Here is a 72089-nt window from a genome sequence, read left to right as displayed (position 1 = left end):
TGCATCCTATACCATCACCATCGCTACCATACTCCGGGGACGATGTATCGTACCTTCTACATTGGCCTTGTTGTTCCTAGCAACCAATCAGATACTTCCTACCATTTATCTAGTACAGTGATGGCTAACCTTGACACTCCAGCTGTTGTTGAACTACACATCCCAGCATGGCCTACATCATTTTTAGCATGGCCAAACAGCAAAACTGTAGCAGGGCATGCTGGGATGTGTAGTTCAACAACAGCTGGAGTGTCAAGGTTAGCCATCACTGATCTAGTACATGGTATACAATGATGTCCAGAAGCTGATTGGTTGCTATGGGCAACACCACCATAGGAGCCTTGATACATCTCCCCCTCGGTAAAGTATGTTAAAAAACAAAACCCATGCCGGACCCTGAGAAGAGTCACAGGATATCTGTAGATCGCTGCCTGGACCTGATGTGACAGTCAGGAACCCATTAGCAGGAACCACCCCCCCCCCTTTAATCCAGGATTACCGCTCTCACACAGCGACCCAAGGGTCTTGCAATCACCTCGAGAGCGCCTTTTAATTGGACCCTTCCTTGGCCGTATCTGCTCGCGCACTTTGCTGGATGCGTTCCAGGCCTGGAGCAGGAGAGGCCTCAGGCGGGGGGAAGGTTAGGCTAACAGGGCCCTATTACAGGGATAAGTAACATATTGCTCATTAAACATTAAATAAACAACACTAGCTGGCCGGTTCTGCCAGCATTCCGAGCCTGTGAGTGTACCGCTCGGCCCCTGCCGGGAGCAGGCCCATGCTTTATTCATGAGTTCAGATGCTGCATGGCGGACACACACTGGGCCAGAACAGACAGGCCGCAATGTGCGCACAACGCCTCTCTCACGCTCACTCTTTGTTTTCTGCAGCTAATGAGCGCGGCAAGAAACCCAACAGATTTATCCATGATTCCCCCCCCCACACACACACACACACACACACAGAGGGTTACTGTTACTGCCCGGGAACAGGGGTACCACTGGTCACTCTGTAGGGGGAGAGGACAGTTTAAGAGACTGGAGATGAGGGGTTAGAAGCCGGCAGGTGACGCTCTATAGATCAAAGGCCGGTTGCTCATATTGGGCCACAAGCTGTAATGGTTACTGGGAATAATGTAAGCTATATGGGGTTTATACCAGTGATTCCCGCTGTGGCGTAACTAGAATTTTTGAGCCCCACCCCATACATTATTTATAATTGCTTTTGCCAGTTGCCAAGGCTTTCTTGCTCGTTGCCAGGGGTTACATGCTCATTGCCAGGTTTTTTTTTGCCAGGGTCAGGGGGTTACATGCACGTTGCCAGGGGTTTTAATGCTTGTTGCCATGGAGTTTTATTTTCTTTGCCAGGGGCGTTACATGCTCATTGCCAGGGGCTACTTTGCTTGTTTCCAGGATTACATGCTTGTTGCCAGGGGATTATATGCTCGTTGCCAGCATTTTTTTATGCTTTCTGCCGGGGGGGTTACATGCCCGTTGCCAGGGGTTACATGCTCATTGCCAGGTTTTTTTTATGCATGCTGCCAGGAGGGTTACATGCATGTTGCCAGGGTTTTTTATGCTTGCTGCCAGGGGGTTACATGCATGTTGCCAAGGGTGTTTATGCTTGTGGCCAGGAGGTCATATGCCAGGGTATTTTTGAGATCATTGACAGGGGTTACATGCTTGTTGCCATGGAGTTTTATTCTCTTTGCCAGGGGGGTTACATGCTCATTGCCAGGGTTTTCTATGCTCATTGCCAGGGGCGTCTTTGCTTATTGCCAGGATTACATGCTTGTTGCCAGGGGATTATATGCTCGTTGCCAGGTTTTTTTTATGCTTTCTGCCAGGGGGGTTACATGCTCATTGCCAGGGTTTTCTATGCTCATTGCCAGGGGCGTCTTTGCTTATTGCCAGGATTACATGCTTGTTGCCAGGGGATTATATGCTCGTTGCCAGGGGGGGGTTACATGCATGTTGACATGATTATTGCTAGAGGTGTTCTATGCTTGTTGCCAGGGAATTACATGCTTGTTGCCATGGAGTTTCTATTCTCTTTGCCAGCGGTTTACATTCTTGTTGCCAGGTGACAGTACTGTTTTTCATGTTGCTATCCTGTGTCCTTGAGACAGTCCCTTTTTCCAGGTGACAGTCCTGTTTTACATGAGACTTAACTGCATTTCATGGAGACCCTGTTTCCATAAGACACCAGTTTTACACGTGACAGTCATGGTTTCACAAGACAGTCCTAGTTTCACGAGACAGTCCTGTTTTCCATGTGCCAGAGCTATTTTCCATAAGACAGTTCTGTTCTCCATGAGATAGTTCTGTTTTCCATAAAATAATCAAGAAGACAGTCTGGTTTTCAATGTGACAGTGCTTTTTATACATGAGACAGTCCTGGTTTCCATGAGACAGTCCCGTTTTCCATGATACAATCCTGTTCTCTATGTAATGAATGAATCAATCCTGTGTTTGCTGTGACGGCCCTTTCTCCGAGGGGGTTACAGCTATTGCTACAAGGGCTGATAGCAGAAGGTTCTTTAAACCCGGGCAACTACAATAATGACAATAGATTTGAGGTACAGTAAAGCCGATAAATATCTCTTCCCCCAACCTCGGACAGCTCAGTCTCACACGGCAGAATGCTCTGCGAGGGGGATAAGTGCAGCTTTAACCTTCGCCAGATGTGCGCTCTGCTGCCTATAGATATATCGCTCCATAAAATCACGGTGCAGACAATTCATTTGCACGGTGTGACCCACTCCGCCGAACCTGGGGCCTTATTCTGATCGGTGCGGATATTCCCGCATGCGGACGGACCGCCGATGTTGATCGTCTGCGCATGTACAGAGGTCACTCTGCGCATGTGCAGGCGATTTCGCCGCACAGATTCTTTATACGCCACACAGGGGGCGTGAGGGGCTACTTAGCCTCATTACCCTATGCATACGCCCCGCGTTTCATGGGCGTTCCCATGCAAACGCGGGGCGTATGCATGGTAATGAGGCCGTGACGCGTGGGTACGGGGCGGGCATCTGACATCGCCGGATGTCAGCTGCCCGCCCCCATACATGATTTCACACGGACAAGTGTCCGTGTGGTCTTGTGTTGCGGGACCTGGTGGAGCGTGCGGCCCTGCATTCGATGTTCGGCGACCATCGAATGCAGGGGCTGCTCCCAAGACGGAGGAGGCGTATCCCCGTCCAATTTCATGCGGATCGCCACATATCCGCGTACGGACGGCAGGTGGCGATCCGTATGGAAGGCGGGGATTCGCCTGCACGGTTGCGGCCGCATATTCTGATCGGGCCGCACCGATCAGAATAAGGCCCCTGGACCGGGCGCCTCTGCCGTGATCCCTCTGCCCGGATTGGCCCGGAATCAGATCAGCAGATGTGTTTTCTGGCCGCTGGGCCTCATGTATTGTAGTGTCAGTCGGGCCGCCCTTGTACATTAATGCTGGGCCAATGCTGCCTCCATAAACGGAACGCGTAAGACCTCCGCTTGTTCCTCGTGAACCCGAGGCCGCGTGGTGCCTAGAAATGTGCAGGAGCGGCGAATCCTCTTGGAAACTGTTGCTAAGCTCGGGCCTCGGATAGCGGAGTCTGGGGTCAGTGGTTAGCGGGCAGGAAACTTGGGCAGATTAGATGTTCTGCAGTGCAGCCTTCTCTCCCCGCTGAGATATTCTCTCTCTCCCGCCGCCGCAGCAATGTTACAGGACTTCTATAGAGTGGTTTTATTACAGTAACCCTTTCCTGTGACCGAAATTCCACCCTGTTTACCCATAGTCAGGGAGCCGGCACAAAGGCTGTGTGATGCTGTGTGCTGAATAATGTGCATTCAATATCATGGGGGGAATTTAATAGGATGAGAGATTCAGAAAGTGAGAGATTGGGTCAGAAATCTCCAGTTTTTTTAAAGCGGCAATCATTTACACTGCAACATCAGTTTGATTTTGCGGCATGTTTTCCTCTATGCCTCTTTCCCTGGCCTGCAGCAGGTTGCCTGTGAGTGACAGTGCCTGTGAGTGAGTTACTGTTTGTGCTGGGAGACTGATACCCAGAGGTGGGGCCGGTGATGTCACAGCAGCTTAAATGACTGCAGATTCAGCTTTTTGACTGCTATCAGATCCTATTAAAACTCTAATTGTATATTTCATGTAACCGTTGTAGTAGACGTCTTTACTGCCGCATGGTATGGCGATACCAAAATTTTGCACAGGTTCTGAATCTTCACAGTATAAATGTTGACTTGAGAATTAGGTAGGCAGGTAAAATGTTAACATTCATGAATGTTGATGTGGTTGATAGGTCGACGACAGAATTTCGACATACTATAGTACTTTGTTTACTTATTTTAGCTTAACCCTAACAGTAAAACTAGCACAAATATATTTCGATTCCCTAAAATCGCAAACGCCAGTACGCATGCGATGCTAGGAGGAACGGACCGGACCTTTTTTATGGGGGGTACGGCGGCTGTGTGATGTCACACGCAGAAAGCATGGCAGCCTTGCGCTGTTCTGCCCCCGCCAACAACCCACCCTTGCCCCAGTTTTCTTAATGTACATGGAGCAACTATAATTTACTGGGCTGTAAATCATCTCCAACGGTAACCAATCAAAAATGTGTGTATATTATTAGTCTGCCTTGCATTTGACTAATGAAAGCTGATTGGTTGCTCAGAAAAAGCTCTTGGAACTGGAATTGTAAAAACAGACATTTTTCTAGTCGTTCTTTATTCTCCCCAGGCAGAATCATTCGCAATTCTGTGTGGCAAGCGGGGAAATAAACATGATGTACCGTAGTCTATATTGCATAAAAGTGCCATTTTGCAGCAGTAATTAAACTGCGCCCACGTTTATGTTCATAAGAGACTGAAAGAAGAAATTACATTCCAGAATACATACAACATGGGGCCTAATTCAGACATGATTGCAAATATGTTGTCCAGACAGGCAAAACCGTGCTGTACTCCAGGTGGGGCAGATGTAACTTGTGCAGAGAGAATTAGATTTGGGTGAGTTATTTTGTTTCTGTGCAGGGTAAATACTGGCTGCTTTATTTTTACACTGCAATATAGATTTCACTTTGAAGTAAAACCCCACCCAAATCTAATTCTCTCTGCACAAGTTACATCTGCCCCACCTGCAGTGCACATGGTTTTGTTCATTGGAGAAGGAATTTACCTTTGCGAGTGAACCAGAATAGGGGCCAATATATGTGTGTTTGATACATTGCTGGAGTGAGGGGGCAGCAGGACAATGTGGGCAGTTACAGGGGGCCCTGAGATACAGAGGGCCCTGAGACAAGGATACAGCTACCGTATCTGGGTGCTGTGTTATAGATAGGTTGTTACATCCAGCACGGTACTCAGTAGTGATGATTGCTCCACAGAACTGTCTCAGGGAGCGGAGATGCATGGAAATCAGCAAAGGTTGCTCTGCTAAAGGAAAATGCCTGAGGCCTTTTATGCTTTTAGGAAGAGATACAAGTTTTCTGCTGTTCCTCTAATTCTGCGCTGCTCAGGGATTCTCCTGGGGAGTGTCATCTCATCTGTGCCTGCGCTCTGTGCGCCGTCCTTATGTACTATGTTACCCTCACTCCGCCTGTGACATCTATTCTTCACAAGCCAACACGTTATCTGATGCTTGTACCTGCAGTATCGCCTGCCATCCTCTGAAACCCTCCTGTCAAGTGCCTGAGTTTCATTTGTAAGCAGAATGGAAAAGTTAGTTTGTCATTCAGATGTTGCTTGTTACATGTTGCCATATTTCTGGGGAAATCTGTCCCTTTCTCAAACCACCAATGTGCATCACATTAGAAAGATGAATGTACACTTTCTCTATACAAAATATGCTCCCTCCTCTCCTGGGTATTACAGCCCCTACACCCTGGTAATTAGCATGTACACCACCCTACTCTTCTCCATCCCCCCATACCCCTGGTACTGCTCCCTCCTCTCCTGGGTATTACAGCCCCTACACCCTGGTAATTAGCGTGCACACACCCCTACTCTTCTCCATCCCCCCCATACCCTTGGTACTGCTCCCTCCTCTCCTGGGTATTACAGCCCCTACACCCTGGTAATTAGCGTGCACACCCCCCTACTCTTCTCCATCCCCCCATACCCCTGGTACTGCTCCCTCCTCTCCTGCATATTACAGCCCCTACACCCTGGTAATTAGCATGTACACCCCCCTACTCTTCTCTATCCCCCCATACCCCTGGTACTGCTCCCTCCTCTCCTGCATCCTACAGCCCCTACACCCTGGTGATTAGCGTGCACACCCCCTACTCTTCTCCATCCCCCCATACCCCTGGTACTGCTCCCTCCTCTCCTGCATCTTACAGCCCCTAGACCCTGGTGATTAGCGTGTACACCCCCCCCCCCCCCACACACACCCACACACACACTCTTCTCTATCCCCCCATACCCCTGGTACTGCTCCCTCCTCTCCTGCACCTTACAGCCCCTACACCCTGGTGATTAGCGTGTACAATTCCCTACTCTTCTCTATCCCCCCCCCCCCTATACCCCTGGTACTGCTCCCTCCTCTCCTGCATCCTACAGCCCCTACACCCTGGTGATTAGCGTGTACAACCCCCTTCTCTTCTCTATCCCCCCCATACCCCTGGTACTGCTCCCTCCTCTCCTGTATCCTACAGCCCCTACACCCTGGTGATTAGCGTGTACACCCCTTTACTCTCCTCTATCCCCCCCATACCCCTGGTACTGCTCCCTTCTCTCCGGCATCTTACAGCCCCTACACCCTGGTGATTAGCGTGTACACCCCCCTACTCTTCTCTATCCCCCCATACCCCTGGTACTGCTCCCTCCTCTCCTGCATCTTACAGCCCCTACACCCTGGTGATTAGCGTGTACACCCCCCTACTCTTCTCTATTCCCCCCCCCCCTATACCCCTGGTACTGCTCCCTCCTCTCCTGCATCTTACAGCCCCTACACCCTGGTGATTAGCATGTGCACCCCCTACTCTTCTCTATCCCCCCATTCCCCTGGTACTGCTCCCTCCTCTCCTGCATCTTACAGCCCCTACACTCTGGTGATTAGCATGTACACCCCCCTACTCTTCTCTATCCCCCCCCCCCCCCCATGCCCCTGGTACTGCTCCCTCCTCTCCTGCATCTTACAGCCCCTACACCCTGGGGATTAGCGTGTACACCCCCCTACTCTTCTCTATCCCCCCCCCATGCCCCTGGTACTGCTCCCTCCTCTCCTGCATCTTACAGCCCCTACACCCTGGTGATTAGCATGTACAACCCTCTACACTTCTCTAGCCCCCCATACCCCCAGTGCATACTTGCCTACTTTTGAAAACTAGTTTCAGGGAGATTATAGTTGGTGGTAGAATTTGGCACAGCTCCCCACTGCGGGGGGGTGTCATGCTCCACCTAAAAGGCATGTCTAGTTCCATATATGGAGAGATTGTGAAAAGAGATTGTGAACGCGGCACCTAGAAGCGTGGGTGTGTACTGCTACATCTGAGAGGAATCTTTTAAAATGACTTATATACAAATATAGATGAGCCCCAAAGCAGTTAGTAAGAGCTACTATACTGTACTTGCTAAAGTGCTGGGAAATGGTGCTGATGGTTCAATGTAAATGTATCTATCACTCATTTCTTTTTCCCCCAAATATTTAACAGTGTAATGTGGGCTAGGTGAAATGAGGGAGATTGCTAGACTAATGAGGGAGAGAGGGAGATTGCTGCTGTTTCAGGGAGTCTCCTGCAGAATGCAGGAGGGTAGGCAACTATGCCCCAGTGTCCCCTACACTCTAGCACGTACACCCCTCTAGTCTCTATAACATTGTGACCCGCTCATTGCTCACCAGTCCCTCTGCCGTTTATAGAACATCATTTCTGTTGTGGCAGAATGTACAGAATGTACTAATCTCCCTTCTGTACAGAACAACAAGAAAGGAAATAACACCATATTTATTTTCTCCCCATAAACGCACACGAGCACTATAAACGGATCCACACATCCATCACAAATTACGCTTTAAAAAGTCTAAGAAGCCATTGACGCAGGCACGGGAAGTGCGGCATCCTGATAAGTAGGCGCCTAGAAGCTGCTCCTTTGCTGCGTACACAATTAAGCACAGAATAAATAGAGAGAATGCACCTTTTGTGCTTCTCCCCTTTCCAGCGCCTTGGATCCATTGTTGTGGGAGCACGGATGAAAGAGCCGCTCCTGCACAATGCTCCTGCAGATTGTCAGGGCTAGTCACAATCCGGAAAATTCCCCCACTTATATTGTGCATTAGGCCAACACGACCGGACTGCGGATTTCCAACGCTTTATGAAAATAGCAGAAGTGTAATGTTTTAGTATTGAATAGCGCTTTGTTTTCACCCAACTGATTCACCGAGGTGTAGATTAAGGAGATGTAAGTGCAGTTGGCATGAGGATCTTACAGTAAAAATAAGCACTTTTATTTTTTGGTATTTACCCGTTCTCATCCAACTATTGTGTGCGCAATTACAGCACTTTGCTTCTTCTTACTTCGTTCTGCGATTTTCTGATATTACCTGTTTTTTATTATCAGACTGATCCACAGTCCTTGACAACCTTTGATCGCAGGCCGTACGCTGGCTGATTGACAGCAGGCGCTTGTGGGCCGCACCCCAGAATTTTCAGGGAGTGCCACACAAAAACACAGGCCATCAGAAGGGGGGCTGCTAACATCATCTTCAGCCCCGGTCATCACAGCCCTGCGTAAGTCTTGCACACGGCGGTTGGGTGGGTGATTATGAAAGGAATTCCCCCTCTTTGCACGGCTGCAATGCCATGGGGACCCCACTCAGGTGGGATGGGGCCTACCTGATCACAGAGCTATGTGTCTCACTAATGTACATTCCAAGAGAAAAGCTGTTTGTATGGTTTAGTGCAAATGTCAACACTAGGGGGCGTCATTTATCAACGAGTGATAAAACTTGTTGCATATGATAAAGGTTGCCAATCAGCTCCCAGCTGTCATGTGTTCAGCTACCACATGTTTGGAAATGGCAGTTGGGAGCTGGACACATGACAGCTGGGAGTTGATTGCTGATTGGCTGATGCACCACTAATCGTACACAGCAGGTGTTATCATACACAATAACTGCTATCACTCGTTGCCCAGGGTACCGGAAATCCTTGCACCAGTCCTGTGGCTTACACCTACAACGAAGTCCCAGTATTGCAGACTGGCCAGCAGGAATGGTTGGTGATCCCTGGCGAGTAGCGGTTTTATGAAAGCCGTCACTTTACACCAGACCGGAGCACGTTTCCTACAGTTCCTTACATTGGGGCAGATGTATTAAGTCTTAACAAGAGATAAATGCAGGTGTGATAAGGAGAGATAAACGTCCAGCCAATCAGCTCCTTACTGACTTTTTTCAAACACAGCCTGTAACACGGCAGTTAGCAGCTGATTGGCTGGACGTTTATCTCTCCTTATCACACCTGCATTTATCTCTTGTTAAGGCTTATTACATCTGCCCCATAGTGGGTTAAATCCGCAGGGGAGGCCTGGCCAGGCCACTCGCCTGATATATGGAGATATCAGCTCTGACGAGCGCTGCAATGTGGGATTCTCACAAAGCCGATGAGTGTAGGGTTATATGCGATGCTCTGAGACAGCACAGAAGTTGTGTATTACAGTATATATATATATATATATATATATATATATATATATACAAAGCGGCTCTCACTAGATGTATGCACCGGACTCCTGGGTTCTATACAGCAACATTGTTCACCGTATAATACAGTCATCACATAGTAATTGTAAGACTTGCAATCATCCAGCCTTCAGTGTATTATATTGGTAGCCCTGTAGCCGTGACAGGCTGCCCATTACTACAAGTGGTTTCTATGTTATCTGGTTTGCAGAAGTTGGAATCTCCGGTACCGCAGGAGAGTTTGTGCCATAACCCAGTAATCTAATTCCTGAAAAGTGGATCAGAAAGAAAACACAGGCAACGTATGTACAACTACTGAGCACATGTATGTAACACACGGACCCAGCTCCCTGTGACTTCAGCATGTCATCTGTCTATCTCATAACAGCCTAAGGATGCATTCCTGCCACCATGGCACTCACCAGCCACCATGGCACTCACCAGCCAGCATGGTAGTCATGAACCAGCAAGCATGGCACTCACCAGCCACCATGGCACTCACCAGCCACCATTGTACTTACCAGCCACCATGGCACTCACCAGCCAGCATGTCACTCACCAGCCACCATGGTACTCATGCACCAGCCACCATGGTACTCATGCACCAGCCAGCATGGCACTCACCAGCCAGCATGGCACTCACTAGCCACCACGGTACTCACTAGCCACCACAGTACTCATCAGCCACCATGGTACTCCCCAGCTACAATGGTACTCACCAGCCTCCATGGTACTCACCAGCCTCCATGGTACTCACAAGCCAGCATGGCACAGCAGCCTCCATGGGACTCACCAGCCGGCATGGTATTTACCAGCCAGCATAGTACTCATCAGCCAGCATGGCACTCACCAGCCACCAGGAATGATTACTAGGATGAAGTGAAGTGCAAATGATAACCTTTATCAACCTGGCATCTCTGGGGTGCTGCTCCCCTCTGAGAGAACTGGCAATGTGTATGCTTCTTAAATACTCACTCACCTTAGGGTCCAATTCACTAAGGAGCCGATTCAGACATTTTTCCCTGTCCCCAATGGTGGGGAATTGTGCATGTGTGAATCCCTGCAGCGAATGCCTTCTGTGAAATTTTCAGTCGTCGGGGCAATCGCTGACTGACTGACAGGGGGGCGTCACATGAAGTCAGCTCCTGATCTTAATTCGTGGATCAACGTGCGGGCAAATACTAGCTCCTTGGCTAATTTTCGGCTGCAAACAGAGGAAAAGTAATTCAATGGAGATCAACCATAGAATGATGTTTCCCCTGTTGCGGCGCATGTGAGCAGCACAGCGACATGTAAGTGGACACATTCGCTCGCAGCACAGCAGGGGGATTCACATAGCGGAGTTGTGTGCATTCAGTGTTAACCTGCTTGATATGCTGCGATTATATTTATTTATTTACAGTTTATTGTATAGCGCACACATATTCCGCAGTGGAGCTTACAATCTATATTCCCTACCACATGTACACGCACACACAGACATTCTAGGGTTAATTTTTGTTGGGAGCCAATTAACCTACCAGTATATTTTTGGATTGTGGGAAGAAACCGGAGTACCCGGAGGAAACCCACGCAAGAACGGGAAGAATATACAAACTCCGCACAGTTAGAGCCATGTTGGGAATTGAACCCATGACCTCGTAGTAATGCTAACCATTACACCATCCGTATTGCCCCGTATATATACTAGCAATTAGGTCTGAATCCGGCCTTTAATGCACTGCTGCCGTCCAGGGTGCTGTCTGCAAGGAAGAGTCTCACTGCATTGCTGCTGTCCAGGGTGCTGACTGCAAGGAAGAGTCTCACTGCACTGCCGCTGTCCAGGGTGCTGTCTGCAAGGAAGAGTCTCATTGCATTGCTGGTGTCCATGGTGCTGTCTGCAAGGAAGAGTCTCACTGCATTGCTGCTGTCCAGGATGCTGTCTGCAAGGAAGAGTCTCATTGCATTGCTGGTGTCCAGGGTGCTGTCTGCAAGGAAGAGTCTCATTGCATTGCTGGTGTCCAGGGTGCTGTCTGTAAGGAAGAGTCTCACTGGACTGCCGCTGTCCAGGGTGCTGTCTGTAAGGAAGAGTCTCACTGGACTGCCGCTGTCCAGGGTGCTGTCTGCAAGGACATTGGTGCTGTCCATGTTGCTGACTCCAAGGAAGAGCCTCACAGCATTGCTGTTGTCCAGGGTGCTAAATGTGTAGAAGAGTCTCAATGCACTGCCGCTGTCCAGGGTGCTGACTGCAAGGAAGAGTCTCACTGCATTGCTGCTGTCCAGGGTGCTGACTCCAAGGAAGAGCCTCACTGCACTGCCGCTGTCCAGGGTGCTGTCTGCAAGGAAGAGTATCAATGCATTGCTGCTGTCCATGGTGCTGACTCCAAGGAAGAGCCTCACAGCATTGCTGCTGTCCAGGGTGCTTAATGTGTAGAAGAGTCTCAATGCATTCCTGCTGTCCAGAGTGCTGTCTGTAAGCAAGAGTCTCAATGCATTGCTGCTGTCCAGAGTGCTGTCTGTAAGCAAGAGGGTGAGATTTAATAGGATGAGAGATTCAAAAAGTGAGAGATTTGGTAAGAAATCTCCAGTTTTTTTTAAAGCGGCAATCATTTACACTGCAAAACCAGTTTGATTTTGCAGTGTAAATGATTGCCACTTTAAAATAACTGGAGATTTCTTACCAAATTTCTCACTTTCTGAATCTCTCACCCTATTAAATCTCACCCAGAGTCTCAATGCATTGCTGCTGGGTGCTGAATGTGTAGAAGAGTCTTCATCTGAAAATACCTTTAGTGACATAACTTGTGATCGGAAGAATGACATTTGACATAAATATCAGCAATAGCACTGCCCTTCTTCTTCTTACATCCCACAGAACATAACACATTGTTACATGACGTCTCCTACATTTTGATGAGGAATTCCCTGTATCACATATGACCTTGACCTTCTCAAGTATGTGTTCCCGCTGTGGAGACAGTGATGTCTGCAGTATTGATATATGTTTATCCTTCCATAATGACCTCAACAGAATGGTTCAGGTCCCATAATGCCTCAGTAATTAGTGGGGGAGGGGGGTACCTGACAAGTGTAATAAAACTCATCCCAAAGTCATTGTCAGACAACTGTACGTAGATCCATGTCCCATCACTCAGTGTCATTCACTTCCCACAGACAGGCCATCTCACAACAAGCTGCACTACATATTCTGCATATTAATTGCTTTGCTGAAAACCATTAATAATGGTCTGGGAGTAAGATAAGATCCAAGGTGAAATCCTTGTGTGCTGGAGAATCTTCATCGGCACTAGGGAACAGATGGAGATGTTACATGGTCTCTTCCATCTCAGTAGCCTGGCCTGCGTTGCTAATGGCAATGCATCAGCTCATTGTTTTGCTCTAGGCCTATACAGGTGTCAACCTCAGTCATGACATTCTAAAATAGCATCTAATCTGCTCACAAGGGCCTATTTATCAACGTGTGGGATAAAACACCATTAATTACCATTCCATATTTTGTAGAGAACATTTACAGCAGTGCTACTGATCATGTGCAACCCTGGGTCATGTCTGCGAACTGTGGGGGAGATTTCATATCCCACATTTAAATGACTTCTGGGCCTATCTTAGCAGATGGCCTTTATCATTGGTTATTAGGCTACCCTAAGTGTACTGTGGGTGATTCTACTAACATACAGACTTTGCCAGATAAGTGGTCGACATCTAGTGGATGTTATCCTGTAATACAGCCACATGTCCAGATTCCCATTCAACCTCGCTTTTGGCAAACTCCACTACTTACCATGCTGGGTGTAATTCTCAGCATCTGTCCTTATCCTGTATGTAAGAACAATAACACAGTACAGATTCCCTTGTTCTATGACTTGTTATCTAATGTAGCTCAGGGTTGGCCGAGAGGGTCCCGGAAATCCTGTCCCCCACCCGGAACCCGGAATTCCACCAGGCCCACCCACTCACCCTTGTCCTGTTGTTTATATACCTTTATTGCGGCTTTTCTGGAGGGGCAGGGCTAAAATGGCATCATTTAGCCACGCCCCCTCATCGAAGACCTGCGAATCTCAGTATTTGCCCGACTGGGGGCGGGGCTGCTGACAGTCTCCCAGAGTCGGCAACCCTGAAGTAGCTGTGATTCTCAGCATATCACATCTACTTTAGGGCAGCATGGATAGTTTAGTGGTTATTATTACATCACTGAGGTCATGGGTTCGATTCCCACCATGACCCTAACTGTGTGGAGTTTGTATATTCTCCCGGTGCTAGCGTGGGTTTCCTTTGGGTTTCCTCCTTACAGTCCAATTTTCCTCCTTACAGTTTCCTCCTGCAATTCAAAAACATACTGGTAGGGCAATTGGCTCCCAACAAAAAAAATTAACCCTTGAATGTCTGTGTGTGTGTGTGGGGTAAGGAATATAGATTGTAAGATCCACTGGGGCAGGGAATGATGTGAATGGCAAAATATTCTCTGCACAGTGCTGCAGAATATGTGTGCGCTATATAAATAACTGGTAATAATAGTCTCTGTACAGCACTGCAGAATATGTGTGCGCTATATAAATAACTGGTGATAATATTCTCTGTACAGCGCTGTGGAATATGTGTGCACTATATAATTACTAGTGATAATATTCTCTGTACAGCGCTGTGGAATATGCGTGCGCTATATAATTGGTAATAATAATCTCTGTACAGCGCTGCGGAATATGGCCCTTATTCAGATCTGATTGCAGTAGGAATTTGTTCTCAAAATAGGCAAAACCATGTGCACTGCAGGTGGGGCAGATGTAACATGTGCAGAGAGAGTTAGATTTGGGTATATTATTTTGTTTCTGTGCAGGGTAAATACTGACTGCTTTATTTTTACACTGCAATTTGGATTTCAGTTTCAACACACCCCACCCAAATCTAACTCTCTTTGTACATGTTACATCTGCCCCACCTGAAGTGCACATGGTTTTGCCCATTTTGACAACAAACGTGTACTGCGTTCAAATCTGAATAAGGGCCTATGTGTGCGCTATATAATAACTGGTAATAATATTCTCTGTACAGCGCTGCGTAATATGTGTGCGCTATATAAATAACTGGTAATAATATTCTCTATACAGCATTGTGGAATATGTGTGCGCTATATAATAACTGGTAATAATAGTCTCTGTACAGAGCTGCAGAATATGTGTGCGCTATATAATAACTGGTAATAATATTCTCTGTGCAGCGCTGTGGAATATGTGTGCGCTATATAATAACTGGTAATAATACCCTCTGTACAGCGCTGCAGAATATGTGTGCACTATATAATAACTGGTAATAATAATCTCTGTATAGCGCTGCGGAATATGTGTGCGCTATATAAATAACTGGTAATAATAATCTCTGTACAGCGCTGCGGAATATGTGTGCGTTATATAATAACTGGTAATAATATTCTCTGTACAGCGCTGCGGAATATGTGTGCGCTATATAAATAACTGGTAATAATAATCTCTGTACAGCGCTGCGGAATATGTGTGCGCTATATAATAACTGGTAATAATATTCTCTGTACAGCGCTGTGGAATATGTGTGCTCTATATAAATAACTGATAATAATATTCTCTGTACAGCACTGTGGAATATGTGTGCGCTATATAAATAACTGGTGATAATATTCTCTGTACAGCGCTGCGGAATATGTGTGCGCTATATAAATAACTGGTAATAATATACTCTGTACAGCGCTGCGGAATATGTGTGCGCTATATAAATAACTGGTCATAATATTCTCTGTACAGCGCTGTGGAATATGTGTGCGCTATATAATAACTGGTAATAATATTCTCTGTACAGCGCTGCGGAATATGTTTGTGCTATATAATAACTGGTAATAATATTGGTACTCTTTACCTAGAACGGCGCCCGCGATTTGCATCGCGGGCGTCGGGGGTAAAAAATCGCGGGCACATAAAAAACGGGTGTGACGCGATGCCCGCGATTTTCCCATAGGGATCAATGTTAAAACTGTGATTGGACGTGATTTTACTGTTAAATGCCTCAATGCCCGCGATTTGGCCATAGGAAACAATGTTAAATGGGCCACAGAGCCCTAATAGTGCCCTTGAACTGTGAAATGGCCCCCACAATTGTTAACGCCACCCCACGATCAACGTCAACCCGAAGCGTGGCGAGCGCAGCGAGCCCGCTAGGGGCGGCGGTACGCATCCTCCGACCTTTTCATACCCCCACTATCCACGTCGGCGTGGAGTTGAGAATAGAATAGTGTGGCGAGCACACTTCACAGGTAAACGCGTCCCTTCGCGGGCTTCACAGGTGTCCGCGTCGCCATGGACACCTGGGAAGCCCGCGAGGGGACGCGTATAACTGTGAAGGTAAACGCGTATAACTGTGAAGGTAAACTTCACAGGTAAACGCGTCCCTTCGCGGGCTTCACAGGTGTCCGCGTCGCCATGGACACCTGGGAAGCCTGCGAGGGGACGCGTATAACTGTGAAGGTATCCGCGTCCCCTTGCGGGGCTCGCTGCGCTCGCCACGCTTCGGGCACTATTCTATTCTCAACTCCACGCCGACGTGGATAGTGGGGGTATGAAATGGTCGGAGGACGCGTACCGCCGCACCTCGCGGGCTCGCTGCGCTCGCCACGCTTCGGGTTGACGTTGATCGTGGGGTGGCGTTAACAATTGTGGGGGCCATTTCAGACTTCACGGTGACTATTTGGGCTCTGTGGCCCATTTAACATTGTTTCCTATGTAAAAATCGCGGGCATTGAGGCATTGAACACTAAAATCGCGTCCAATCTCATTTTTAACATTGATCCCTATGGGAAATCGCGGCCATCGCGGGCATCGCATCGCACTCGTTTTTTAGTGCATTCGATGGTCGCGATGGGCGCCGTTCTAGGTAAAGAGTACCATAATATTCTCTGTACAGAGCTGCGGAATATGTGTGCGCTATATAAATAACTGGTAATAATAGTCTCTGTACAGCGCTGTGGAATATGTGTGCGCTATATAATTACTGGTGATGGTATTCTCTGTACAGCGCTGCGGAATATGTGTGCGCTATATAAATAACTAATAATAAATAATATGACATAATTATCTATGTAATAACTTGCGGTTACAATGTGACATAATTGCTCAGTATTTGTAGGGCTCATTATCCGCGCAGTACAACTTCCCTGGCATCATATGACTGAATTCAGCGTTCAGCGTTTGGCGCTGTAGATCCCTTGCATGAGATATGTATCTCGTTCTTGGCAAACCGCTAATCTCCTGAATATAGGTTCTTCCACACGACGCCTGCTCACACTGTGTGTCGGCCCTGGGCCCTGTCATTACCCCGGGGAGGAAAGTTCAGACGAAATTCAAAATTAAATATCATTAACTCGGGTAACAGATAAACAAGTTGCTGCGCGGCGGGAAGAGAACAATCGGTTGTGTAAAACATAGAAGAGAGAGTTCTATCGGGTTACAAATTAAACAAGGAAACCGATATTGTTCTTATGTTTCCATCGGTCGCTGCGTCCTGGTTATTCTGCAGTACTTACACCAAATGGAACATTTAGCAAGGCCGCACTTAGCCTGACAGCTTGTCTGCACAGATGAGGACTAAATAGTAGAGGAGGGAAATCACTGCTGTTTTCCTATTGTCCTTTGTCCCCCGGAGCATAAGCCCAGTATATGTACATAGCTGACAGCCACAGCGCTCGCCAGAGAACAGAACCACCACCACCGGGGACCACCGGAGGGGAAGTCATGAGGGCAGATTTGGTATAATCGTTAAATCGGCCACTTACCTGCAAAAATCAGTCACTGTATAGTACAGGACAGGCCAACCTGTGGCTCTCCAGATGTGAAACTACAAATCCCAGCATGCCTTGCCACAGTTTTAACACTCCCTTATAGCAAAACTGTGGCAAGGCATGATGGGATTTGTAGTTTGACAACATCTGGAGAGCCACAGGTTGGCCAGGCCTTGTATAGTACTTACAGAACACCGCATGACATTCATGCAATTATATATATATATATATATATATATATATATATATATATATGTGGAGCCTTCCTACAGATACAGCAGCTCACATTGGAGAAACTCCTGGCGATTCTATCTACATCACGCCGTAGTGGATGGCAGGATATGAAATACCGCATGTCAACTCCAAAAAAAAGTGAAAAATATATGTTGACCAAATGCTCGTTTTGACCTTTCAACCCTGTCGACACAATGCATGTCGAACTAAATAGGGTCGGCCCCATGAAAGCTCAGAATTCAGAATAACAGCAGTCAAAAGTGCCGACAGTTACTGAATGCAAACCTCAGCATGATGGCAACTGGGAAAGTATCACTATTCATAAATGTCGACATTTAACATGTTGACACCTAGATGTCAAAACCCTAACAATAATGTTCTGTCGACATTTTGCCCATGTCAACATTAGTGGATGTTGACATTTTACACAGCAAACTAACAAACTTGTCGACATTCTGAACATGTGAACATTCTGGTGTTGACATTCTGCTAGGAACTACTTTTTGCAATAGCCAGCTAATGTGCCAGTGTAGTGTTGGCCTGCGGGAGACAGATACATCAGGACTCCAAACAGAGGTGGCCCTGACTACTCACATCGCTGTAATCATTGTGCCCCCTTAGATGCCACCACAACAGGGGTCAATGGAAATTGTCTGCAATTTGAAGGCTGGCACTTATGATTTTTGGCTTGTTGATTTCAGATATGGCTACTGAATCTCTCTATTATGCAAGGTTGTTTCAGAAAGAGAATGCGAACATATGAGACTATAGCATAGCAGCACATATTCTGCTGATAAGATATTTATTTCTTTAAAAAATAGATAAAAAATAGTTTAATGCACAAATTTGTTGATAGAAACCCATTCTGATATTGTAAAACAAAAAATATATATCCAATGAAAATATAAATAACTTACCGTCAGTCTACATACCAACAACCATTGACAGATAGTCAAAATACTGACACGTTCAAAATGCCAACATTCATTATGCTGACAGTCAAAATGCAGACATTTAAAATGCTGACATATCAAAAAAGTCGACATGGATTTTTTACGATTTTTTTTCTTTGAAACTGACAAGCTCTTACTTCATGTTCCAAGCGGGCAAGGAGTTCGATTATAATAGTACCCAAAGCGTGCGAGGGGACGAGGTTCACTTATACGGTGAACTTATGTCATCATAGACACCCCAAAAAAGTAGATGCTGACACTTTAAATGTCGACATCTTGACCGTGTCAGCATTTTTACCATGTTGGTATAATGAATTTCAGCATTTTGAACATGTCTGTATTTTGACTGTTGGGAAATGCTTGACGAGGACTGGAAATTCCCCTGAATTGACGAAAATGAGGGTTGTAGCACTTGGCCCGCCTCTCCGTACAATGCCCTGCCCCTTTTTGGGTGCAGATACACTTGCTTCCCATGCAACAAAATTTGGGAGGTATTCTTTATCTCGCCACTTTACCGCGGTCCAAGGCTTAGTAAATCTCCCCACAAATGAGAATTCAGGAAGTGCGCCATCATCCCTCGGAGATGATAAGGTTACTCTTAAATACGAGCATTGTTTGACTGTTACAAGTGGTGCTTCATGCTGTAGGTTGTAGGGATTGTGGTCTTGGCAGAATCCCAGCCAGCAATGATCAGAAATAAGAAGAGAAAACAGAGGCGTATTGATTATCTGTGATGGTCTCTCCTGGGCGAGAGATATTCTGCAGCTCATCTTGTGTACACACAACCCTCAGTGTTAGTTATTCTCCCAGAATTGGCCGCCGCACCCCTCTCCCCTTTCATTATCGCCTCTTAATGGGGACTGTCTCTGGGAAAAATAAAACCTCCGTGCTTTTGGGAATAGCGCCTTCTCGTCTCCGCGGCGTGACAAGTGTGTTGTGCATTAGCATACAAATGGGAATTATAGATTTTAGTTTTCTCCGCAAATTCTGAAAAGACCACAAAATCGTTATTGTAAGTTTCCAGGTGAATCAGGCAAAGCCGGTGCCCCGCGGCGAGGTGCGCCACATTGTCATTTTATACGCATCGTGGTGCATCTAACTCTTTGCGCACCAGTGGTGGATGATACATTGTACATGGCGGAGTATTAGATTCCACATGTGGTTATTACTATGTATTACTGAGGAAAACACTTGAAGCCTTGAAGCCTGTCGCCCACCCAATTCAAATGTTGATAATGGAAATATATTGATGAGTGCGTCCAGGTATCCTGCGCAGAACTTGTTAGATATCACAAATTATTTGAATGCTTTTCCTACTATTAATCTATTGAATGGATGTTGGATGTTCCAAGTGCCAAAAGCTGTCAGTCATACAGTACTTACCTTCTCTGGGAGACTCCTGAATTTCTGGGAGGTCTCCCTTGTTCTGGGAGTTGAGGCCACTCTGATATTTAGTGGGGGATGGGATGATAATGGCACGGATTACTGGGGGGGTATGCCCAGTGGTTCATGGACTTGGCCATAAAAATATTGGGTGCACCTATGAAAGGTCACATGACCTTGTTGCCCAACCCGAATTCTAGACTGACTTTTATTACAGAAGTGGAGAAACATTTGAGTGAACGGATGTGGTTGCCGGGGGTGGCAGACAGCGTTTATCTGTTTGTTAGGCTGCGAGTATACGTAACCTATCGAACAGCGCAGAATCAGGCCCATCATTTTTACAAGGCATGTTGAAAACCTGACCAGCGTCCCACCTTATCCGGAAAACAATAATTGTGTTTACAAATAATATAATACAGGCTTTGGGCCGTATTCAATGCGGCTGGTGAGGGGGTTAAACGGTGGGGATCACCGAAACAAGCAATCCTTGCCCTTTAACCCCCGCGCCGGGCCCCTCTGATTACCGCCCAACAACACACCGGGGAAATTCTTGCTGTCAGAGGATAGAGAGGATTCCCCCAAACAGCAAGGCTCGCGGCTAAACCAGGTAGCCCGCTGCATTTAGCTGCGAGTCTCGCTGTTTTAGCGGTCGCATACGCAGTTGAATACTGACCGGCGAGGCAGCACTGATCACTGTCACAGCTCGCAAAAAGCATTGACTACACCCCTTTATATGAGTCCCACTCCCTGGTCATGTATGATGAGTGCGCACCATGAGTGTGACAATGACATCCCGCCATCACTAATGTCAGCATGTGTTTCACTTGCAGCCAGAGATTTTGAAGGTGAAGAGGAATTTCTGGACATTCAAGGTATCACCAGAGAACAGTCCGGGAAGTACGAGTGCAAAGCGGCCAATGAGGTGGCTTCAGCGGATGTGAAACAAGTCCGGGTCACTGTGAACTGTGAGTATCGTGTCACCGCTATGTACTAACACTCTCAGCACACAGCTACTGCTTCTTATTAATGCAGAGCAGTGGTGATCCATACCTCCCAACTGTCACGATTACAGCGGGACAGTCCCGATTTTCGGGTCCTGTCCCGCTGTCCCCCCCGCGGCAGGCATTGTCCCGCTGCGGGGGTGGCAGTTGGGAGACCCCCCAATGTAATAGAATAGACGCTGTGCGCATGCTCACAGCGTCCATTCTCGTATGAAAAAGAGGTTGCGGCTAATTAGCATAAGCCGCACCCTCATTTGCATACGCCCCACCCCCTTCATTTCATCAAAAGTTGGGAGGTATGGTGATCACTGCAAACATGTCATGTGACTGCGCATGAGGCCCCGCCCCCTCTACCAAAGGCCCAGCCCACTCCCCCTTAGCCCCGCCAGATTTGAAAAAAGTTGGGAGGAATGATAATGTAACACTTTGTAACATTTACTCCTACTAGTGTGATGCCTTGGGGCTGATTTCTTGTGCTGTCCTGGGGGGTCCTGTGCCATGAATTTGAACCTTACCGTTAGGGACTCCCCCCCCCCCCCCCCCAGATGAGGTCACTTGGGCGCGGTTGGTGGGCCCATATCTTTGGCCAAAATGATTCTAAGCACCTTCTTCCAGATGCACTACGCGTCAAAAAGGGATAAAATGCAGAGTGATAAACAACCAACCAATCAGCTCCTGTCTGACATTTTGTGACATGACAGGTAGGAGCTGATTGGTTGTTTATCACTGTCCATGTTATCACTTTTGAAGCATCTGGCCGTGTATCTGTTCTTGCCTGCAGCTGGTACCTGGATATAAATAAACAGGTTGGGTCTTATACATTACTACGTAACACTAAGGAGGACTGAGAATGGTATTTGTCTATGAGGCAGGTGTCATTCAGTGGGATACAGTCATTAGGTCTACACCAACTAGCTCGACAAGCATTGGGTCGACACCACTAAGTCGACAGGCAGCATGGGTTTAGGTCAACATGAGTCAAGGTTGACCTGGGTTCAATTTCGACATGGGTCTAGGTCGACAGATCATTAGGTCGACACAAGCATTAGGTTGACATGGGCTAGGTCAACATGGGGTTTTTCACTGTTTTGTGAGCCGACATGTGCCGACAGGCGGTATTTCATGCCCTACCATCCACTAGGGCATGGTGGGAGAATAAAATAGTGTGCCGAGTGTAGTGTTACCCATTATGTAAAAAAAAACAGTGAAAAACCCCATGTCGACCTTTTGACTGTCGACCTTGCCCAGGCCGACCTAATGCTTGTGTTGACCTAATGTCCTGTCGACCTAGCCCCATTTCGACCTTGAACCATGTCGACCTAGACCCATGTCGACCTTGACACATGTCGACCTAGTGGTGTCGACCCAATGATTGTCGACCTAGTTGCTGTAGACCTTACAACCCACATCCCATTCAGTTGGGACTACTGCTTCTGTGCCGGGAACTAAAGCGATGTGATGGTTTCATAGATATAAGCCCTGGGCTGAATTGCTCAGAGAGATGTTACCTATGAGACCCTCAGGGTGTAGAAGTCACAACCCAGTTCTCACGGCTAGTGTAGAAGTCACACCTCAGACCCTGTGGCTGGTGTAGAAGTCACACCCCAGTCCAGGTAGCTAGTGTAGAAGTCACACCTCAGTCCAGGTAGCTAGTGTAGAAGTCACACCTCAGACCCTGTGGCTGGTGTAGAAGTCACACCCTAGTCCAGGTAGCTAGTGTAAAAGTCAGATCTCAGTCCCTGTGATTAGTGTAGGAGTCACACCCCAGTCCCTGTGGCTAGTGTAGGAATCACACCCCAGTACTGGTGGCTAGTGTAGAAGTCACACCCCACCCCAGTCAATGGTGGCTAGTATAGGAGTCACACCCCAGTCCTGGTGGCTCATGTAGAAGTCACACCCTAGTCACCATGGCTAGTGTATGAGTCACACCCCAGTCAATGGTGGCTAGTGTAGGAGTCACACCCTAGTCACCGTGGCTAGTGTAGGAGTCACACCCCAGTCCTGGTGGCTCATGTAGGTCACACCTCAGTCCTGGTAGCTAGTGTACAAGTCACACCTCAGTCCTGGTAGCTAGTGTACAAGTCACACCTCAGTCCTGGTAGCTAGTGTACAAGTCACACCTCAGTCCTGGTAGCTAGTGTACAAGTCACACCTCAGTCCTGGTAGCTAGTGTACAAGTCACACCTCAGTCCTGGTGGCTAGTGTAGAAAGCATTAATAATCAGTGCAGTGATCACTACACTACATATTGTACTATGTATGACTTTGTATGTGACAAATAAATAAATTAGATTTTTGATTTGATTTTGATCAGTGAACTCCCATAACACCAATAAGTCTGATGCATGAAATGTAAAACTCTTCTGCACTGCAGTAATGTGATGCATTGGGTCTGGGGTTATTACTCGGTACATCAGTCATGGTGCCTTGTATACAATAAGATCAGTTTAGCCTGCGACGGAGCGGCATCCTGCGCACAGCCAGCCCTGGCATGTGTGTAATGTGGTTATGGCGTGTGTGCTGACGGATACACTTGTCCATTTAGTGATACGTTGGCAAATCCTTGTGATTCTTGCTCCTGTCCTCTTGTTTGTCCTACGGCTTCTTTCATTATTTAGATACGGTTCTGGTTTTTAAAATTACTTCCCAAAGGCCATGTTCCGGATGACACATTAGATTGCTCAAAGTATGTATATTATTGATAACGCGCAATGACAAGTGCGCTCAGTCCGCAGAAACGCCGCTTGTGGGAAGTCAACAGAGGTAACAGCAGCGGAAGAATCCAGCAGAACAAACCTGATTCATCTGGGTTATTATCCCCAGTATACAGAGAGGGGGCCGCTCCTAAATGGTACCACCAGGGCAGGTCATTCACTGGCACAGACTCCTCTCTGGCTGTGACTGTGATGGTGCGTTGTTTAGTACATAAGCACTGAGCATTATATGTTAATATCTCTATTCTCCCACAGACCCTCCTATCATTACCGAGTCCAAGAGCATCGAGGCCATTACCGGTAAGCAGGCGAACCTCCGCTGCGGAGCCGCTGCAGAGCCCAAACCCGATTTCGAGTGGTATAAGGATGACACAAGGTGACTATATGCAACTTTATATTAATGACTGTGTGATTCAATAAAGCAAAAAAGCCAGTAGCATCGTGCCTGGAACACGGCAATGCAAGGGGTCAATTACATGTGTATTGTTTCTGTGCAGGGTAAATACCGGCTGCTTTTGCATGCAGCCCACAGATGTTAGACAGCTTTCTTTTTACACTGCAATTTTGATTTCAGTTTGAACAGTTTGACTGTTTTTATGGGGACGCCTATAATACGCTGGTTCCGATCCAGGGACACACGGATGTAATAGCCGGGAGATCCCGGTACTGTGGCCGTACACAGATAATACGGGAATAAGAGGACGATGTCATATGATCTGTTCATCTGTAATTCCTGGCACATAATAACCTTTGTTCCTTTGTTCCCAGGATAAACAGCGCCCAGGGCCTGGAGATAAAGAGTATGGGCAACCGATCCATTCTAGTGGTGGCCAACGTCACTGAGGAACACTACGGGAACTACACCTGCGTGGCCGCCAACAAGCTGGGCGTCACCAACACCAGCCTATTCCTCTATAGTGAGTATATACTACTGCCTGAGTGACCGGCACATACTGTATACACCAGCCTATTCCTCTATAGTGAGTATATACTAGTGCCTGAGTGACCAGCATATACTGTATACACCAGCCTATTCCTCTATAGTGAGTATATACTAGTGCCTGAGTGACCGGCATATACTGTATACACCAGCCTATACCTCTATAGTGAGTATATACTACTGCCTGAGTGACCAGCATATACTGTGTACACCAGCCTATTCCTCTATAGTGAGTATATACTAGTGCCTGAGTGACCGGCATATACTGTATACACCAGCCTATACCTCTATAGTGAGTATATACTAGTGCCTGAGTGACCAGCACATACTGTATACACCAGCCTATTCCTCTATAGTGAGTATATACTAGTGCCTGAGTGACCGGCATATACTGTATACACCAGCCTATTCCTCTATAGTAGGTATATACTAGTGCCTGAGTGACCAGCACATACTGTATACACCAGCCTATTCCTCTATAGTAGGTATATACTAGTGCCTGAGTGACCAGCACATACTGTATACACCAGCCTATTCCTCTATAGTAGGTATATACTAGTGCCTGAGTGACCAGCATATACTGTATACACCAGCCTATTCCTCTATAGTGAGTATATACTACTGCCTGAGTGACCAGCATATACTGTATACACGAGCCTATACCTCTATAGTGAGTATATACTAGTGCCTGAGTGACCAGCACATACTGTATACACCAGCCTATTCCTCTATAGTGAGTATATACTAGTGCCTGAGTGACCAGCACATACTGTATACACCAGCCTATTCCTCTATAGTGAGTATATGCTAGTGCCTGAGTGACCAGCACATACTGTATACACCAGCCTATACCTCTATAGTGAGTATATACTACTGCCTGAGTGACCAGCACATACTGTATACACCAGCCTATTCCTCTATAGTGAGTATATACTAGTGCCTGAGTGACCAGCACATACTGTATACACCAGCCTATTCCTCTATAGTGAGTATATGCTAGTGCCTGAGTGACCAGCACATACTGTATATACCAGCCTATTCCTCTATAGTGAGTATATACTACTGCCTGAGTGACCAGCATATACTGTGTACACCAGCCTATTCCTCTATAGTGAGTATATACTAGTGCCTGAGTAACCGGCACATACTGTATACACCAGCCTATTCCTCTATAGTGCATATATACTACTGCCTGAGTGACCAGCACATACTGTATACACCAGCCTATACCTCTATAGTGAGTATATACTACTGCCTGAGTGACCAGCATATACTGTATACACCAGCCTATACCTCTATAGTGAGTATATACTAGTGTCTGAGTGACCAGCACATACTGTATACACCAGCCAATTCCTCTATAGTAAGTATATACTAGTGCCTGAGTGACCAGCACATACTGTATACACCAGCCAATTCCTCTATAGTAAGTATATACTAGTGCCTGAGTGACCAGCACATACTGTATACACCAGCCTATTCCTCTATAGTGAGTATATACTACTGCCTGAGTGACCAGCATATACTGTATACACCAGCCTATACCTCTATAGTGAGTATATACTAGTGTCTGAGTGACTGGCACATACTGTATACACCAGCCTATTCCTCTATAGTGAGTATATACTAGTGCCTGAGTGACCAGCACATACTGTATACACCAGCCTATTCCTCTATAGTGAGTATATACTAGTGCCTGAGTGACCAGCACATACTGTATACACCAGCCTATTAATCTATAGTAGGTATATACTAGTGCCTGAGTAACCGGCACATACTGTATACACCAGCCTATTCCTCTATAGTGCGTATATACTACTGCCTGAGTGACCAGCACATACTGTATACACCAGCCTATTCCTCTATAGTGAGTATATACTAGTGCCTGAGTAACCGGCACATACTGTATACACCAGCCTATTCCTCTATAGTGCGTATATACTACTGCCTGAGTGACCAGCATATACTGTGTACACCAGCCTATTCCTCTATAGTGAGTATATACTAGTGCCTGAGTAACCGGCACATACTGTATACACCAGCCTATTCCTCTATAGTGCATATATACTACTGCCTGAGTGACCAGCACATACTGTATACACCAGCCTATACCTCTATAGTGAGTATATACTACTGCCTGAGTGACCAGCATATACTGTATACACCAGCCTATTCCTCTATAGTGAGTATATACTACTGCCTGAGTGACCAGTATATACTGTATACACCAGCCTATTCCTCTATATTGAGTATATACTAGTGCCTGAGTGACCAGCACATACTGTATACACCAGCCTATTCCTCTATAGTGAGTATATACTAGTGCCTGAGTGACCAGTATATACTGTATACACCAGCCTATTCCTCTATAGTGAGTATATACTAGTGCCTGAGTGACCAGCACATACTGTATACACCAGCCTATTCCTCTATAGTGAGTATATACTAGTGCCTGAGTGACCAGCACATACTGTATACACCAGCCTATTCCTCTATAGTGAGTATATACTAGTGCCTGAGTGACCAGCACATACTGTATACACCCGCCTATTCCTCTATAGTGAGTATATACTAGTGCCTGAGTGACCAGCATATACTGTATACACCAGCCTATTCCTCTATAGTGAGTATATACTAGTGCCTGAGTGACCAGCACATACTGTATACACCAGCCTATTCCTCTATAGTGAGTATATACTAGTGCCTGAGTGACCAGCACATACTGTATACACCAGCCTATTCCTCTATAGTGAGTATATACTAGTGCCTGAGTGACCAGCACATACTGTATACACCAGCCTATTCCTCTATAGTGAGTATATACTAGTGCCTGAGTGACCAGCGCATACTGTATACACCAGCCTATTCCTCTATAGTGAGTATATACTGTACTAGTGCCTGAGTGACCAGCACATACTGTATACACCAGCCTATTCCTCTATAGTGAGTATATCCTAGTGCCTGAGTGACCAGCACATACTGTATACACCAGCCTATTCCTCTATAGTGAGTATATACTAGTGCCTGAGTGACCAGCACATACTGTATACACCAGCCTATTCCTCTATAGTGAGTATATACTACTGCCTGAGTGACTAGCATATACTGTATACACCAGCCTATTCCTCTATAGTGAGTATATACTACTGCCTGAGTGACCAGTATTTACTGTATACACCAGCCTATTCCTCTATAGTGAGTATATACTAGTGCCTGAGTGACCAGCACATACTGTATACACCAGCCTATTCCTCTATAGTGAGTATATACTACTGCCTGAGTGACCGGCACATACTGTATACACCAGCCTATTCCTCTATAGTGAGTATATACTAGTGCCTGAGTGACCGGCACATACTGTATACACCAGCCTATTCCTCTATTGTGAGTATATACTACTGCCTGAGTGACCAGCATATACTGTATACACCAGCCTATTCCTCTATAGTGAGTATATACTAGTGCCTGAGTGACCAGCACATACTGTATACACCAGCCTATTCCTCTATAGTGAGTATATACTACTGCCTGAGTGACCAGCACATACTGTATACACCAGCCTATTCCTCTATAGTGAGTATATACTACTGCCTGAGTGACCGGCACATACTGTATACACCAGCCTATTCCTCTATAGTGAGTATATACTAGTGCCTGAGTGACCGGCACATACTGTATACACCAGCCTATTCCTCTATAGTGAATATATACTAGTGCCTGAGTGACCGGCACATACTGTATACACCAGCCTATTCCTCTATAGTGAGTATATACTAGTGCCTGAGTGACCAGCACATACTGTATACACCAGCCTATTCCTCTGTAGTGAGTATATACTAGTGCCTGAGTGACCAGCACATACTGTATACACCAGCCTATTCCTCTATAGTAGGTATATACTAGTGCCTGAGTGACCAGCACATACTGTATACACCAGCCTATTCCTCTATAGTGAGTATATGCTACTGCCTGAGTGACCAGCATATACTGTATACACCAGCCTATTCCTCTATAATGAGTATATGCTAGTGCCTGAGTGACCAGCATATACTGTATACTCCAGCCTATTCCTCTATAGTGAGTATATACTAGTGCCTGAGTGACCAGCACATACTGTATACACCAGCCTATACCTCTATAGTGAGTATATACTGCTGCCTGAGTGATCAGCGTATACTGTATACACCAGCCTATTCCTCTATAGTGAGTATATACTACTGCCTGAGAGACCAGCATATACTGTATACACCAGCCTATTCCTCTATAGTGAGTATATACTACTGCCTGAGAGACCAGCATATACTGTATACACCAGCCTATTCCTCTATAGTGAGTATATACTAGTGCCTGAGTGACCGGCACATACTGTATACACCAGCCTATTCCTCTATAGTGAGTATATACTAGTGCCTGAGTGCCTGGCACATACTGTATACACCAGCCTATTCCTCTATAGTGAGTATATACTACTGCCTGAGTGACCAGCACATACTGTATACACCAGCCTATTCCTCTATAGTGAGTATATACTAGTGCCTGAGTGACCGGCACATACTGTATACACCAGCCTATTCCTCTATAGTGAGTATATACTAGTGCCTGAGTGACCAGCACATACTGTATACACCAGCCTATTCCTCTGTAGTGAGTATATACTAGTGCCTGAGTGACCAGCACATACTGTATACACCAGCCTATTCCTCTATAGTAGGTATATACTAGTGCCTGAGTGACCAGCACATACTGTATACACCAGCCTATTCCTCTATAGTGAGTATATGCTACTGCCTGAGTGACCAGCATATACTGTATACACCAGCCTATTCCTCTATAATGAGTATATGCTAGTGCCTGAGTGACCAGCATATACTGTATACTCCAGCCTATTCCTCTATAGTGAGTATATACTAGTGCCTGAGTGACCAGCACATACTGTATACACCAGCCTATACCTCTATAGTGAGTATATACTGCTGCCTGAGTGATCAGCGTATACTGTATACACCAGCCTATTCCTCTATAGTGAGTATATACTACTGCCTGAGAGACCAGCATATACTGTATACACCAGCCTATTCCTCTATAGTGAGTATATACTACTGCCTGAGAGACCAGCATATACTGTATACACCAGCCTATTCCTCTATAGTGAGTATATACTAGTGCCTGAGTGACCGGCACATACTGTATACACCAGCCTATTCCTCTATAGTGAGTATATACTAGTGCCTGAGTGCCTGGCACATACTGTATACACCAGCCTATTCCTCTATAGTGAGTATATACTACAGCCTGAGTGACAGGGGCGGAACTACCGCCGGTGCAGACGGTGCAGTGCACCGGGGCCCAAGCGGTTAAAGGGGCCCGGTGCCACCGTCTGCCCGGCATGTTGAAGTTTTTTTTTTTTTTTTTTAATGTTCGGCGGTATGCGGCCAGGCAGGACGGGAGGGCATGCGGCCGGGCAGGACGGGGGAGTATTCGGCCGGGCGTCAGGTGCAAGTTAGAGAAGGATGCAGAGGCAGCAGCAGCGCCCTGTACCTCTGCATCCATTCCGTCCGGTGACTGCTAGCAGCCGGACGGAACGGTAACCACAGCAACAGGCAGCCAATCGCAAGGCTGCCTGTTGCTTCTCTCTGTCTCAGAGTCAGACAGGAAGTGAATTCCTGTCTGCTCTAGGCTGAACGCACGGGAGGACTCGAGGAGGAGCACGAGCTAGAGGAAAAGCAGCAGTGTTAGAGGTACTGTAAGTACTTTAATGGGAGGGAGGGCGCTACTGAAAACATCTAAAATTATAAGGGTCTGGAGGCACAGAAACAATAAAAAATATAAGGGGGGGGGGGGCATAAATTACCCAAAAAAGGGTACAGGGGGACAAACAAATTAATGCAAAATATGGCAGGGTGCACAAAAAAAACCTAGACATTAACGTGCACAAACCCTCCCCCCCTTTAGCCTAACTAACCATACACCCCCCCACCCCTGAAGCCTAACCTGGATTATACACACCCCAGTAGCCAAACCATCTCTATACACTGCCCCACAGCCCAACCATTCACCACACACCTGCAGCCTAACCCCACAGCCTAAACCTAACCATACACTCCCCTCCACTGCCTAACCATACACACCCTGCAGCCTATTACCCTAACCACACACACCCGCAGCGTATCACCCTATCCACAGAGGCACACACACCCTGCAGCCTATTACCCTAACCACAAAGGCACACACACCCTGCAGCACACACACCCTGCAGCGTATCACCCTAACCACACACACCCTGCAGCGTATCACCCTAACCACACAGGCACACACACCCTGCAGCCTATCACCCTAACCACACAGGCACACACACCCTGCAGCGTATCACCCTAACCACACAGGCACACACACCCTGCAGCCTATCACCCTAACCACACAGGCACACACACCCTGCAGCCTATCACCCTAACCACACAGGCACACACACCCTGCAGCCTATCACCCTAACCACACAGGCACACACACCCCGCAGCGTATCACCCTAACCACACAGGCACACCCACCCCACAGCCTATCACCCTAACCACACAGGCACACACACCCCGCAGCCTATCACCCTAACCACACAGGCACACACACCCCGCAGCCTATCACCCTAACCACACAGGCACACACACCCCGCAGCCTATCACCCTAACCACACAGGCACACACACCCCGCAGCGTATCACCCTAACCACACAGGCACACACACCCCGCAGCGTATCACCCTAACCACACAGGCACACACACCCCGCAGCATATCACCCTAACCACACAGGCACACACACCCTGCAGCCTATCACCCTAACCACACAGGCACACACACCCTGCAGCCTATCACCCTAACCACACAGGCACACACACCCTGCAGCGTATCACCCTAACCACACAGGCACACACACCCTGCAGCCTATCACCCTAACCGTAGCCTATAACCCTAACTACACACCCTACAGCCTATAACCCTAACCATATACACACACTGAAGTCCATATTTGGTGCACACTGTTCACATTTTGAGTGGGGGGCCCAAAGCATATTTTTGCACCTGGGCCCACAAAGCGCTAGTTCCGCCTCTGCTGAGTGACCAGCACATACTGTATACACCAGTCTATTCCTCTATAGTGAGTATATACTAGTGCCTGAGTGACCAGCACATACTGTATACACCAGCCTATACCTCTATAGTGAGTATATACTAGTGCCTGAGTGACCAGCATATACTGTATACACCAGTCTATTCCTCTATAGTGAGTATATAGTAGTGTCTGAGTGACCAGCACAGCCTATACCTCTATAGTGAGTATATACTACTGCCTGAGTGACCAGTATATATACGCCAGCCTATATCTACTGTATATAGTGAGTATATACTTCTGCCTGAGTGACCAGCACATATACACCAGCCTATACCTTTGTAGTGAGTATATACTACTGCCTGAGTGTCCAGCACATATACATCAGCCTATATATATCTATAGATAATATAGATTCTTCTGTACCCAGTACTTTGTAAGTCATCAGCACACATACGCCAGCCTGTACTTTTATAGTGAGCACATACTGTAGACTACTGTACACACTACTTCCTGAGCGACCAGCATATACAGGAGCTCAAAGACATGGGGTTGGGGTCTTCAGACATGGGGGTGTGGCTCTCTGACATGAGGATATGGCTCTCTGACATGAGGGTGTGGCTCTCAGGCATCGAGGTGTGGCTCTCTGACATGGGGGTGTGGCTCTTTGACATGAGGGTGTGGCTCACAGGCAGTGGGGTGTGGCTTTCAGGAAGCAGGGTGTGGCTTTCTGACATGGGGGTGTGGCTCTCTGACATGGGGGTGTATCTCTCAGGCACACATACAGTACAGCAGGGGTTCCCAAACTTTTTTAAATCACGGCACCCTAGAGTATCAGAAGTTTTTCATGGCACCCCTAGGCCAAAAAAAGAAATGACACTATGAAGTAGATTGTGTTTATATGTGATCCTTAGGTTAATTTATGTAGTAAAGGGGACTATTTTCTTCTGTGTGTACACATATTTGATTGGCAGCCACCAGCACTGGTTTTGTCCATAAATAATTGACCATAAATATTTGAATTGGTCCAGGACCACCAACCCATGGCACCCCTGCAAGTGTCCCATGGCACCCCAGGGAGCCACGGCACACAGTTTGGGAACCACTGCAGAACAGTATTCCCTTCTCTCTATACATAATTATACAACATTACACTATATTGTGGCTGCCTGACATGGGGGTATGGCTGCCTGACATGGGGGTGTGGCTCTCTGACATGGGGGTGAGGCTGTCTGACATGGAGGTGTGGCTGTCTGACATTGGGTTGTGGCTCTCAGACTTGGGGGTGTGGCTGCCTGACATGGGGTTGTGGCTCAGCCTCTCAGACATGGGGGTGTGGCTGCCTGACATTGGGTTGTGGCTCTCAGACATGGGGGTGTGGCTGCCTGACATGGGGGTGTGGCTACCTGACATGGAGGTGTGGCTCAGCCTCTCAGACATGGGGGTGTATCTCTCAGGCACATGGGGGTGTATCTCTACATGGGGGTGTATCTCTTCCCTTCTCTTTATACATAATTATACAACATTACACTATATTGTGGCTGCCTGACATGGGGGTGTGGCTGCCTGACATGGGGGTGTGGCTCAGCCTCTCAGACATGGGGGTGTGGATGCCTGACATCGGGTTGTGGCCCAGCCTCTCAGACATGGGGGTGTGGCTGCCTGACATGGGGGTGTGGCTCAGCCTCACAGACATGGGGGTGTGGCTGCCTGACATGGGGGTGTGGCTGCCTGACATGGGGTTTTGGCTCAGCCTCTCAGACATGGGGTTGTGGCTACCTGACATGGGGGTGTGGCTGCCTGACATGGGGGTGTGGCTACCTGACATGGGGGTGTGGCTGCCTGACATGGGGGTGTGGCTCAGGCTGTCAGACATGGGGGTGTGGCTGCCTGACATGGGGGTGTGGCTCAGCCTCTCAGACATGGGGGTGTGGCTGCCTGACATTGGGTTGTGGCTGCCTGACATTGGGTTGTGGCTCTCAGACATGGGGGTGTGGCTCAGCCTGTCAGACATGGGGGTGTGGCTCAGCCTCTCAGACATGGGGGTGTGGCTCTCAGGCACACATACAGTACAGTATGCCCTTCTCTCTATACATAATTATACAATATTACACTATATTGTGGCACCGCCAGGAGGAGACTGATACGTTAATTAGCTTTGTGGGAATTATGTCCCGCCGTTACACTCAGTGAATGCGATTGTTTATGGCGGTTCCTATTAATTGAAACAATCTTCATCTCTACTTAAAGCGCCAGCCGCTTGTTAAAAACCCATCATCTATTATTGAGCGTGTAGGCGCATTAAATATGAATGCTGTGTCAGATCCCAGGCCGCACTCACCCCGACTCCCTGACATCGGCTTCTGAAAACCTCTAAATGTTTGAAAAGCTTTTAAATGTCACCATAACTTGTGCAATGTTTAAACGTGCGATTCCCTGTAATGTGCTAAGTGCTAGCTGGCCTGTAATAACTGTCAGCATGTCATTAGGTGAGGGGGGGAGCCTGCGCCCCGCTCCCCGGGATCATCAGCTTTCCCAGCGCAGAGCCGGAACTGCTTATGTGTCAGGTGTGATAGTAATCCGTCCTTAACAACACGCCGGGGGAATGCGGATTGCTGATTGTCAGCTTTACAAACGCTTGTTGTCTCGCTGATAGTCAGCATCTCTCCTGCCCTTCAGCTCATGTGAGCAACCCTTCAGGCCTGAAGAGTAGCGAAGCATCTACCGGCACATCTCTGGATGGTGACGGCTTGGGGCGCGATTGAAGTAGGCGCGTTTAACCCCTTCCAGATGCTTGCAGCCCACCGCTCAAGACTCTATAAAGCAAAAATGCAAATCATTTTGGGGGTTATTCAGATTTGTGGGAATCGCCCATGGAAACTGGGCATTCCAATGGAAAAGCGGACATGACGCGGGTGCGGGGATGGGCAACTGACATCAGCGGATGTTAGCTGCCTGCCCAGAATTCACAGCCTTGTGGATCAACCAGAATAAGGGCCTTTGTGTCTGTGTCAAACCATATTGCCATGCAAGAGAAATAAGTACATTTATATTGTTTCTGTGCAGGGTAAATACTGGCTGCTTTTGCATGCAGCCCACATATGTTAGTCAGCTTTATGCTATTAAGATGTCAGCTTGAACACCCCCCACCAAAATCGAACTCTGTCTGCACATGTAACATTTGCCCCACCTGCAGTGCAGCACAGAGATGGCCATCATTGCCATTACCATCAATAGCAATATCGCACCTGGCCATCGATGGTGTCATACTATGCAATAGATGGCCATTGATGGTTTTACCAAAGACATGGGGGTGTGGCTGTCTGACATGTTGGTGGTCATCCATTTTATTTGACTAATTTGGCCCGTTAGCCAATCAGAACCTGGGGGCGGGGTTTCACAAGTATCAGGAGCTATACTCCATGTCCCGGACCCTTAGGGAGAAAAAAAAAACAACTATTATGGTTATGCTTGCCATCGATGACGGGAACCCACCTACATCGGCCATAAACCATCGATGATTAGGAATCCTCAATGGTCGATGGCCATCCCTGTTGCAGCTTGGTTTTGCCCATTTACTAACGCATTATTGCCTACTCTATAGGAATTTGGGAGTCTTCCGGACATTCGGCGATTGTAGACGGGTATGATTAATAACTAAGGGGCATAATTATCAATAATAATAAAAAATTATGCGTAAAGTTGTATGTGTCAATCATATGTACTGTACTAATAGCCTTATTAATGCTGCAGAGTGCAGTCCCTATTTTATCAATGGGGACTATGGCCTTACCCCAGGGGCATTTTAAGAAAGGGGAGGGACTGCGCACAGCCTCTGTTGCGGGGCACTCCCGCTCTGGACTTAAATGCCGCGGCGGACATTTTTCAAGTGATTCCTGTCTGCAGTGCATGGATGCCACCGCGGGTCCCTGGGAGTGGTCAGTATAATTTATAGGCGCAGGGTGAGGGCGTAACAGAGTGCCGGAAATTCCGCAGGCGAGCGCTCACATACCGCAACGCTGTCTGCGGTATCAGATGGGTATTAGATGACTGCATGGAAGTCTGATATATTTTGCTGTATTATTTTGTGCTATGAAAGGACTCCAGCTTGTACATGTAGCAGTAATGCTCCCCTGGGAACAGGTGCCAATTTAAGGATTCTCAAAGCATACTTTTATTCTGGAATATCATATACATTTCTGAGAGTGAGATTGCATTAGGGTTGGTCCTGCTGTTCGCGGATTGAAGGCTGGAGATACAGAACTGCTATTAGGTAAAATGCACAATACACCGAAATCTCACAGTCTCTGACCCACATCCAAACGTGTCCAATGTAGTACCTGTCCATTCTCATTCCCTGCGATATGCTCAACGTTAGGCTGCAGATATTGCAGCACTAAAACAAAAAGTGCTGAGTTCTGATATAAAAAATGATAAGAATACAAAGATGATATTTCTAAGTTATACTTATCTTCTCTGTATTATTCTAATCATATAGTCAAACTCGAGTTTACTGGAGAATGACAGGTGAGGCTCTGCCTACCCTGAATACGCATCACTGGGTTGCAATCTCTATTCCGTGGCAGCGCAGCCTCAGTGGTGATTACAAGGTAGGCACAGTGTCAGACAGGGGCAGCTCGTGGAGTAGATGTTGCAACCGATGGTGTGTCGATGGAGAGATCGGATGCAGTGTAGTATTGCTCAGATAAGTGGACGTTGCAGGATTTGGAGAGTAGTCAACCAATCAGATTATGATTCTGGCTCACTCGCCAAGGCAAATTCCTTCTCAAATGGACAAAACCATGTGCACTGCAGGTGGGGCAGATGTAACATGTGCAGAGAGAGTTAGATTTGGGTGTTATTTTGTTTATGTGCAGGGTAAATACTGACCACTTTATTTTTACACTGCAATATAAATGTCACGTTGAATTAAAACCCCACCCAAATCTTACTCTCTCTGTAAGTCTTACATCTGCCCCACCTGCAGTGCACATGGTTTTGTCCATTTGAGAAGGAATATGCCTTTGCTAATGAACCAGAATAAGGGCCTATGTCTATCATTTTCTAGGATGCAATATAGACATTAAAGGCATAATCTCATTGGTTGCTAAGGGCAACATCCCCGTTTATTATTTGTTAGTAAGTTTACCACTAATAGTCTATATTTCAGTGCTTAGAAAATATTATTTAATATCAACCATCCGGGACAAGGTCCGGAATCTGGGGCTATCAATTTGGGTTAAACTAACGTGACTTTGTTAGGGACATGTTACATATTCACTGTTAGGAGTGTAATGTCGACACAGTAGTAGTGTTATTTGAAGCATTTTCACAGTGTCGGCATTACGGCTTTCCCATCATGTATAAAGTTATAATGTTGTAACAGTTTTAAAATGTATTACTTAACATTACTACTGCGTCATCATTATTTGGCCAATATTACACGGTCGACATTCTGATTCTGGACAGCATCACCGTCAACTAATTGATTACGTCACACATGTTGCACTGATGTTTATCACTGTGTCGGCACATCAGGAACAAATAACAAAGAAAAGGAATCGCTGGTTCTGGTTTGCGTTACCCGATGTATAATAACACTTCTTAATGTGGTGTTGGTCGATACTCGCTTACTAACTGATGTCGATGGCGCAGCCTTTGGGTTCTGGGTGTTTATTTAGATCCCTTTGTGTTTTGTTTTTGTTGCCTCCATTTTTGTTTATTATTTCTTTTCTTCTCCAGAGCGCGTCATAGCTACAAAACCTTTCCCCGCCTCAGGTCAGTATGTCCGCCCTGTGACGTAGGGGCCACGCCTGGGTCTTTCTCCAAAGCCTCCTCAGTCAATCACCGCTCTCTGTCTATCACACAGTGTAGGATAGTACATTACCGTCTGGAAGGTATAATGCAGTACTGTAATACAATCAGGGGGTGCGGCAGGCACTAGAGGGGGTGTGGCTAGCAACCTCAAAGGGACTTGGCAAACCAATTAGAGAGCCGACAAAGAATAGGGCCCAGTATAAAGTAGAGTATCAGGACCACCCCTTTGATTGACAGGAACGCTAATCCTGGTGCGATTTATATATAGAAAGGCAACGAGCCCCCAATGTCATCCTTTGTTCTGCTCACCCACTCTTCTAGTACCCTGAGCGTCTCCTGCCAGGCGGCGAAACCCCGCACGGCCAAGAAGCCGTGCCGCACTCAGAAGTTTTCAATGGTGGGGATGGCCACAGCCCAGCAGCCGTCTCATCCAGTGGTGGGATCTGGCTGCAACCGGGCGGCTGGGCCATGGCCGTCCCGTGTGAATGGACACAATCGTGTCCATTATTAACACCCTGTGTGGGTTTCGCCACCCGGCAGGAGCCGGCGCGTGTGAAATAGCCCTATCTCTCCCTTTATAGCCTGACCCTTACCTCCCCGCTAGTGCCTATCCCTACCCCCCCCTACACCGCAGCCTATCCCAAAAATTAACCCCCCCCCCCTTCTAGGTGCCTAAACCTAACTCCCCATCTAAGTGTCTAACCTTCCTGCCCCACCAACTAACCCTAACCTCCTCGTTAGTGCCGAACCATAACCCCCTACCCCACAGCCTAACCCAAAACCTAACCTAACCCCCCATCTAAGTGCCTAACCCCCCTGCCCCACTGCCTATCCCTAAACCTAAACCCCCCTTCTATGTGCCTAACCCTCCTGCCCCACAGCCTAATCCTAAACCTAACCCCCCTTCTATGTGCCTAAACCCTCCTCGCAGCCTAAACCTACCCCCCTGGCATGCAACCTAACTCCCCATCCATCTAACTGCCTAACCCCCCTGCCCCACAACCTAAATCTAACCCCCATCTAAGTGCCTAACTTCCCTGTCCCGCAACCCTAAACCTAACCGTCCTTCCCCGGCCTGACCCTCATACTTACCAATCAGTGTGTCGGCTGTAGGTATTCTGTCATCAGCATCCTGAATCCAGTGCCGTTGGGCGGGACTATGTAAAAAACGGACCCGGACAAGACCCCGGACCGCCGGACCGGACATCAAAATCTGCAGTCCGGAGCTTGTACTCTCTGTTCTAGGGGTGTCCTGTCCTGGGGGTGTCTTGTCTTGGGGGCTTCAGGTGATAGCTGTCACCAGGGACATGGGGAAGGGGAGATTATAGTCTCCCTGTGTGGTCCGGACCGCTCCGGTTTTTGCCACATGCCCGGACCATACAGAGAGGCTTTATTCTCCCCCTGCTCCTCTCCCTGTGACAGCTGTCACGTAAAGCCCCCCGGACAGGACACCCCCAGAACGGGACACCCCCTGGACCAGACGCTACAAGCTCGGGACTGCAGATTTTGATGTCCGGTCCGGGGTCTTACCGTGGTCCGGATTTTACCCATACCCCCATTGGGCTGAAGGCAGTCGGGATGCTGGTGTGGGCATTCCCATTACACAGATTATCAGTTATTACAGTGCAGGACAGGTAGCAGGATATACAGCAGGAACCAGATGCTGGAATTCCTACATCATCCTTCTATTCTACGCAGTGATCTTCATTCATTCAACAGGAACAAAGAAGGAAACATCGCATTTCTGCTCCTGACCTGCAGCTAGTGCAATAACATGAGTGGGTCGCCATGCCATTAATTATTATGTTTAATTAGCAAGCTGTTGAGAAAGCCGATATTGTTCATAGAAGGGAGGTCATCAAAGGGATAAATCACTAGGTCTCTGCCGGTGGAGGGCATCCGTCTCACCCAGTAGGCTGAGGCCTCTCATTTGTGTCATGTAGAACGATCTGTCTTTTATCATGGTGGGAAACAGAAAGCGCAGTCGTATAACATACAGTAAGGCAGAACAAACGTGAAGGTTAGGGACGGTATAGCCAAGGCGAGTTTCATTGAGTTGGTTGCCTTGCTTCAATGACCCTCTTGTATGTTAAATGAACATTCATAAGAGGAACGGAGTTGCTCATTTCATCTATATATATGTCTAGTGTCCATGTGTCACCGACACACTGCCATCTGTTGGCAGCAAGTGAAAACTGCATCTAGCTTTCGAAGCATTTGCTTTGAGCGTGCTTACTAGTCATTAATAGTGCTTCATCCCTGGAATGGTGCCCTCAAGCCTAAGAATTGCATATAGCCCTAGATATGGGCAGACGGAGAGGACTGTACTGTAATCGGCCTCCTACAGACAACTGTATACTATTATTATTAGGTGTAAATGGTATTTGGAGAATGACCCAGGCTTGTCCTTACTGCAGACCCTCCCCATTACTGTAGATGTAGTCCCAGTAGAGGGTTATATTACTAACACACTCATATAGGATGTATTTCTCAGTAACCGAGTGAAATCCAGCTGTTATCTCTAGACTAGACTAGAACCATTTTATTTAGTTCAGACGTCACTGTCCAGGGTCCTGAAATATCTGATCACTGGGAACAATGCACAAGTCTGGTCTTGGGGCTGCCGGATGTTCCCAAACATAGGGCCTTATTCTAGTTCACTCTTTCTGACAAAATCCTTCTTAGATGGACAAAACCATGTGCACTGCAGGAGGGCAGATGTAAAATGTGCAGAGAGAATTAGATTTGGGTGAGTTATGTTTCTGTGCAGGGTAAATACTGGCTGCTTTGTTTTTACACTGCAATTTAGATCTCACTTTGAAGTAAAACCCAAATCTAATTCTCTCTGCACAAGTTACATCTACCCCACCTGCAGTGCACATGGTTTTGTCCATCTAAGAAGGAATTTGTCAGAAAGAGTGAACTAGAATAAGGCCCATACAGAGGTTATTCTATTTAAATGAGTTTTATCATATGTATATTAGCTTGCTCATTTATAGCTGAGCCCATTACCTACAGGTGCTGTACCCTGGACCTTCAATTATTGGGTTGCAGGCAGCTCCCCCGGCCCTCTCAGTGTCAAACTATATCATAGTTCTATCTATTATTTTACTATAAAATACAGTAGTAGAAACACTTTGGGTGACATTTAATAGGATGCGATTTTTAGACATTTTAAAATTTGCCCATTATCTCACTTTTTAAAATCACATTTTTTTTTGCCGCAAATTCGCATATTTAATGAGGTGCATATTCCGGTAAAAAAAAAGTGCAAATAAGTGCGATAATGTGCGAATTTTAGTCATGAATTTGAGGAAATATGCGAATTTGTGTTAAAAAAAACCCCCTAAAAACACATTTTTTAAGACAGAACCGTGCACAGATCTCAATGATCTGTGCAGGGTTCTGGCCAATTTGCCTGTCAGAACCTGGTCTGCATGTGTGGCGAATTTTAGACACATTTTCCCGACTTCGCATCTCATTAAAAATGCGAATTGTATGCTTTTCGAAAGGGAAAACATCTGGTGTGAGTTCCGGCACGACCGTTTTGGGCGAAAAAAATCGCAAAACTCTAATTTTCGCATCTCATTAAATGTCACCCTTTATTTCCACTTTACTATCAGGTTTACTAAGACAAATTATTTTGGCTATTGGCTTTCTCATGTGTTGGTTTGGGTTATAGATGGCGCCGAGAGCCACGTGGGGTTCCAGCAATGAATAGAGAACATGGCCCGACAATGTCATAACTGCGGGGCAGGAAAGCCACAGTGGCGCCATTGTAAGCTGAGGGGGAACAGTGGAGAACACACATGTTTACCTTGCTTGTGGCAAGTGGGTCCCTCTTTTTCACCCGGAACCATCTTCCAAGTGATATTTAGGAAGTTGGCGCATGTGCGCTAGAGAGCAAAGACTGCATGGAGCTGGCGTCTTTGCTTGCAATGTGCTGGCGCCATCTTTCAGAAGTATGTAGGGATACTCAGGGGTGAGGGGGAGTGAACCGTCTTGGTGTTACTGAGGACAGTCTCTGATTGGTCCATATGGCCGCATATAAAGTAGGCTGGCAATGCAGATAGGGGCCCATGATCTAATGGAGGTCACTAGGACGTGGTGGATGGTGTATCTTCACTCAGACTCCATGTTCATTGTAAGAGTTTATCAAACATCATTGTCTCCATCAGTATTCTTACAGGTAAATGTACTAAGTTCTGTTGAAGAAGAGATGTTGCCCGTAGCAACCAATTAGATTCTATATATTTTTTTGTTTAGCGGCTTCTAGCAGATAATAGATAGAATCTGATTCAGACCTGTTAACGAGGCAAACTTTGCAGATGGATAAAACCATGCTGCACTACAGGGGGGCAGATGTAACATGTGCAGAGAGAGTTAGATGTGGATGAGTTCTTTTATTTATGTGCAGGGAAAATACTGACTGCATTATTATTACACTGCCATTTAGATTTCAGATTGAACCCCCCCCCCCCCCACATCTAACTCTCTCTGTACATGTTACATCTTCTGCCCCACCTGCAGTGCAGCACGGTTTTGTCCATCTGCCAATATTGTGCCTGCTTCTGGTTGACTTGCTCAGCAGCGAAAAATCAATGCTTAGCGAGCCATTCAATACCAGCCGCTGGATGAACGAGTGCCCACCGCCTGCCACCATCCTGCCCTGCCGACCCCCCCCAGTGTGAACACCTTGACGACTCTGCACAACATGTGCTAACATCGGTCTCCGGTGTGATATGCCAGTGACCAATCAGATTAGAATTAGGCCTATTGTGTAATTAACCCCTCATTCTGGTTGACCCACAAAGCTTCAAAATCCGCAGCTTTGCAGGTCATCTAAACGTCACCCACTGCGTGCCCAAACGCCCGCTCGCACACTGATTTCCCCACAAGCACGCTTATGATGTTTAGCATAAACATTCATTTGCAGCCTTTTGCATGCGGGGACAAAATAAATAGGGATTTTCATGCATGCGTAGAAGCGAACAATCCCCGAATCAGGCCCTTGTTCCCCTTCTGCGCCTCCCTGCGGTGGGAAATGTGCAATAAACACCGCGTCCTGCAGATCACTCTCATATCACCAGCAGCAGATACACAACAATCCTCAGCGCCCCGAATGTAATGAGAGATGTTGCGTAACGTTCCGTCCTGCTATCTGCTTACACGTTGCAGCCTCTGGTGATTAGGGGAGCAGGAAGGGCTAATGCAGAGTTATAAGGTTCCTTCTCTATAGTTCACTCTGTACGTTAATGTAAGCTAATGCCACTTGCAGCCTAATGGACGATAATACCATTGATGCATCGTCATTCGGGGAGTCAGCACACTCAGACCTTTATCATTATGGTAATGGACGGAGAGGGCCTAGAATATGTCTCTTCTCCACTAAAGACTTCACCGTAGTGACATGGAGAAGAGCGGACAGAAGAAGATACTGCAGCGTTCAGCTTCCCCCTGACAGTAATCATCAGCCTTTCCCTGGTGACACAGGACAGGCTATTAAATACATAACGCAGAGATCCAAAAACGCTGAGGAACCCTCCGTGCTCTCCTGCCTGAGCTGTTCCCATTCCTCTCCCCATTCATTTCCATTTATTTATTTACAAATGAGGCATTTCTAAAAGTGTCTGCGATAACGGTGACCAGGATCCGCCAATGTGGGACTGAGCTGTGGGACTGTTATCAGAGTACGGTTCAAATTCATGTGGGTGGCTGTATTCATTTCCTACTGGGCCCCAGAGACAAGTTCACAGGCCCCCAAGAAATTAGGAATGTAGGGGCCAATATAGGCTTAGGAACAAATTTAGCTTAAGGGTGCAAAATGTGCCCCTGTCAAGAAAAAAAGGGAATACAAATACTGAAACGCCCCAACTGGATTTAGTCTGTTACCAGCGGCGTAATGATGACGGGGTACATGGCCTGGACACCAGGATAAGGGAGGGGGGGGGGAGGCGCATGCCAGGTAAGGAGGAGAGCCGGCCAAAGGTATTTTTGACCATGTCTATTGGTTGATTCTGAGGGGGTAATTTTACTAAAGCTTCGTAAACAAAAAACAAAAAAAAGTTATTGCCCATAGCAACCATTTTTTAGAATGCAATAGAAAAATGAAAGACAGAAACTGATTAGTTGCTATGATGCTTTAGTAAGTTTACCCCTCAGAATCAGCCATTACTGTATATACTATAGTTGGAGCTGGAACTGTAAAAACATTGGGATGCCGACACAGCGATATCGACAGCCTGCATCCCGAACGTCAGTACTGTATGCCGGGGTGGGTTACACTCAGGCTAGGCAAGCGGGGGTTGGGCTAGAGATTTGCCGGTCCGGTTTTACCCAGATTTACCCTTCTCTTAAAATGGGATCTTGGGCCAGATGCACTAAACTTCAAAAGTGATAAAATGGAGAGAGATAAACAGCCAGCCAATCAGCTCCTAACTGCCATGCCACAGGCTGTGTTTGAAAAATGTAAGACAGGAGCTGATTCGCTGGCTGTTTATCACTCTCCATCATATCACTTTTCAAGCTTAGTGCCTTTGGCCCCTTATTGGCTATTGGCTGTCACATGTTTTGACTCCAAAACATGTGACAGCCTGACCGTAACAGCAATAGCAAAGATCCGGTTTTCAGATCTGGATAAATCCTAACCTGCACATCTCTAGTTTAGGCACTAGTAGGGGGGCTAGTAAGGGGACTAGTAGGGGGGCTTTTGACCACCAACATCCTGAGCACCAGGATTTCAGCGTTTAATATACACGGACATCTATAAAGACCCATCGATAAGGCCGTGAACACAGATATGATGTCATCAAATCCTTGGAAATAGTTCAGACCGAAGCCGAAACTTTTTAAAGTTCTTAAAATGAAGATAGAAAAACAGAGGGACTAAAATGAAATGAGATCATTTGGCCGACCTGCGTGTAAGGATAAGACGCAGATGTTGCTTAGCGTTGGGAACAATAGACAGGTGTCCTGCTGCGGATACTGATTCCCAGTAATTACACTACTGCCACTGCGGGCTTGTGCGCGGATATCATCTGCGATATATCACCTGACACTTCCACATTACCGCGCTCTATAAATGTCATTGTCATGACAACCCTCATTTAGTAACGTCAGTTAATTTACATTTATTTTTGGGACGGGAGGATGGTGAGGATTAATCTATTCCAATTCTGACCCTTTGACATCATGACTCTGACCGCTGTATCAAATGCCCGGTGGGAAGTAATAAGACGGGACAGTGCAGCAACCTGCTCAGAGAATGATATAATAATCATATACAATGATAACCGCGTACAGATGTAGTGTGGGTGATGCAGACCTCAGACCGGAGAGGGCTCAGACCCTAACACCACTTTATTTTACTGCAGAGGCCGGATTTAGAGATGCAAGAATTTACTTACTTACATCTCCGATGTGCTGAAATGTGCGCATCCGCAGGATCTGTACCGAGTGTCTACTGGGGTGTTAACACAAAGGGCATTAGTAATTAGATTTGACAGACCAACATAATAGAAGGTAATTCAGAGATCTTAGTTACTTTTCTGATATCGAAGGTCCCTAAACTGCATGATAACAGCACCCATTCTGGGCCATATAATTGCCCGGAAATCGGGTCCCCTCCCGCCCGCCCCAGAAAGGTAGGCAAGCCTCCCAGAATCGTGCCCAACCTTCATGGCACAAATGACACATAGTGCGTCATTGTAGCCCCCCCCCCCCCCCCCCCGCAGTGCCTGAAATACTAGAAAGGGGAGTGGCTACAAGGACGCGATCATGCTGGCCTGGCCTCCAAATGAGTCATACCTGTCTAGCACCGCCCCCGTCCCACCCCTTTCAGCTGCCCCGGCCCCCTGCCTCACAAGAACTGTCTGCTGTAAGGCTACATGATAACAGCACTTACCAATATATCTGCTGCATACAAAGATTCAGCTTTTGTGCTAAAGATTCCATCACTGAATCAGGCCCAAAGTTTGCACAAACTTCCTGTAGAAACACACTCTATAATAATAATAATAATAATGAAAATAATTTAAGCATTGAATTCAGATAGTCTTAACTTAAGTGTGAGGAAATAAAACTGTAAGTACAGATGGAGTGCGGCTCGTCTAGCGGGGATCTGGCGGTCGGATCTCCAAGCACCAGCCCCCGCCAGCCGCCGGAGAGGGACCCACACGCATGAAACGCTCAAGCGTCCCCTTCTGACTGAGATCACCGTCGGTCCCCGTCGCCTCTTTGCCGTTCCCCAACTTTTTTTTTAGCCTTGCTTCCACCCAGAGGAATCTGCAGGCGGTGCGGATTACACTGTGTGTCAACCTCTGAAATGCCGACTCTTCCTCAGTGACAGTAGCTGTGTGCCGCTTGACATTATCATGCAGTGTATGGCTCCTGTCAATGAGGAGGAGCCGGCTGTGTGCAGGGAGAGTCTCTGAGGGCAGCTCAGCGAGGTCTGGGCATTCCCACGCAGTGACGGAGATAAGGGCACGCAGTCAGGCCACACCCACTTCCTGTTATACCACCACTGCTCTTTGTTTGGGCCCGTTTACCACAATAGATGTAACACCCCAGTGACCCTGCTGCTTCCACCTCAGAACCTGACTCTTCGGGGTTAATATACTAAGATGGGATTTCTATTGAAGATGGGATGTTGTCCATAGCAACCAATCAGATTCTATCTTTTATCTTCTAGAAGGTGCTAAATCAATAAGAAAAATAATGTGATTGGTTGCTATGGGAAACATCACATCTTCAAAAGAAGTCCCATCTTTGTAAATTCATCCATACATGTCACCTAGCCCACATTACACTGTTACATCATAGTTACCTCCCCTCCTGACATAGCAGAAATCTCCCTCTCTCCCTCATTAGTCTAGCAATCTCCCTCATGTCACCTAGCCCACATTACACTGTTACATCATAGTTACCTCCCCTCCTGACATAGCAGAAATCTCCCTCTTTCCTCATTACTCTAGCAATCTCCCTCATGTCACCTAGCCCACATTACACTGTTACACCATAGTTACCTCCCCTCCTGCATTCTGCAGGAGACTCCCTGACATAGCAGCAATCTCCCTCATTAGTCTAGCAATCTCCCTCATGTCACCTAGCCCACATTACACTGTTACACCATAGTTACCTCCCCTCCTGCATTCTGCAGGAGACTCCCTGACATAGCAGTAAATCTCCCTCTCTCCCTCATTAGTCTAGTAATCTCCCTCATGTCACCTAGCCCACATTACACTGTTACATCATAGTTACCTCCCCTCCTGCATTCTGCAGGAGACTCCCTGACATAGCGGCAATCTCCCTCTCTCCCTCATTAGTCTAGTAATCTCCCTCATGTCACCTAGCCCACATTACAGTGTTACATCATAGTTACCTCCCATCCTGCATTCTGCAGGAGACTCCCTGACATAACAGCAATCTCCCTCTTTCCCTCATTAGTCTAGCAATCTCCCTCATGTCACCTAGCCCACATCACACTGTTACATCATAGTTACCTCCCCTCCTGCATTCTGCAGGAGACTCCCTGACATAGCAGCAATCTCCCTCTCTCCCTCATTAGTCTAGCAATCTCCCTCATGTCACCTAACCCATATTACACTGTTACATCATAGTTATCTCCCCTAATGCATTCTGCAGGAGACTCCCTGACATAGCAGCAATCTCCCTCTCTCCCTCATTAGTCTAGCAATCTCCCCCATGTCACCTAGCCCACATTACACTGTTACACCATAGTTACCTCACCTCCTGCATTCTGCAGGAGACTCCCTGACATAGCAGCAATCTCCCTCTCTCCCTCATTAGTCTAGCAATCTCCCTCACGTCACCTAGCCCACATTACACTGTTACACCATAGTTACCTCCCCTCCTGCATTCTGCAGGAGACTCCCTGACATAGCAGCAATCTCCCTTTCTCCCTCATTAGTCTAGCAATCTCCCTCATGTCACCTAGCCCACTTTACACTGTTACATCATAGTTATCTCCCCTAATGCATTCTGCAGGAGACTCCCTGACATAGCAGCAATCTCCCTCTTTCCCTCATTTGTCTAGCAATCTCCCTCATGTCACCTAGCCCACATTACACTGTTACATCATAGTTACCTCCCCTCCTGCATTCTGCAGGAGACTCCCTGACATAGCAGCAATCTCCCTCTCTCCCTCATTAGTCTAGTAATCTCCCTCATGTCACATAGCCCACATTACACTGTTACATCATAGTTACCTCCCCTCCTGCATTCTGCAGGAGACTCCCTGACATAGCAGCAATCTCCCTATCTCCCTCATTAGTCTAGCAATCTCCCTCATGTCACCTAGCCCACATTACACAGTTACATAATAGTTACCTCCCCTCCTGCATTCTGCAGGAGACTCCCTGACATAGCAGCAATCTCTCTCTCTCCCTCATTAGTCTAGCAATCTCCCTCATGTCACATAGCCCACATTACACTGTTACATCATAGTTACCTCCCCTCCTGCATTCTGCAGGAGACTCCCTGACATAGCAGCAATCTCCCTCTCTCCCTCATTAGTCTAGCAATCTACCTTATGTCACCTAGCCCCAATTACACTGTTACATCATAGTTACCTCCCCTCCAGGAGACTCCCTGACATAGCAGCAATCTCCCTCTCTCCCTCATTAGTCTAGTAAACTCCCTCATGTCACCTAGCCCACATTCCAATGTTACACCATAGTTACCTCCCCTCCTGCATTCTGCAGGAAACTCTCTGACATAGCAGCAATCTCCCTCTCTCCCTCATTAGTCTAGCAATCTCCCTCATGTCACATAAATCACATTACACTGTTACATCATAGTTATCTCCCCTCCTGCATTCTGCAGGAGAATCCCTGACATAGCAACAATCTCCCTCTCTCCCTCATTAGTCTAGCAATCTCCCTCATGTGACCTAGCCCACATTACACTGTTACATCATAGTTACCTCCCCTCCTGCATTCTGCAGGAGACTCCCTGACATAGCAGCAATCTCTCTCTCTCCCTCATTAGTCTAGCAATCTCCCTCATGTCACATAGCCCACATTACACTGTTACATCATAGTTACCTCCCCTCCTGCATTCTGCAGGAGACTCCCTGACATAGCAGCAATCTCCCTCTCTCCCTCATTAGTCTAGCAATCTACCTTATGTCACCTAGCCCCAATTACACTGTTACATCATAGTTACCTCCCCTCCAGGAGACTCCCTGACATAGCAGCAATCTCCTTCTCTCCCTCAGTAGTCTAGCAATCTCCCTAATGCGACCTAGCCCACATTACACGTTTACATCATAGTTACCACCCCTCCTGCATTCTTCAGGAGACTCCCTGACATAGCAGCAATCTCCCTCGCTCCCTCATTAGTCTAGCAATCTCCCTCAAGTCACTGAGCCCACATTACACTGTTACAGCATAGTTTCCTCTGCTTCTGCATTCTACAGGAGACTCCCTGATATAGCAGCAATCTCCCTCTATCCCTCATTAGTCTAGCAATCTACCTTATGTCATCTAGCCCACATTACACTGTTACATCATAGTTACCTCCCCTCCTGCATTCTGCAGGAGTCTCCCTGACATAGCTTCAATCTCCCTCTCTCCCTCATTAGTCTAGCAATCTCCCTCATGTCACCTAGCCCACATTATACTGTTACATAATAGTTACCTCCCCTCCTGCATTCTGCAGGAGACTCCCTGACATAGCAGCAATCTCCCTCTCTCCCTCATTAGTCTAGCAATCTCCCTCATGTCACCTAGCCCACATTACACTGTTACATCATAGTTACCTCCCCTCCTGCATTCTGTAGGAGACTTACCGACATAGCAGCAATCTCCCTCTCTCCCTCATTAGTCTAGTAAACTCCCTCATGTCACCTAGCCCACATTACAATGTTACACCATAGTTACCTCCCCTCCTGCATTCTGCAAGAAACTCCCTGACATAGCAGCAATCTCCCTCTCTCCATCATTAGTCTAGCAATCTCCCTCATGTCACATAGCTCACATTACACTGTTACATCATAGATATCTCCCCTCCTGCATTCTGCAGGAGACTCCCTGACATAGCAGCAATCTCCCTCCCTAGTCTAGCAATCTCCCTCATGTCACCTAGCCCACATTACACTGTTGCATCATAGTTACCTCCCCTCCTGCATTCTGCGGGAGACTCCCTGACATAGCAGCAATCTCCCTCTCTCCCTCATTAGTGTAGCAATCTCCCTCATGTCACATAGCCCACATTACACTGTTACATCATAGTTACCTCCCCTCCTGCATTCTGCAGGAGACTCCCTGACATAGCAGCAATCTTCCTCTCTCCCTCATTAGTCTAGCAATCTCCCTAATGTCAACTAGCCTACATTACACTTTTGCATCATAGTTACCTCCCCTCCTGCATTCTGCAGGAGACTCCCTGACATAGCAGCAATCTCCCTCTCTCCCTCATTAGTCTAGCAATCTCCCTCATGTCACCTAGCCCACTTTACACTGTTACATCATAGTTATCTCCCCTAATGCATTCTGCAGGAGACTCCCTGACATAGCAGCAATCTCCCTCTCTCCCTCATTAGTCTAGCAATCTCCCCCATGTCACCTAGCCCACATTACACTGTTACACCATAGTTACCTCACCTCCTGCATTCTGCAGGAGACTCCCTGACATAGCAGCAATCTCCCTCTCTCCCTCATTAGTCTAGCAATCTCCCTCACGTCACCTAGCCCACATTACACTGTTACACCATAGTTACCTCCCCTCCTGCATTCTGCTGGAGACTCCCTGACATAGCAGCAATCTCCCTCTCTCCCTCATCAGTCTAGCAATCTCCCTCATGTCACCTAGCCCACTTTACACTGTTACATCATAGTTATCTCCCCTAATGCATTCTGCAGGAGACTCCCTGACATAGCAGCAATCTCCCTCTTTCCCTCATTTGTCTAGCAATCTCCCTCATGTCACCTAGCCCACATTACACTGTTACATCATAGTTACCTCCCCTCCTGCATTCTGCAGGAGACTCTCTGACATAGCAGCAATCTCCCTCTCTCCCTCATTAGTCTAGTAATCTCCCTCATGTCACATAGCCCACATTACACTGTTACATCATAGTTACCTCCCCTCCTGCATTCTGCAGGAGACTCCCTGACATAGCAGCAATCTCCCTATCTCCCTCATTAGTCTAGCAATCTCCCTCATGTCACCTAGCCCACATTACACAGTTACATAATAGTTACCTCCCCTCCTGCATTCTGCAGGAGACTCCCTGACATAGCAGCAATCTCCCTCTCTCCCTCATTAGTCTAGTAAACTCCCTCATGTCACCTAGCCCACATTCCAATGTTACACCATAGTTACCTCCCCTCCTGCATTCTGCAGGAAACTCTCTGACATAGCAGCAATCTCCCTCTCTCCCTCATTAGTCTAGCAATCTCCCTCATGTCACATAAATCACATTACACTGTTACATCAGAAGTTATCTCCCCTCCTGCATTCTGCAGGAGAATCCCTGACATAGCAACAATCTCCCTCTCTCCCTCATTAGTCTAGCAATCTCCCTCATGTGACCTAGCCCACATTACACTGTTACATCATAGTTACCTCCCCTCCTGCATTCTGCAGGAGACTCCCTGACATAGCAGCAATCTCTCTCTCTCCCTCATTAGTCTAGCAATCTCCCTCATGTCACATAGCCCACATTACACTGTTACATCATAGTTACCTCCCCTCCTGCATTCTGCAGGAGACTCCCTGACATAGCAGCAATCTCCCTCTCTCCCTCATTAGTCTAGCAATCTACCTTATGTCACCTAGCCCCAATTACACTGTTACATCATAGTTACCTCCCCTCCAGGAGACTCACTGACATAGCAGCAATCTCCCTCTCTCCCTCATTAGTCTAGTAAACTCCCTCATGTCACCTAGCCCACATTACAATGTTACACCATAGTTACCTCCCCTCCTGCATTCTGCAAGAAACTCCCTGACATAGCAGCAATCTCCCTCTCTCCATCATTAGTCTAGCAATCTCCCTCATGTCACATAGCTCACATTACACTGTTACATCATAGATATCTCCCCTCCTGCATTCTGCAGGAGACTCCCTGACATAGCAGCAATCTCCCTCCCTAGTCTAGCAATCTCCCTCATGTCACCTAGCCCACATTACACTGTTGCATCATAGTTACCTCCCCTCCTGCATTCTGCGGGAGACTCCCTGACATAGCAGCAATCTCCCTCTCTCCCTCATTAGTGTAGCAATCTCCCTCATGTCACATAGCCCACATTACACTGTTACATCATAGTTACCTCCCCTCCTGCATTCTGCAGGAGACTCCCTGACATAGCAGCAATCTTCCTCTCTCCCTCATTAGTCTAGCAATCTCCCTAATGTCAACTAGCCTACATTACACTTTTGCATCATAGTTACCTCCCCTCCTGCATTCTGCAGGAGACTCCCTGACATAGCAGCAATCTCCCTCTCTCCCTCATTAGTCTAGCAATCTCCCTCATGTCACCTAGCCCACTTTACACTGTTACATCATAGTTATCTCCCCTAATGCATTCTGCAGGAGACTCCCTGACATAGCAGCAATCTCCCTCTCTCCCTCATTAGTCTAGCAATCTCCCCCATGTCACCTAGCCCACATTACACTGTTACACCATAGTTACCTCACCTCCTGCATTCTGCAGGAGACTCCCTGACATAGCAGCAATCTCCCTCTCTCCCTCATTAGTCTAGCAATCTCCCTCACGTCACCTAGCCCACATTACACTGTTACACCATAGTTACCTCCCCTCCTGCATTCTGCTGGAGACTCCCTGACATAGCAGCAATCTCCCTCTCTCCCTCATCAGTCTAGCAATCTCCCTCATGTCACCTAGCCCACTTTACACTGTTACATCATAGTTATCTCCCCTAATGCATTCTGCAGGAGACTCCCTGACATAGCAGCAATCTCCCTCTTTCCCTCATTTGTCTAGCAATCTCCCTCATGTCACCTAGCCCACATTACACTGTTACATCATAGTTACCTCCCCTCCTGCATTCTGCAGGAGACTCCCTGACATAGCAGCAATCTCCCTCTCTCCCTCATTAGTCTAGTAATCTCCCTCATGTCACATAGCCCACATTACACTGTTACATCATAGTTACCTCCCCTCCTGCATTCTGCAGGAGACTCCCTGACATAGCAGCAATCTCCCTATCTCCCTCATTAGTCTAGCAATCTCCCTCATGTCACCTAGCCCACATTACACAGTTACATAATAGTTACCTCCCCTCCTGCATTCTGCAGGAGACTCCCTGACATAGCAGCAATCTCCCTCTCTCCCTCATTAGTCTAGTAAACTCCCTCATGTCACCTAGCCCACATTCCAATGTTACACCATAGTTACCTCCCCTCCTGCATTCTGCAGGAAACTCTCTGACATAGCAGCAATCTCCCTCTCTCCCTCATTAGTCTAGCAATCTCCCTCATGTCACATAAATCACATTACACTGTTACATCATAGTTATCTCCCCTCCTGCATTCTGCAGGAGAATCCCTGACATAGCAACAATCTCCCTCTCTCCCTCATTAGTCTAGCAATCTCCCTCATGTGACCTAGCCCACATTACACTGTTACATCATAGTTACCTCCCCTCCTGCATTCTGCAGGAGACTCCCTGACATAGCAGCAATCTCTCTCTCTCCCTCATTAGTCTAGCAATCTCCCTCATGTCACATAGCCCACATTACACTGTTACATCATAGTTACCTCCCCTCCTGCATTCTGCAGGAGACTCCCTGACATAGCAGCAATCTCCCTCTCTCCCTCATTAGTCTAGCAATCTACCTTATGTCACCTAGCCCCAATTACACTGTTACATCATAGTTACCTCCCCTCCAGGAGACTCACTGACATAGCAGCAATCTCCTTCTCTCCCTCAGTAGTCTAGCAATCTCCCTAATGCGACCTAGCCCACATTACACGTTTACATCATAGTTACCACCCCTCCTGCATTCTTCAGGAGACTCCCTGACATAGCAGCAATCTCCCTCGCTCCCTCATTAGTCTAGCAATCTCCCTCAAGTCACTGAGCCCACATTACACTGTTACAGCATAGTTTCCTCTGCTTCTGCATTCTACAGGAGACTCCCTGATATAGCAGCAATCTCCCTCTATCCCTCATTAGTCTAGCAATCTACCTTATGTCATCTAGCCCACATTACACTGTTACATCATAGTTACCTCCCCTCCTGCATTCTGCAGGAGTCTCCCTGACATAGCTTCAATCTCCCTCTCTCCCTCATTAGTCTAGCAATCTCCCTCATGTCACCTAGCCCACATTATACTGTTACATAATAGTTACCTCCCCTCCTGCATTCTGCAGGAGACTCCCTGACATAGCAGCAATCTCCCTCTCTCCCTCATTAGTCTAGCAATCTCCCTCATGTCACCTAGCCCACATTACACTGTTACATCATAGTTACCTCCCCTCCTGCATTCTGTAGGAGACTTACCGACATAGCAGCAATCTCCCTCTCTCCCTCATTAGTCTAGTAAACTCCCTCATGTCACCTAGCCCACATTACAATGTTACACCATAGTTACCTCCCCTCCTGCATTCTGCAAGAAACTCCCTGACATAGCAGCAATCTCCCTCTCTCCCTCATTAGTCTAGCAATCTCCCTCATGTCACATAGCTCACATTACACTGTTACATCATAGATATCTCCCCTCCTGCATTCTGCAGGAGACTCCCTGACATAGCAGCAATCTCCCTCCCTAGTCTAGCAATCTCCCTCATGTCACCTAGCCCACATTACACTGTTGCATCATAGTTACCTCCCCTCCTGCATTCTGCGGGAGACTCCCTGACATAGCAGCAATCTCCCTCTCTCCCTCATTAGTGTAGCAATCTCCCTCATGTCACATAGCCCACATTACACTGTTACATCATAGTTACCTCCCCTCCTGCATTCTGCAGGAGACTCCCTGACATAGCAGCAATCTTCCTCTCTCCCTCATTAGTCTAGCAATCTCCCTAATGTCAACTAGCCTACATTACACTTTTGCATCATAGTTACCTCCCCTCCTGCATTCTGCAGGAGACTCCCTGACATAGCAGCAATTTCTCTCTCTCCCTCAGTAGTCTAGCAATCACCCTAATGTCACCTAGCCCACAATATACTGTTACATCATAGTTACCACCCCTCCTGCATTCTGCAGGAGACTCCCTGACATAGCAGCAATCTCCCTCGCTCCCTCATTAGTCTAGCATCCTCCCTCACGTCACCGAGCCCACATTACACTGTTACATCATAGTTTCCTCTGCTTCTGCATTCTAGAGGAGACTCCCTGACATAGCAGCAATCTCCCTCTATCCCTCATTAGTCTAGCAATCTACCTTATGTCACCTAGCCCACATTACACTGTTACATCATAGTTACCTCCCCTCCTGCATTCTGCAGGAGACTCCCTGACATAGCTTCAATCTCCCTCTCTCCCTCATTAGTCTAGCAATCTCCCTCATGTCACCTATCCCACATTACACTCTTACATCATAGTTATTTCCCCTCCTGCATTCTGCAGGAGACTCCCTGACATACCAGCAATCTCCCTCTCTCCCTCATTAGTCTACCAATCTCCCTCATGTCACCTAGCCCACATTACACTGTTACATCATAGTTACCACCCATCCTGCATTCTGCAGGAGACTCCCTGACATAGCAGCAATCTCCCTCTCTCCCTCATTAGTCTAGTAATCTCCCTTATGTCACCTAACCCACATTACACTGTTACATCATAGTTACCTCCCCTCCTGCATTCTGCAGGAGACTCCCTGACATAGCAGCAATCTCCCTCTATCCCTCATTAGTCTAGCAATCTCCCTCATGTCACCTTGCCTACATTACACTGTTACATCATAGTTACCTCCCCTCCTGCATTCTGCAGGAGACTCCCTGACATAGCAGCAATCTCCCTCTCTCCCTCATTAGTCTAGTAATCTCCCTTATGTCACCTAGCCCACATTACACTGTTACATCATAGTTACCTCCCCTCCTGCAATCTGCAGGAGACTCCCTGACATAGCAGCAATCTCCCTCTCTTCCTGATTAGTCTAGCAATCTCTCTCATGTCACCTAGCCCACATTACATGGTTACACTATATTTACCTCTACTCCTGCATTCTGCAGGAGACTCCCTGATATAGCAGCAATCTCCCTCATTAGTCTAGCAATCTCCCTCATGTCACCTAGCCCACATTACACTGCTACATCAGTTACCTCCCCTCCTGCATTCTGCAGGAGACTCCCTGACATAGCAGCAATCTTCCTCTCTCCCTCATTAGTCTAGTAATCTCCCTTATGTCACCTAACCCACATTACACTGTTACATCATAGTTACCTCCCCTCCTGCATTCTGCAGGAGACTCCCTGACATAGCAGCAATCTCCCTCTCTCCCTCATTAGTCTAGCAATCTTCCTCATGTCACCTAGCCCACATTACACTGTAACATCATAGTTACCTCCCCTCCTGCATTCTGCAGGAGACTCCCTGACATAGCAGCAATCTCCCTCTCTCCCTCATTAGTCTACTAATCTCCCTCATGTCACCTAGCCCACATTACACTGTTACATCATAGTTACCTCCCCTCCTGCATTATACAGGAGACTCCCTGACATAGCAGCAATCTCCCTCATTAGACTAGCAATCATCCTCATGTCACCTAGCCCACATTACACTGTTACATCATAGTTACCTCCCCTCCTGCATTCTGCAGGGGACTCCCTGACATAGCAGCAATCTCCCTCTCTCCCTCATTAGCCTAGCAATCTCCCTCATGTCACCTAGACCACATTACACTGTTACATCATAGTAACCTACCCTCCTGCATTCTGCAGGAGACTCCCTGACATAGCAGCAATCTCCCTCCCTCCCTCATTAGTCTAGCAATCTCCCTCATGTCACCTAGCCCACATTACACTGTTACATTTTGGGGGGAAAAAGGAATGAGAGACAGATACATTTACATTGAATCATCAGCACCATTTCCCAGCACTTTACCAAGTATGGTAGCTCTTACTAACTGCTTTGGGCTCATCTACATTTGTACAGTATATAAGTCATTTTACAAGATTCCTCTCAGATGTAGCAGTACACACCCACGCTTCTACACAATCTCTTTTCACATTCTCTCCATATATGGAACTAGACATGCCCTTTGTGTGGAGCATGACACACCCCCTCAATGGGGCGCTGTGTAAAATTCTGCTATCAACTATAATCTCCCTGAAACTAGTTTTCAAAAGTAGGCAAGTATGCCCCAATGAAACCAGCAGCCAATGAGCTAAACCTTTGGGATCAGATAGAGCGGTGTGTGTAATTAGGGGACTCGTCCTGTACTTTGTCCAGCCCATCGGGATATCAGAGGGTCTCAATTAATAGGTTACTGTTTTGGGGGGCTTTTCATTTGCAAATTTCAAAACCATCTTTGGTACTTGTTTAGTTACTAGCATGGCCGCGCGATACTTCCGGGTTCGGCGCTCAACAAATTTTCCAAAATAAATTAAATAAACTCCATGCCAACGTGGATAGTTCATACCCCCACTATTCACGTTGCCCCCACTATCCACGTTGGCATGGAGTTGATTTTAGATAGTGTAGCGAGCCACTGAGCCCGTAGCGTGGGCGAGCCCCACAAGAGGACCCAGACGCGCGGCCATGCTGCAGCCGTGAAACTAAAGAAGTACCCCATCTTTAACATAACGTTCTATTTGTCCCACCTACGCTGCATTCCCAGGTTGGGGCTACGAGACCCCCAGGCGTTTAGAACATTTCCAGCTTGTTTCCTGATTTTGCCCACGAGTCATGGAGGAGACCCTGGCTTAGAAATTAAGCTGGGGGATAGGTACAAATACTGGGTACAATCTGCTCCTATCGTATTGCCTTCTCTGTAAACACTTATATGAGCTGCAGACATAATGACAGATTTAATGTAGATTATCACAGCCCCATTAGACAGAGATGAGATCCACGTTCCCTTCTTCCCCTATTCTTTCTACAGCATCATTTAGTGATGAACAACAGACAAATGGACAATGAGGGCATGATTCAGTTGTCCTCGCTGGGCTGGGAGTTTTCGGAGCTCAGGGGTGCTCACAACTGCTGTGTAGCCCAGGAGTCGGGACCCCCTGCCAATCAGGCTGCAAGCGACTCGCAAACAGAAAAAATAGTCAAAGCTGCTCACAGCCGGGCCTCGCACATGTGCATTGCGGCCAATGCGCATGTGTAGTAGCACAACCATCGCCCAGGGTCCGAATTCGGACCTGGCCGAAAGGATCTAGTTCAGACCCTAAGGGTGAAATGTAATAGGATGAGAGATTCAGAAAGTGAGAGATTTGGTAAGAAATCTCCAGTTTTTTTAAAGCGGCAATCATTTACACTGCAAAACCAGTTTGATTGTGGAGTATAAATGATTGCCGCTTTAAAAAAACTGGAGATTTCTTACCAAATCTCTCACTTTCTGAATCTCTCATCCTATTACATTTCACCCTAAGTGCCAGAATGAAAGGGAAAATGTTGCAAGAAAATGAATGGACATATATAAATAATGATGTTATTTTATACTGTTGTCTTAATGATAGTGCATTTAAGTTCACCAATGCCCTCAACTTGCAACCAGCAGAGCGCATTTCCATTTATCCCTAGTTTGGCAATACACAGCAAATTTAGCTTTTTTTTGTGAAACTGCAATACTTCAAAATGACCAGCAGATGGCAGCAAAGTCACAGTTTTCTAAAAAGAAAAACATTGTACAGTACTGTACATTGATAACTATATCTTGCAGAGTGCAGAGCTGATTCAGGGTTGGGAGTAAAGCAAAAAGGCGCCACCACCCTTTTCACACCTGAATGTACTAATGGGAAATTAGGCTAGAATTCTGAACATTCTCTTTTAACTGCCCATTAGTACATTCAGGTAATACTAAAAGCCCTTAAATTCTCTTTTTAGTAACCAGATGGCATTTTCCACGTTTGTAATGTTAGATGCAATATGCCTGAAAAAAAAAAATGTTATGTAATGTTTATAAAAAATATTGGAGGGAGCCCTGTGATAATAAGGGTATCTTTAGATAGCGTTATCCAGGCTTCCCACCACTTTCCCAACTCCGGCCCAGCCCTCTCTGCTTGGTCAGATCGTGGCAGCCTCCATGTTCTGACCAATTAGGACAGTTCCATTCTTTCCTATCGGAGTTCACCTGCAAATTCCTGTCTACATTATCCCTAGACCTAACTCATCAACCCTAGTGCTGGTAATGGAAAAAATGGGGGCACCCTATTCTCTTTGCCCCACCTCCCTCTCCCCTAATTTTCCCAATACCAGCTTAGGCAGAAGCGCTAAGGCTGGTGCTGTTTAAAGGGGATGAAAACACACTGGAGTGGGTGTGGTATGGTGTTCTGACAGGGGGAATCCGACTGCTGGTGCTCTGACAGGGGGGTGAGTGCAAAGAAGCCCCTTGCGGGATCTTCGCTCAACACAGGTTCTGTTCTCCCTCTATGCAGGCATGGCCAAACTATATCCCTCCAGCTGTCGTGAAACTACAAGTCCCATCATGCCTTGCCACAGATTTGCTATTAGGGCATGCTAAAGCTATGGCAAGGCATGCTGGTATGTGTAGTTTCACAATAGCTGGAGGGCCATCTTGTGGCCATTCCTGGTATAGGGGTTTGACAATGTCTTGGTGGACAGTGACTAGGTCGATTCCTAAAAACGTTCCATAAGTCGACATTAAAAGAAGGTCGACACAAGCTTAAGCGTGTCTGAAACTTTCTAAAGTGCGGTGGCTTTGAACAAATGCATTATGGTATATTTAGCCCACGCTGTAGTTCTTAGTGCATAGCGAATAACCCAATCACGTAACAGCGATGTGTCTGTATCACTAACATAGATTAATATCATTCATCCCCACTAGAATAGTTACTGATAACTACTAAAGCATGGCCCAATATGACGCTCCCATATACTGTAATGATGTTTACGCTGTGATAAATATTTCCCTTCTAGAAAGAGGCAGCAACGCTCATTTCAGACAGAAAGGTATCGTATGATTGTTACATTGTTACACGTCCTCTGTGTCTGTCATTCCTATCATTTATCTAGTATATACAGTACTGTATGTGGTGATCAATGTGTTATACTGTAACCGCCACAACAGGCTGCCCTGATGGTGGAATCAGAGCAATTCAGGGGTGAAGGGAGGCAGCAGGAAGCCACAGACTGAGAGTTATACAGCGGGAGGAGCAGGGTCCCCGGCAGCACAGAGTATATCAGGAGATGAGTGATGTGTCGGTGAGGACAGGGCTGCATGTGACAGGGGCAGTGACATGATGTGAGGAGGGGAATGGAGGCAGCAGGAAGCCACAGACTGAGAGTTATATAGTGGGAGGAGCAGGGTCCCCAGCAGCACAGAGTATATCAGGAGATGAGTGATGTGTCGGTGAGGACAGGGCTGCATGTGACAGGGGCAGTGACATGATGTGAGGAGGGGAATGGGGGCAGCAGGAAGCCACAGACTGAGAGTTATACAGCGGGAGGAGCAGGGTCCCCGGCAGCACAGAGTATATCAGGAGATGAGTGATGTGTCAGTGAGGACAGGGCTGCATGTGACAGGGGCAGTGACATGCTGTGAGGAGGGGAATGGAGGCAGCAGGAAGCCACAGACTGAAAGTTATATAGTGGGAGGAGCAGGGTCCCCAGCAGCACAGAGTATATCAGGAGATGAGTGATGTGTCAGTGAGGACGGGGCTGCATGTGACAGGGGCAGTGACATGATGTGAGGAGGGGAATGGAGGCAGCAGGAAGCCACAGACTGAGAGTTATATAGTGGGAGGAGCAGGGTCCTCAGCAGCACAGAGTATATCAGGAGATGAGTGATGTGTCAGTGAGGACAGGGCTGCATGTGACAGGGGCAGTGACATGATGTGAGGAGGGGAATGGAGGCAGCAGGAAGCCACAGACTGAGAGTTATATAGTGGGAGGAGCAGGGTCCCCAGCAGCACTGAGTATATCAGGAGATGAGTGATGTGTCAGTGAGGACAGGGCTGCATGTGACAGGGGCAGTGACATGATGTGAGGAGAGGAATGGGGGCAGCAGGAAGCCACAGACTGAGAGTTATATAGTGGGAGGAGCAGGGTCCCCAGCAGCACAGAGTATATCAGGAGATGAGTGATGTGTCAGTGAGGACAGGGCTGCATGTGACAGGGGCAGTGACATGATGTGAGGAGGGGAATGGGGGCAGCAGGAAGCCACAGACTGAGGGTTATATAGTGGGAGGAGCAGGGTCCCCAGCAGCACAGAGTATATCAGGAGATGAGTGATGTGTCAGTGAGGACAGGGCTGCATGTGACAGGGGCAGTGACATAATGTGAGGAGGGGAATGGGTGCAGCAGGTAGTCACAGACTGAGAGTTATATAGTGGGAGGAGCAGGGTCCCCAGCAGCACAAAGTATATCAGGAGATGAGTGATGTGTCAGTGAGGACAGGGCTGCATGTGACAGGGGCAGTGACATGATGTGAGGAGGGGAATGGAGGAAGCAGAATGCCACAGACTGAGAGTTATACAGCGGGAGGAGCAGGGTCCCCAGCAGCACAGAGTATATCAGGAGATGAGGGATGCGTCAGAGAGGACAGGGCTGCATGTGACAGGGGCAGTGACATGATGTGAGGATGGGAATGGGGAAGCAGGAAGCCACAGACTGAGAGTTATATAGTGGGAGGAGCAGGGTCCCCAGCAGCACAGAGTACATCAGGAGACGAGTGATGTGTCAGTGAGGACAGGGCTGCATGTGACAGGGGCAGTGACATGATGTGAGGAGGGGAATGGGGGCAGCAGGAAGCCACAGACTGAGAGTTATATAGTGGGAGGAGCAGGGTCCCCAGCAGCACAGAGCATATCAGGAGATGAGTGCTGTGTCAGTGAGGACAGGGCTGCATGTGACAGGGGCAGTGACATGATGTGAGGAGGAGAAAGGAGGCAGCAGGAAGCCACAGGCTGAGAGTTACATAGCGGGAGGAGCAGGGTCTCCAGCAGCACAGAGTATATCAGGAGATGAGTGATGTGTCAGTGAGGACAGGGCTGCATGTGACAGGGGCAGTGACATGATGTGAGGAGGGGAATGGAGGCAGCAGGAAGCCACAGACTGAGAGTTATATAGTGGGATGAGCAGGGTCCCCAGCAGCACAGAGTATATCAGGAGATGAGTGATGTGTCAGTGAGGACAGGGCTGCATGTGACAGGAGCAGTGACATGACGTGAGGAGGCGAATGGAGGCAGCAGGAAGCGACAGACTAAGTGTTATATAGTGGGAGGAGCAGGGTCCCCAGCAGCACAGAGTATCTCAGGAGATGAGTGATGTGTCAGTGAGGACAGGGCTGCATGTGACAGAGGCAGTGACATGATGTGAGGAGGGGAATGGAGGCAGCAGGAAGCCACAGACTGAGAGTTATATAGTGGGAGGAGCAGGGTCCCAGCAGCACAGAGTATATCGGGAGATGAGTGATGTGTCAGTGAGGACAGGGCTGCATGTGACAGGGGCAGTGACATGATGTGAGGAGGGGAATGGAGGCAGCAGGAAGCCACAGACTGAGAGTTATATAGTGGGAGGAGCAGGGTCCCAGCAGCACAGAGTATATCGGGAGATGAGTGATGTGTCAGTGAGGACAGGGCTGCATGTGACAGGGGCAGTGACATGATGTGAGGAGGGGAATGGAGGCAGCAGGAAGCCACAGACTGGGAGTTATATAGTGGGAGGAGCAGGGTCCCCAGCAGCACAGAGTATATCAGGAGATGAGTGATGTGTTAGTGAGGACAGGGCTGCATGTGACAGGGGCAGTGACATAATGTGAGGAGGGGAATGGGGGCAGCAGGAAGCCACAGACAGAGTTATATAGTGGGAGGAGCAGGGTCCCCAGCAGCACAGAGTATATCAGGCGATGAGTCATGTGTCAGTGAGGACAGGGCTGCATGTGACAGGGGCAGTGACATGATGTGAGGAGGGGAATGGGGGCACCAGGAAGCCACAGACTGAGAGTTATATAGTGGGAGGAGCAGGGTCTTCAGCAGCACAGAGTATATCAGGAGATGAGTGATGTGTCAGTGAGGACAGGGCTGCATGTGACAGGGGCAGTGACATGATGTGAGGAGGGGAATGGAGGCAGCAGTAAGCCACAGACTATTACCCCTTTCAGACATACGCGAAAATCACGGGTTTTTTCACATGAACGCGCCCAAACCCGGGACTAGTGTATGTCTGAAAGGGTATACCCGGGATTTCACTCCCGGATACTGAGCACTTGCAATTGACCAGGGTTTTTCCCGGTATTTAACTCCCGGGTATAATACCCGGCTTATGTCTGAATGGGTTTACCCGGGTTTTTCAGTTTTAAAAATGTGATGTTGCTTATTTTGCTGCCGGGGGTGCGTGTCCCATTTTAATGATGAAACACTGAAATGCTTGAAAAGCCTGGCTTATGTGTGAAAGGGGTATACCCGGGTATTTCCCGGATTTGAAGTGTAGTGTGAAAGGGGGTCTGTTACTAAATTCCAGGGAGTGACCTGGGTTGAAAATCCCGGGTAAACCTGGCCAAAATCCTGGGTAGTATATCTAAAAGGGGAGTTATACAGTGGGAGGAGCAGGGTCCCCAGCAGCACAGAGTATATCAGGAGATGAGGGATGTGTCAGTGAGGACAGGGCTGCATGTGACATGATGTGAGGAGGGGAATGGAGGCAGCAGGAAGCCACAGACTGAGAGTTATACAGTGGGAGGAGCAGGGTCCCCATCATAACAGAGTATATCAGGAGATGAGGGATGTGTCAGTGAGGACAGGGCTGCATGTGACAGGGGCAGTGACATGTTGTGAGGAGGGGAATGGAGGCAGCAGGAAGACACAGACTGAGAGTTATAAAGTGGGAGGAGCAGGGTCCCCAGCAGCACAGAGTATATCAGGAGATGAGTGAGGTGTCAGTGAGGACAGGGCTGCATGTGACAGGGGCAGTGACATGATGTGAGGAGGGGAATGGAGGCAGCAGGAAGCCACAGACTTAGAGTTATATAGTGGGAGGAGCAGGATCACCAGCAGCACAGAGTATATCAGGAGATGAGGGATGTGTCAGGGAGTACAGGGCTGCATGTGACAGGGGCAGTGACATGATGTGAGGAGGGGAATGGGGGCAGCAGGAAGCCACAAACTTGGAGTTATATAGTGGAGGAGCAGGGTCCCCAGCAGCACAGAGTATATCAGGAGATGAGTGATGTGTCAGTAAGGATAGGGCTGCATGTGACAGGGGCAGTGACATGGTGTGAGGAGGGGAATTGGGCAGCAGGAAGCCACATAATGAGAGTTATATAGTGGGAGGAGCAGGATCACCAGCAGCACAGAGTATATCAGGATATGAGTGATGTGTCAGGGAGGACAGGGCTGCATGTGACAGGGGCAGTTACATGATGTGAGGAGGGGAATAGGGGCAGCAGGAAGCCACAGACTGAGAGTTATATAATGGGAGGAGCAGTGTCCCCAGCAGCACAGAGTATATCAGGAGACGAGTGATGTGTCATTAAGGACAGGGCTGCATGTGACAGGGGCAGTGACATGATGTGAGGAGGGGAATGGGGGCAGCAGGAAGCCACAGACTGAGAGTTATACAGCGGGAGGAGCAGGGTCCCCAGCAGCACAGAGTATATGAGGAGATAAGTGATGTGTCACTGAGGAAAGGTCTGCATGTGACAGGAGCAGTGACATGATGTGAGGAGGGGAATGGAGGCAGCAGTAAGCCACAGTCTGAGAGTTATATAGTGTGAGGAGCAGGGTCCCCCAGCAGCACAGAGTATATCAGGAGATGAGTGATGTGTCAGTGAGGACAGGGCTACATGTGACAGGGGCAGTGACATGATGTGAGGAGGGGAATGGAGGCAGCAGGAAGCCACAGGCTGAGAGTTATATAGTGGGAGGAGCAGGGTCCCCAGCAGCACAGAGTATATCAGGAGATATGGGATGTGTCAGTGAGGACAGGTCTGCATGTGACAGGGGCAGTGACATGATGTGAGGAGGGGAATGGGGGCAGCAGGAAGCCACAGACTGAGAGTTATATATTGGGAGGAGCAGGGTCCCCAGCAGCACAGAGTATATCAGGAGATGAGTCATGTGTCAGTGAGGACAGGGTTGCATGTGACAGAGGCAGTGATATGATGGGAGGAGGGGAATGGGGGCAGCAGGAAGCCACAGACTGAGAATATATAGTGGGAGGAGCAGGATCACCAGCAGCACAGAGTATATCAGGATATGAGTGATGTGTCAGGGAGGACAGGGCTGCATGTGACAGGGGCAGTTACATGATGTGAGGAGGGGAATAGGGGCAGCAGGAAGCCTCAGACTCAGATTAATATGGTGGGAGGAGCAGGGTCCCCAGCAGCACAGAGTATATCAGGAGACGAGTGATGTGTCATTAAGGACAGGGCTGCATGTGACAGGGGCAGTGACATGATGTGAGGAGGGGAATGGGGGCATCAGGAAGCCACAGACTGAGAGTTATATAGTGGGAGGAGCAGGGTTCCCAGCAGCACAGAGTATATCAGGAGATAAGTGATGTGTCAGTGAGGACAGGGCTGCATGTGACAGGGGCAGTGACATGATGTGAGGAGGGAAATGGGGGCAGCAGGAAGCCACAGACTGAGAGTTATATAGTGGGAGGAGCAGGGTCCCCAGCAGCACAGAGTATATCAGGAGATGAGTGATGTACCAGTGAGGAAAGGCCTGCATGTGACAGGGGCAGTGACATGATGTGAGGAGGGGAATGGGGGCAGCAGGAAGCCACAGACTGAGAGTTATATAGTGGGAGGAGCAGGGTCCCCAGCAGCACAGAGTATATCAGGAGATGAGGGATGTGTCAGTGAGGACAGGTCTGCATGTTACAGGGGCAGTGACATGATGTGAGGAGGGGAATGGGGGCAGCAGGAAGCCACAGACTGAGAGTTATATATTGGGAGGAGCAGGGTCCCCAGCAGCACAGAGTATATCAGGAGATGAGTCATGTGTCAGTGAGGACAGGTCTGCATGTGACAGGGGCAGTGACATGATGTGAGGAGGGGAATGGGGGCAGCAGGAAGCTACAGACTGAGAGTTATATATTGGGAGGAGCAGGGTCCCCAGCAGCACAGAGTATATCAGGAGATGAGTCATGTGTCAGTGAGGACAGGGTTGCATGTGACAGGGGCAGTTACATGATGGGAGGAGGGGAATGGGGGCAGCAGGAAGCCACAGACTGAGAATATATAGTGGGAGGAGCAGGATCACCAGCAGCACAGAGTATATCAGGATATGAGTGATGTGTCAGGGAGGACAGGGCTGCATGTGACAGGGGCAGTTACATGATGTGAGGAGGGGAATAGGGGCAGCAGGAAGCCTCAGACTGAGATTTATATGGTGGGAGGAGCAGGGTCCACAGCAGCACAGAGTATATCAGGAGACGAGTGATGTGTCATTAAGGACAGGGCTGCATGTGACAGGGGCAGTGACATGATGTGAGGAGGGGAATGGGGGCAGCAGAAAGCCACAGTCTGAGAGTTATATAGCGGGAGGAGCAGGGTCCCCAGCACCACAGAGTATATTGGGAGATGTGTGATGTGTCACTGAGGACAGGGCTGTATGTGACAGGGGCAGGGACATGATGTGAGGATGGGAATGGGGGCATCAGGAAGCCACAGACTGAGAGTTATATAGTGGGAGGAGCAGGGTCTCCAGCAGCACAGAGTATATCAGGAGATGAGTGATCTGTCAGTGAGGACAGGGCTGCATGTGACAGGGGCAGTGACATGATGTGAGGAGGGGAATGGGGGCAGCAGGAAGCCACAGACTGAGAGTTATATAGTGGGAGGAGCAGGGTCCCCAGCAGCACAGAGTATATCAGGAGATGAGGGATGTGTCAGTGAGGACAGGTCTGCATGTGACAGGGACAGTGACATGATGTGAGGAGGGGAATGGGGGCAGCAGGAAGCCACAGACTGAGAGTTATATAGTGGGAGGAGCAGGGTCCCCAGCAGCACAGAGTATATCAGGAGATGAGTGATGTGTCAGTGAGGACAGGGCTGCGTGTGACGGGCAGTGACATGATGTGAGGAGGGGAATGGGGGCAGCAGGAAGCCACAGACTGAGAGTTATATAGTGGGAGGAGCAGGGTCCCCAGCAGCACAGAGTATATCAGGAGATGAGTGATGTGTCAGTGAGGACAGGGCTGCATGTGACAGGGGCAGTGACATGATGTGAGGAGGGGAATGGAGGCAGCAGGAAGTCACAGACTGAGAGTTATATAGTGGGAGGTGCAGGGTCCCCAGCAGCACAGAGTATATCAGGAGGTGAGGGATGTGTCAGTGAGGACAGGGCTGCATGTGACAGGGGCAGTGACATGATGTGAGGAGGGGAATGGGGGCAGCAGGAAGCCACAGACTGACAATTATATAGTGGGAGGAGCAGGGTCCCCAGCAGCACAGAGTATATCAGCAGATGAGTGATGTGTCAGTGAGGACAGGGCTGCATGTGACAGGGGCAGTGACATGATGTGAGGAGGGTAATGGGGGCAGCAGGTGTCACAGACTGAGAGTTATATGGTGGGAGGCGCAGGGTCCCCAGCAGCACAGAGTGTATCAGGAGATGAGTGATGTGTCAGTGAAGACACGGCTGCATGTGACTGGAGCAGTGACATGATGTGAGGAGGGGAATGGAGGCAGCAGGAAGCCACAGACTGAGAGTTATATAGTGGGAGGAGCAGGGTCCCCAGCAGCACAGAGTATATCAGGAGATGAGTGATGTGTCAGTGAGGACAGGGCTGCATGTGACAGGGGCAGTGACATGATGTGAGGAGGGGAATGGAGGCAGCAGGAAGCCACAGACTGAGAGTTATATAGTGGGAGGAGCAGGGTCCCCAGCAGCACAGAGTGTATCAGGAGATGAGTGATGTATCAGTAAGGACAGGGCTGCATGTGATAGGGGCAGTGACATGATGTGAGGAGGGGAATGGGGGCAGCAGGGAGCCACAGACTGAGAGTCGTATATAACTGTACTCACAGTAGATCATATTTTCATTTTATTTGATTGCTTTATTCAGATGCTGCTGTTTTAGTCCTCGCACAGATCATGAACTCTTACAACATGTCTGCTAGTACATTGTTATACCACTAGGGGGTGCATGTGTGACCAATGCTCTCATATCCGTCACCCCCTCTGTGTTATCACTTTAGATCTACAAATGCAGATTACAGGAGAATATTTGCTGCTCTGGGCGGAGCAGAGATACAGTGGCAGCTTTGTTACTTCATGCACAGGCTGTGATACACTACTAGGTGCCCAGCGTCTGTATATTAGGGCAACTGCCTACTCAGGGTCCTGTGACATGCCACACACTGTCCGACCAAGCCGCCGCATGCCTCTCACCATAGTTTATTCCACAAAATATGTGTCTCATTCACAGTAATAATGCGGCAAAAGTACAATGCATGGGTACAATGTGGGAAGGGGCATCATGATTTGGACACAAATCCACTGTATACCACATTCATTCACTTCACTTTAAATTCAGAGCTTTTTCTTATTGATTTACAATACTCTTTATAAAATAACACATATAAATATACTGCAGGACCCAGGACTCAAACCCATAACCTACTACATTTCAGTTAAACACTTTTATTCATTGAGCGATTTGCTCCTGCATAAAACAAAAACTTTGAGATCTTTAAGTATATGAATCTACCTGTACATTTTTTTGTAAAAAAAAATATCTGCATATCAATTGAGCAGATCTATGTAGTGTGCGGCCACACATCCAATCCCATGCAGACACACACTACATAGATCTGCTCAGCTGCAACGATGATCATTTTTTCATGAAATACAAGGTGAGATTCAAATTGTTACAATTCTCCAGCTGTCTATGCTGGGTCAGATGGTTTATTAATAAAATGTCTGACTGCAATGTCGCAGAGTCCCGGGTATGTCAGCATTTTGAAATATAATCAAGGAATTGACAACAGAAGGGGTGGGAGAGAGGGAGAGGGGTAGTCAGGAGAGGCTCCGCTTATAAGAGATGGGAAGCTACAAGAGAAATTTAATAACACATATACAAGTGTCATCAACAGCGCCCCCTACCCTGCTTTGCTCTGTACTGTAACCCTGCCTATGAGTAACACTACAATATGAAATGAGGCTTCATTTAGTGGAAAAGGTTTATTTTTCTTGTCTGTATGAACATGTGACAAGTGAATGAAAAAGCGCTAGTTGTGAATGAGCCCCTTCTGCTTTGCAGATATTGAAGTGCAATAAAATGGATTGTTAGCACCCAAAGTGCGATTGCCCAGTGACTGGCAGCAGATGGGTGGAGAGAATTACTAGACAACGTTTGAGAGCTGAATGTTGATTGTAATTCCATATTTACCGTATCTCACTATTTATATAAACGCTTGCTCTATGCTTAGAAAACAAGGTCAGTATTTGTGTAACAGATGTTGTAGAATCGGTCTTGAAGATCTGTTGTTCCTCCGGACGTCCACTAGGGGAGCTGTGACATTGTACAATAGATTTAAAAAAAAGTTTTAACAGTTTCACATCTCAGAAGAGGGGGCGGGGCTTAAATGACACAAAATGCAGCGATCGCGTCGTTTTAGCCCAGCCCCCTCTCTGTGGACCCGCGATTTCAGGTAATTACACCAGCGGGCAAGGGGGGATCGAGGGGCAATTAGCAGAATGCGGGAGACTTGCCCACCTTCCCAGGGGGCCGGGAGAAGGATCCGATTTCTGGGAGGCTCCCGGCCATTCCGGGAGGGTAAGCAAGCCTGGAGTAATGTTTGAACAATTAAATTATATACATTAATATAAATGAAAAGGTTCCCCTTTCTGAGGTTCAGGGGTACACTGTATTTACTATGGCAACCAATCAGATTCTACTTATCATTTATCCAGCACCTTCCAGTACAGGGATGGGAAATCTTTGGACCTCCAGCTGTTGTTGAACTACATATCACAGCACGCCCTGCTACAGTTTTGCTACTTGGCCATGCTAAAAACTGTTGCAGGACATGCTGGGATGTGTAGTTCAACAGCAGCTCAAGGACCAAAGGTTCCCCATCCCTGTTGTAATAGATAATGGGGGTTATTCTAATCCCCTCTCTCCCCCTCACTCCCACATGTGCAGATGCCGGGTGCGAACGGGTATGGCATACTGCAACTTCCCCATCCCATTCGCACCCACCGGTGTAAGCGGAGGGCGTGGGGCGGCGGCGGATGGACGCGTCCATGGGAACACGCAGTGTTTCATGGGCATTCCCATGGAAGGGAGGCAGTGATGCGGTTCCCAGGGTCGGGCAGCTGACATCCCCGGATGGCAGCTACCCGCCCTGTTCTCGTAAAGGGCTCACGCAAAGCTAAGGCACCTGAGATGCCTTCATTTTGCATGAGAGGGGGCGGGGGGCTGTGCGAGTGGCAGGTGGCGTTAAGTCCACACGCAATGCTGCGGAATTCACAGCATTGCGTGTGAACCAGAATAAGGTCCAATATCCAGGATATATATATAAAATGTGCAGTTCTGCGCCTTGTCCAGGAGATGGCAGCACAAGCTTAGTTATGACTATTGGGCCATGACTCAGACTGACACACTGTTATTATGCAGCCGGTGTAGAGTAATAAATTCAGTGTATGAATATTCGGCTTGATTTAATATTTATAGAGCCAGTCTCCCACTTGTAACCTTGGACTAGATCCTGGGATTTACAGTTTCATTTAAAGTTAGTGGCAGAATCTCTAGATGATCATTAATATAATATGTGGCAAATTAAAATTCACAATTCACTTCCCCAGGACTCACTTGCTGTAAGGATAATCAATAAGCCCCTTCGTAATTACCTTCTTAGGAACAAGGAGAGTATATGCTACATTGTATCGTGTGCAGGACGGCGGTTGTGTAGCCACGCCCACTATTAATGTAGCACACACTGTTATTAATGACTCGGGAGTTTTCGTTTGCTTGAAATGAAACATCGATTCGCAGCCTACGGGGCCAAGCCCACATCATTCGGTGGTCGCTGACCATCGAATGATCTGGAGGGCACATGCAAATCTAAGACACTCAAATCTGAGACCCCATGCCCCTGCCCACACTGGTAAGTTCGAGCACCTGGTGAATATTGTTCGCTGTGGCTGCTCTTACCCGGCGCATGCGCGTTAAGGAAACATTGCAGGTGCACATATACCAGAATAAGGGCCATAGGACATACAGTGCCATCATCGGGGAAGGAATATTGCAGAACACCAACATAATGATATATAATGCTTTGCCCCATGCCCGCTCCCCCTTTTATATCCCACCCGTGACCCATCAATCACTGTCCTAATACCCAGTCCCCGTTCCCCCCCCCCCCCCCAGCATTATTTTTTCTTTTTTTCCCAATGAATGTTTATTCAAAGAAAGAAACTGTATATCAGTGGTGTAGCTATAATATTAGCGCCCCCCCCCCGATCATTTGGTAGCCCCCCCCCCATGCCTTACCTCCGTGCCCAGCAGCAGGCACCCGCAGATCTCGTCTGCGGTGCGGTCCGGCTCCCCTCCTTGCTTCTGCTATGAAAAACGGACCATCACAAAATGTTCGCCCCCATACAGCAGACAGTTTCTATATGGGAGCGGTCATTTTATGATGGTCTGTCTCCATAGCACCAAACGAAGCCAGGAGAGGAGACGGGACGCAGCAACAACTAAATGCAGGTCTGTAGCTGCGGTACAATAGCCCCACAGCCCCCCTGCGCCCGCACCTACACAGCACCTCCCCGCTACTGCGGGGGCTATTGTTACGCCACTGCTGTAAATACTGTACATCAATTCGCTGGACACACATCAAATCCTGCTCAAACAGTAACATCCGGACAAATAATCAAATAACAGAAAGAGACGGCAAGAGAAAGAGTAGAAAGGAAAGAGATGAAATCCCTAAAATATGAATGTGTAAAAAATAGGTGTATTTCTGTCCGATGTGTGCTTTGAGGTGCGCGCTCCCGCGGCACCTCATCGCACAGTACAAAAAGTATGTGCTGCACATACTTTTTGTACTTGATATTCATCGCATCGCATTGCATGCACAAGGCATGCAATGCGATGTGATAGATGCTATTGTAGCCCAGAACGCACGCCGGTATCGCAGCATAACCGCTTATTAAGGAACTTTTGGTACTTGTGTAATATCTGGGTGCCCGATTTTTTGATTGCATCGCATCGCATGCAATATAGTGGCATACAATTCATGCAATGTGATTTTTCATTGTAAAGACCCAATTTTTAATTGTATAGTAACCCATGGGTGATTTCATACCCCCACTATCCAACTCCGCATGGAGTTGATTTTATATAGTGTGGCGAGCGCAGCGGGGCGAGCGGACACAGAATACATGT

At 47.7% G+C, this 72089-nt stretch overlaps 1 protein-coding gene across 1 annotated transcript; it reads left to right on the top strand.

The window, feature by feature from the left end:
• The first annotated feature begins 20818 nt into the window (after window positions 1-20818).
• LSAMP (limbic system associated membrane protein) lies at window positions 20819-59728 on the top strand. The gene is made up of 5 exons (XM_083170649.1): window positions 20819-21023; window positions 24028-24148; window positions 24541-24689; window positions 37554-37589; window positions 59670-59728. Exons 1-5 carry the CDS (start codon window positions 20819-20821, stop codon window positions 59711-59713), a joined length of 555 nt encoding a protein of 184 aa, XP_083026775.1. The 3' UTR covers window positions 59714-59728.
• Window positions 59729-72089: the final 12361 nt, after the last annotated feature.

This window comes from Crinia signifera, chromosome 2 (assembly GCF_055691185.1).
Source record: "Crinia signifera chromosome 2, ASM5569118v1, whole genome shotgun sequence".
Classification (NCBI taxonomy): Eukaryota; Metazoa; Chordata; class Amphibia; order Anura; family Myobatrachidae; genus Crinia; species Crinia signifera.
Note: the sequence above shows the minus strand (reverse complement) of the source record. Positions and strands in the feature narration are given on the sequence as shown.

Bases quoted from the DNA above. Each gene is read 5' to 3' on its own strand.
- LSAMP (XM_083170649.1), top strand. From the start codon at position 20,819: ATGAGTGCGCACCATGAGTGTGACAATGACATCCCGCCATCACTAATG. The intron at 21,024-24,027 runs GTGAGTATCGTG...ATTCTCCCACAG, and splicing joins AGTCCGGGTCACTGTGAACT to ACCCTCCTATCATTACCGAG. The intron at 37,590-59,669 runs GTCAGTATGTCC...TTTCCCTTCTAG, and splicing joins AAAACCTTTCCCCGCCTCAG to AAAGAGGCAGCAACGCTCAT.